The sequence below is a fragment of the Papaver somniferum genome, chromosome 6 (assembly GCF_003573695.1).
Source record: "Papaver somniferum cultivar HN1 chromosome 6, ASM357369v1, whole genome shotgun sequence".
Lineage (NCBI taxonomy): Eukaryota > Viridiplantae > Streptophyta > Magnoliopsida > Ranunculales > Papaveraceae > Papaver > Papaver somniferum.
In genome coordinates this window covers 89,907,935-89,979,708 of record NC_039363.1, presented here as the reverse complement: position 1 = coordinate 89,979,708, position 71,774 = coordinate 89,907,935, and the positions used below count along the sequence as shown (strand labels likewise).

Sequence of the window (71,774 nt, the reverse complement as noted above, 5' to 3'; positions counted from 1 at the left end):
GGAGTTTTCGAACCGAAAATATCTGTTGAGTTTGGGAATTACAAACTCCTAAAATGGTCACCTTAAGTGTGCATACCCGTACTCATACTGGCGGAAGTTTTCCAACCGAAATTTCTGCTGAGTTTGGAAACTTAACAAACTCAAATCCGTTTGCTTAAGTACGCATACCCGTACGCATACTTAAGCTGGTTATTTTGTTAAATCGTCAGTTCATGAACTTAAACATTTAAATCTTAAGGAATGCAATCTTTGCAAACCGTGGATATAATTTTCATGATTGATTCAAGTGAATCAAACCGATTTGATTTCGATTGTATCTTCTATGCAATTGAACAACTCTTTAACTAGTTTCATTTGAGTCATTTGAACTAGTTATGGATAAGATGAATAAGGTTAATATGAGAGTAACCATGTGGCTAACCTCGGTTAACTATTTGATGAGCCAACATGAGTGTACACGTTTGGGTACGGTTCATAAACCTAAATGAGGGTACATTTTATTTGTGTGTAACAAGTTAAGTTCGATCAAACAGTTGAAGATATTAGCTTGGTTGAATCAGGTTTTTCGAATAACGGTGATTATTGAATGCTTTGTTACCAAGGTAACTTGGATTTCAAACCCTGATTTGAAAACTATATAAAGGATAACTCTAACAACTGGGAAACCTAATCCATACACCTCATGTGTGATACCAGTTGTATATCTAGAGTCGATTCTCCTTTAACCTTAGGTTTCTTATCGAGACCCCGTAGGTTAACGACTTGAAGACTTCATTGGGTTTGTGAAGCCAGACCCAACTATTTTCTCTATAGTTGCGTGATGTGATCTTGCTGTTTCTATCGTATTTGAGTGCAATCGTAAGATTGGCTTGAGATTAATTTCTCCGATAGGCAAGATAGAAAAGTAGCCACAAACACCTTCATCTCATATTTTGTGATTCCACAATATCTTGTTTCGCCATCATACGATTTAGATTATTGTGAGGTGATTGATAAAACTAGGTTGTTCTTCGGGAATATAAGTCCGGTTTATCAATTGGTTCCTGTTCATCTTGATTATTTTAAAGCCGATACTACTTCTCTTGCAGTTGTGTGATCTGATCTTGTTGTTTTTATTGTACGAGTACAATTGTAAAATTGGCTTAAGATTTATTTCTCCGATATGCAAGATAGAAAAGTAGCCACAAACAAACTTCGCCTCATCATTTGTGATTCCAAAATATCTAGTTTCGCTATTATACGATTTAGATTATTATGAGGTGATTGATAACACTAGGATGTTCTTCGGGAATATAAGTCTGGTTTATCAATTGGTTCCAGTTCACCTTGATTTATCAATAGACAGAACAAAAACTCTTGGGTATTTCTGTGGGAGATAGATTTATTCATTCCTATAGACTTTTCTGTGTGAGACAATTTTTTTTATCAAGTCTTCGACTTTGGGTCGTAGCAACTCTTAGTTGTGGGTGAGATCAGCTAAGGGAATCAAGTGTGTGGTATCCTGCTGGGATCAGAGACGTAAGGAGCGGAATTGTACCTTGAATCAGTGTGAGATTGATTAGGGTTCAACTACAGTCCAGTCCGAAGTTAAATGGTAGTAGGCTAATGCCTGTAGCGGCTTAATACAGTGTGGTGTTCAAACTGGACTAGGTCCCGGGGTTTTTCTGCATTTGCGGTTTCCTCGTTAACAAAATTCTGGTGTCTGTGTTATTTATTTTCCGCATTATATTTTGTTATATAATTGAAATATCACAGGTTGTGCGTTAGAATATCCAACCTTTGGTTGTTGGTTTACATTGATTGACACTTGGATATTGGTCTTTGGTACCATCCAAGTTATCTATCTTCTATTTAATTAGACTCGCAGATTTCTATTTGCTTGAGTAAGAATTAAATCGAGAGATAGAGATATTATACTCTTTGATATACTTTACTCTAGATTGAGTCTGACTGTCTAGTTGATTCTCTAGAAAGTGTACTGGAGTAAGTCCTCTCAGATTGCCAAACGAATTGTTGGGTGTGGTTTTTAGACCCCCGCATTTTCAATTGGTGTCAGATCAGGCAAACACATTAAAGACCTTATAAGTCTGTGTTTGTAAGGATCCGATATGGACAAAGGTGCTATCTCTATAAACGTACCACCAGTATTCGATAGCTCTAATTACTTATGGTGCAAAAGTTCTATGCGAGCGTTTCTTCAATCGCGTGATTTTCAATTATCGTTTTATATTGTTAATGGCTATGATGCTCCCGTTGTTGCAGTGGGAAATATGACCGTGCCTAAAAACATTGGTGCATATGACGCTGCTGAGATACTTGCTCCAAAGAAAAGCTCCGACGGTTTGAATTCCATCATACATGCCATTACCCTAGATTTTCAGCACCATGTGACTACATGCACTAGGTCTAAAGATGCTTGGGATATCTTAGAAACCGTATTTGAAGGTAATACCAGTGAGAAGGAATCTAGGCTTCAAAAACTTAATTCCGATTGGGAAAACTTTCGTATGGCAGATGAACATTCATTTGATGAGTTTAATCACAAAGTGTCTGAAATTGTTCATGCATCTTTTACATTGGGTAAGACTATTCCTGAAAAGGGCATTGTGATGAAAATTCTCAGATCGCTGCCATCTAAATAAGATTCTAAGAAGCATGCCATCATTGAAGTAAATAACCTTCATACGCTCTCCAGAAATACGTTGGTCGGAAAGCTAAAGATCTTTGATCATGATCATACATCCAAAGCCGGAAAGGATGTTGCCTTCAAAGCATAAAGAAACACTAAATTACTCGACAAGGGTAAAAGTGTTTGCGTCTCTGAGGATGATATTTCTGAGACTGATTCATCAGATGAAGATCTTGACAAATCAGTCTCGATGATCACAAGACAGTTTAGAGATATTCTATTAAAGAGAAGTAAATGGTTTTCCAGAGACAAACCTAGGTCACCAGTTAAACCTCATAATCACATTCCTCTTAAAACTAGGGATGCTGACGAGGATGATGACGAGGATATGCCGCAGTGCTTTAAGTGTAAGGGTTTTGGTCATTTTGCCAATGAGTTTCCAAACCGTAGAAAATACATTGGGAACAAAGGTCTTGCTGCAACTCTTGATGAAATGTCGGATCACTATGATTCTGATGAAGACGGAAAATCAAGTGTTGTACTTATTTGTGAAAATATTGATTTTGATAATTGTAGCAATACATACATCAATCTCGATATTCTTCCAGAAGAAGACTCAACCAATCTGGAAGAAAAAATTGACCTTTCTGTTGGAAACCCTCTGTCTGATTTTTCAGGTTCCACATTGTGTCTTGCTGCTTGCACATCCCAGGCGTTTGAATCCTCATATGCGTTGACATGCTCCTATTGTTATCTCAAGGGTCATGAACTTTTTAAGCGTTTCAAGTACAAACACAAGATGAGATATGTCAATAAACTTCAACGAAGAGCAAATTACCTGGTAGACAAGCTTAAACTTGTTCAAAAAACCGCTGAGGTATGTAAGGTTTTGTCGTCTTAAAAGAAGTTGGTTTCCAAAGATATGTCAAGGCCACTAGAGAAAATAGTATGGTCTAAAAAAATTGGTAGACAGGGTTCTATGAATTCCCCTTCAAAAGGAACATGGTGGACAGATTGTTGTTCACCGCAGCATAACTTGATTGTGTTGATTAGTGTTTCTTGTCTCATGTGCCTATTCAAAAGAGACAAGATTGTACACTCCTCGTGATTTAAGAAAAGTTTTTTTTCCTCTTTTCTTAGTTTGTTTTTTGGAATTCCCTGTCATTCAATAAATGAGGGTTATTCTCGACAATTCTACTCTCTTTAGGATTGTGATTGTGCATATGTGAACATGTGTGGATAAAGGTTCTGTAACCCTACATTCCTTTTCCTTATCTTAAACTCTTTTCATCTTAAGATTGCCTATTGAGTTTATATTGTGATTTCCTCTCACAAACCCATACACGTATGGATACTCCAAGCATGATGTCTTCTGATGGAAAAGATTTTAATATGATTGTTAAGCCATCAATCATGAAGGAAAAAGAAAAATCTCCGTTTCCCCCAACTTTCAAAAGAAAAAGAAGGAATGTGAGGAAGCCAAGAGCCGTTCCTTCAAATTCTTAGAAGTTTTCTGGTGTTCTTGAAGAGTTGAAGGAAACAAGGAAGGAGATTTAACAAATAAAGGCTCTTGTTATGAGAACTCTTGAAATTCAGAAGGCCCTGATTCGACATCATCACCCTCGAAGGTTTGTTGGAATTGAATCCTTTCTCCACGAACCTTATGTTCCCATGGCTGTTGACGACAAGGAGTTCGGGGTCCATAAAGAATTCTTCAGAGGTCTCAATGTCTAGTAAATCTTCTTATGAGAATTTTTATTCTTGTTTTTGTTTAGAAGAATAACTAGGGTTTGGAATAGCTATTATTGTGATTACACATAGCTAGTTCCAAACATTTTCATCTTCAATGTTTTTAGATTTATTAATTTAAATTTAAGTTATTTGGAAGATAATGTTTTCAATCTTAATCTTTATGGTTTTATATATTGCAAATTGTTATGGGATATGTGTGTTTGCGTCCGTGAACTATGATTGTCCCATACTCGTTCAAAAGTTATCTCTATTATGTTGATATGAATGTATTGATAAAAAATAGAATGAATTTTTGACTTACAAAAGTTAAAAGCCTTTTTGTCATTGTTTTGATAAAAGAAAGGATAAAACTTTTGTTTCATAAGGATTAAAGTCTGTTATATGTCATTATGCAAATAGTGATGAAAGATAGAATGAATCCTTGTATATTCCGCAGTATTGGTCGATCTCTGAACCACATCTTTTTGTATGTACTGTGTTGCTCCATAAGTTTTCTTATTATTGAGCATAATCAATTGAATGGATCATTTCCATGATTTGTTTTAGTTGTGTTCCTCCGCAAGTTCTCTTATGTTGAGCATGACCGATTGAGTTGATCACTTTCTTGTGGTTAATTTAGTTGTGTGATTCCCATTGAATTAATTATGAGTTTTCTTGTGATTAATTTAATTGTTCTTGTCGATTGGATTAATCATGAATTTTTTTATGGATAATTCAATTGAATACTTTGGATTCAAATTCATGTTTTCATTTGATTTGATTTTGTCCAAAGAAATCCTTCTTTTCTTGTGAAAGTAAGGTCACCTTTGTTGTTCTTTCGGGAATGGCATTTTATGGGGGAAAGTTCTTTTTAAACTTATGCTTAATCGCCATATCTTTGTGGGGAGTGCGGCTGTGGAATATTTTAGGGGTTATCTTATATCTTTATAAACTCTTTGATGAATGCATTTAGCTTCGACTTTATGATTGCATCTAAATTTGTTGGTATGTTAATACACCGTTGGTCTTGAAGTTTCTCCATGGAAATTTCATTAGGATCCCACTAATTTTCGTACCTTTGCCAATTTTATTGACAAAAAGGAGGAGAATTAATGTGTAGTTCATACTACAAATACATATGCATGGTTTACGGATCATTATGTAAGGGGGAGTGGTTTTCATGTTGAGATAAAGTATTGACTAAGGGGGAGCGACACATATCACCATAGTATTGTTGTCAAAGTTGTGATACAATTGAACTTTGATGTTGTGTAATAATATTATGACACTGTATAACAATGATTGAGAGCATTTTTTTTCTCAGGGTTATAGCTACGGATCCTCAACAACGATGATACTAAACTTACAACCTTTGGAATCATTGGAGTACTTGGAAGTGACGAAGATTTAGAGTCTGTTGAAGATGCCAAGGAGATCAAGCATGTGGATGAGAAGCTTCAAGTTTTATTTATTTTGTAATCCATATGTATTGATAGTTTTGTCATTAAAATTGACAAAGGGGGAGATTATTAGAGCATTTGCTTGGTCGAACTCGCATGCGTTGCTATCTCAAGCATGTTTGTCAATGTTAGTGATCAAAACTATAAGTCTTGATTTCTGGTCTACTATAGCTAAGTGTCGGACTAGGATAAAAAGTGTAGTTCAGCTCAAGAACTCCATGGCGATTATCATACAAGCTACTCAAAACTATAAGTCTTGATTTCTAGCCTATTTATAGATGTCTCGGACTATGACATAGATAGTGTAGTTGAGCTTAGATCTCTCAGCGTTCATCATTTGAAGACGAAGAACTACTAAGGGGAGCTTGTGGAACTTCATCAACAAAAGGTATGTGGAGACTTAAACTCATCTATCACTTGGAAAGTCTATTTTTTCTCTATCTCCTATATTGAGACATAAGTCGTGTTACAATATAGTTTTCTATTATACACATTTGATATTTTGAGATGAGTTTATCTCGCTTATATATTTCTCGAAATATGTGTTGGAAAGCTTTCGCTTTAGACATGTTCATCTTACATTCGTGATGAAAGTCCGAATAAGATCATATGAAAAATTGCCGAGTTACATTTAACATGGTTTGCGTGATATAATCATTTGATGTCGCATTGGAATCTTTCATTATGATAATTTCAATAACTTGAAAATTGCTTTGACAAAAAATAGTTTATGAACAACAAGTATATAACGTCCTCTAAGAAAGTTTCAATGATTGAAATTAAGAGTTGATGAGATAACCATCTTTGGATATAAGCATATATAATGTGTTCGCACATTACTGTATAAATCCATAAACCGAGAACCAAATGTATGCATATGTGGGTATACAAAATTGGTGAAGGGGACAAGATAAGTATGCGTACCCGTACGCATACTGGTAGAAGTTTTCGAACCAAAAATAACTGTTGGGTTTAGGAATTACAAACTCCTAAACTAGCCACCTTAAGTGCGCATACCCGTACGCATAGTAGTAGAAGTTTTCAAACAGAAAATATCTGATGAATTTGAAAATTACAAACTCCTAAACTGGTCACTTTAATTGTGCGTACCCGTACGCATACTAGGGGAAGTTTTCCAACCGAAAATTTATGCTAAGTTTGGAAACTTAACAAACTCAAATCCGGTTGCTTAAGTACGCATACCCGTACGCATACTTAAGCTGGTTTTTTTGTTAAATCGGTCATATCATGAACATAAATATTTAAATCTTAAGGAATGCAATCTTTGCAAACAGTGGCTATAATGTTCATGATTGATTCAAGTGAATCAAACCGATTTGATTTCGATTGTATCTTCTATGCAATTGAACACCTCTTTAACTAGTTTCATTTGAACTAGTTACGGATAACATGAATCAGGTTGATATGAGAGTAACCATGTGTCTAACCTCGGTTAACTATTTGATGAGCCAACATGAGTTTACACGTTTGAGTACGGTTCATAAACCTAAATGAGGGTACATTTCATTTATGTGTAACAAGCTAAGTTCGATCTAACGGTTGAAAGATATTAGCTTGGTTGAATCAGGTTTTTCATCTAACGATGATTATTGAATGCTTTGTTACCAAGGTAACTTGGATTGCAAACCATGATTTGAAAACTATATAAAGGAGAACTCTAAAAACTGGGAAACCTAATCCCCACACCTCCTGTGTGATACTATTTGTATAGCTAGAGTTGATTCTCCTTTACCCTTAGGGTTCTTCTCGAGACCCCGTAGGTTAACGACTTGAAGACTTCATTGGGATTGTGAAGCCAGACCGATACTACTTCTCTTGCAGTTGTGTGATCTGATCTTGCTGTTTCTATTCTACGAGTACAATTGTAAAATTGTCTTAAGATTTATTTCTCCGATATGCAAGATAGAAAAGTAGCCACAAACAAACTTCGCCTCATCATTTGTGATTCCACAATATCTATTTTCGCTATTATACGATTTAGATTATTATAAGGTGATTGATAACACTAGGATGTTCTTCGGGAATATAAGTCTGGTTTATCAATTGGTTCCAGTTCACCTTGATTTATCAATAGACGGAACAAAAACTCTTGGGTATTTCTGTGGGAGACAGATTTATTCATTCTTATAGACTTTTCTGTGTGAGACAATTTTTTTTATCAAGTCTTCGACTTTGGGTCGTAGCAACTCTTAGTTGTGGGTGAGATCAGCTAAGGGAATCAAGTGTGTGGTATCCTGCTGGGATCAGAGACGTAAGGAGCGCAATTGTACCTTGAATCAGTGTGAGATTTATTAGGGTTCAACTACAGTCCAGTCCGAAGTTAATTGGTAGTAGGCTAATGCCTGTAGCGGATTAATACAGTGTGGTGTTCAAACTGGACTAGGTCCCGGGGGTTTTCTGCATTTGCGGTTTCCTCGTTAACAAAATTATGGTGTCTGTTTTATTTCTTTTCCGCATTATATTTTGTTATATAATTGAAATATCACAGGTTGTGCGTTAGATCAATCAATTAGAATATCCAACCTTTGGTTCTTTATTTACATTGATTGACACTTGGATATTGGTCTTTGGTACCATCCAAGTTATATCTCTTGTATTTAATTAGACTCGCAGATTTCTATTTGCTTGAGTAAGAATTAAATCGAGAGATAGAGATATTATATTCTTTGATATACTTTACTTTAGATTGAGTCTGACTGTCTAGTTGATTCTCTAGAAAGTGTATTGGAGTAAGTCCTCTCAGATTGCCAAGCGAATTGTTGGGTGTGGTTGTTAGACCCCCGCATTTTCAACCATGTTATGGAGAATTATGCAAGTGAGTATAATCTTGTACATTTCACGAGAACTTAAACCACGATATGACCCAAAAATGATAGAGAACTTCCTCTTCAAAATTCCAAAAGCGCGTTCCACATCCTTCCTTAACACCATTTAGCGTTCGTTAAAATGCCGGTATGAATGGCACAATGCACCAAAGGGGTCTGATGGTAACATTGAGCTAAGGTTGACCATTTTGGATAGATATCATCCATAAGATAACCAACATGAGTGTTTTGATGGCCATTGATTGTTAAACGGACCTAGGGAGAAATTTCATACTTTAGATCTTCAAACAGAGATAATTATGAAAAATTAATATCATTTTGTGAACCCAGAAGACCATATAAAGCGTGCCATATCCAACAATCATAACAAGCAACAACTTCAAGGATAACGTTTGGTTTCAGATAATGACCCTTGAAAATACGGGGGTCTAACAACCACACCCAACAATTCGTTTGGCAATCTGAGAAGACTTACTCCAACACGCTTTATAGAGAATCAACTAAACAGACAAACTCAATCTAGAATAAAGTATATCAAAGAGTATTTAATATCTCTAACTCTTAATTCAATCCGCAATCAGCAAATAGAAATCTGCGAGCCCGATTGAATATAAGAGGAATTACTTGAACGGTACCAAAGACCAATGTTCAAGTGTCAATCAATATAAATCAACAACCAAAGGTTGGATATTCTAATTGATTGATCTTAACGCACAACCTGTGATATTTCAATTATATAACAAAATATAATGCGGAAAAGAAATAACACAGACACCAGAATTTTATTCACGAGGAAACCACGAATACAGAAAAACCCCGGGACCTAGTCCAGTTTGAACACCACACTGTATTAAGCCGGTACAGACACTATCCTACTACCAATTAACTTTGGACTGGACTGTAGTTGAACCCTAATCAATCTCACGCTGATTCAAGGTACAGTTGCGCTCCTTACGTCTCTGATCCCAGCAGGATACTACACACTTGATTCCCTTAGCTGATCTCACCCACAACTAAGATTTGCTACGACCCAAAGTCGAAGACTTGATAAAAAAATCTGTATCACACAGAAAAGTCTATAGGATTGAATAAATCTGTCTCCCACAGAAATACCCAAGAGTTTTTGTTCCGTCTTTTGATAAATCAAGGTGAACATGAACCAGTTTATAAACTGGATTTATATTCCCGAAGAACATCCTAGTGTTATCAATCACCTCATAATAAACTTAGGCTGTGTTTGATAGGAGTTAATTCCATGGAAATAGTCATCTTTTCATGGAAATAACGTATATTCCGTCGTTTGGTAAAAAATTTGTTTCCATGGAATTGTAAAAAAACCATGGCCTAAAGTATGTTTTAAACTTAATTCCATGGAATTCTATGGAAAGCCTTTCCTTGCTTTCCCCAGGAAATTATTTCCATGGAATTGTTTCTTTTCTCTGTTATCAAACACAACCTTAATCGACTAGCGAAACAAGTTATTGTGGAATCACAAACGATGAGACGAAGGTGTTTGTGACTACTTTTCTATCTTGCCTATTGGAGATATAAATCTCAAGCTAATTTTACAATTGCACTCAATCACGATAGAAACAACAAGATCAGATCACGCAACTACAAAGAGAATAGGTGGGTATGGCTTCACAATCCCAATAAAGTCTTCAAGTCGTTAACCTACAGGGTCTCGAGAAGAATCCTAAGGTTAAAGGATAATTGAATCTAGTTATGTAACTAGTAACACACAAGAGGTATGGGGATTAGGTTTCCCAGTTGCTAGAGTTCTCTTTTATATAGTTTTCAAATCAGGGTTTGCAATCCAAGTTACCTTGGTAACAAAGCATTCAATATTCACCGTTAGATGAAAAACCTGATTCAACCAACCTAATATCTTTCAACCGTTAGATCGAACTTAGCTTGTTACACACAAATGAAATGTACCCTCATTTAGGTTTATGTAACCGTACCCAAACGTGTACACCATGTTGGTTGACAAATAGTTAACCGAGGTTAGCCATATGATTACTCTCATATCAACCTTATTCATCTTAACCATAACTAGTTCAAATTACTCAAATGAAACTAGTTAAAGAGTTGTTCAATTGCTATATTCTCATAGAATTATACAAGAACACAATTGAAGCAAAATGGGTTTGATTCACTCGAATCAATACATGAACATTATAGCCACGGTTTGCAAAGATTGCATTCCTTATTGATAAATTTTTAGGTTCATGTACAACCGATTTTTGAAAGTAACCTACTTAAGTATGCGCACGGGTATGCGTACTTAAGTAACCGGATTTGAATTTGTTTTTGTTTTCAAACTCAGCAGAAATTCACGGACGTGAAATTTCCGCCATATGTTACAGGTACGCATACTTTAGGTAACCGGATGAGTTTGGTTTTGGTTTTCAAACTCAACAGAAATTCACGGATGTGAACTTCCTCCAGTATGCGTACGTGTACGCATACTTACCCAGTCTCCTACAACCTTTTTGTATACACATAAGTATGCGTACTTTAGGTTCCCGGTTTTGGACTTATACACAAATGTGCGAACACACTCTATGCTTATATCCAAAGAAGGTTACACGATTCTAAACTCTTTATTTCAATCATTGAAACATTCTTCTATAATGACAATAGCCATTTTCACACACTATTAGCATCAAAGCAATTTTCAAGATATTGAAATAATCATTATAGAAACATTCCAAGTCTTACACCAAATGATTGTATCACACAAACCATGTAAGATGTTACTCGGCAATTTTCTCATGATATAAGATGAACTTGGTCGAAGAAAAATCTTACCAATATATATTTCGAGAAATATGTAAGCGAGATATACTCAGCTCGAAATCTCAAATGTTTATATAGAAAACTATATCGTAATACGACTTATGTCTCAATATAGGAGATAAAGTAGAAATAGACTTTCCAAGTGATAGATGAGTTTAAGTCTCCACATACCTTTTTTCGATAAAGTTCCATAAGATCTCCTTAGTAGTTCTTCGTCTTCAAGTGATAAACGCCATGAAGTCTAAGCTCAACTACACAAATTATGTCCTAGTCCGAGACATCTATTAATAGGCTAGAAATCAAGACTTATAGTTTTGATCACTAACATTGACAAACATGCTTGAGATAGCAACGCATGCGAGTTCGACCGAGCAATGCTCTAACAACCCTTATATTGACCGACCCAATAAAAAGGGCATCCGTGCCATACCCAATGCATTTTTTTTTTGGTAAATCCAAAATTTAATTAAAGAATAATTTAATTACAGAGAAAAAATAGCAGCAAGAAAAGAGGTCAGAAAAACACAAAAAACTTGCTACTCATTTGAAACGAAAATAAGATACATTTGGAAATTCAACAGAACTTAAGAAATCAGGTCTTTCAATATAATGTCTTCCCTCCTCATTAGGAAGAATGTAACCCTTCTTCGCCATCTTATCAGCTGCAAAGTTAGCCTCCCTATAGGTGTGACCAAAACGAATAACCTCATAATTAGAAGAAACTTCACTCCAGCGTTGCCTAGCAAACCATGGAAGAGTAGAAGAAGTAAAAGCCATGACTGTACTCAAAGAATATGAACGAATGCAAATTTTCGAGTATCCCCATTGAAGCGCCCATTCCATACCAACTATAATTCCAAAAATTTAAGCAAGATAATTAGTCGTTATACCCAAACCAACACTCATCGCACCAATAATATTAGATTTGATATTACGCGCTACAACACCAGCCCCAGCCAAACCCAGGTACCCACGAGCTGCACCATCACAGCACAAGATAAGTTCATCCGATGCCGGAGATAACCACCAACATTCAATAGGATCATGCATCTTCACCTTCCTATGAGAAACCTTGAAAAAATCCAGTATTTTTAGATCATCCACTGAATTAAACATGTAGCCCTTGAGGCGCCTAGAATAGTCTTGAACCTGGTTAAAAACACTAGCTTGAAAGAAGGTCCATCAAACCTTTTTATTCTCATAAACAAAGCGGTTCCTGGTTTGCAATAACTCTGATCTCACAACCAAAATATCAAGAAACCAAAGCTCCTTAATCATGCCACTCCTACCTCGAGCTGCCTTATACGTTGTAGTCAAAATTAAATGCTCCTGCATACAATCAAGACTAATTAGCAGTCCTGGGAATCCCGGCCTATTCTCATCTTCCTTCAAAATTTGTCTAATATCTTCCTCGGTTGGTTTCGTAAATATGTTGGACCAAAATGATTAATTATTACTTCGCAAAACAATGAAAGGTAAGTGAACGAAGTTGTTTTACCCATACGAAGGTACTCATCGTTCTCATCCGCTGGTTTTCCATACCTAGAATCCTTAGAGCCGAAGTAAATTTTTGTTCAGGATTATGACCTCTAATATTTAAACTGATAGTTAAATTGAGTAACTACTCAACAAAGCTTCTCAATGATCTTTTTCACTAGGTGCCGAGGCATGCAGAATCAACATTGGAAATCTTGATCAGAATACGCACAATTGGGAAGAAAATAATCGTGCACCAGCTTCTGGTGGTAAAATTCCCTCCCTCGATACGTAAATCTACTTGAGAATACTTATTGTGGCTCTGGAAGTATTTGTCCCGAATGTAAAAGTATCAGAGTGTCGATTAGTTTCTTATCTTCAGCTTCCTCATCATCAAGTTGTTGCAACCTCCGTTGATGCATTTCTTATTGTAATATAAACTGATTTATAATAACATTCCTATCTTCATTGGATCTCGCCATTGATGATTTTGAAGTTTAAAATTGAGAACACAAATAGAGAAATTGGTGAAATATATGTAGAAGTAGGTGTGAGTAATTTGAAGAAATACAAAGGCATATATATAGGAACCAGCGGGGAGAAATAACCGTTACAAAAAATTCGTTCATCACCAGCGATATTAAGTAAATCGCGCGATGGGGTCTATAGACGCCAACGATATTCATAATATTGCCAGCACTATTGATAATTGTTAGAGCACTACTCGGTCGAACTCACAAGCGTTGCTGTCTCAAGCTTGTTTGTCAAGTTTAGTTGCCAAAACTATAAGTCTTGATTTCTAGTCTACTTATAGCTAAATCTCAGATTAGGATAGAAGGTGTAGCGGAGCATTTGACTTCACGGCGTTCATCGATTGAAGACGAAGAACTACTAAGGGGAGCTTATGGTGCTTCATCAATAAAAAGGTATGTGGAGACTTGAACTCATCTTTCACTCAAAAGTCTATCTATTCTATCTCCTATTTGAGACAAAAGTCGTATATATATATATAGATTTCGATTATGCACATTTGATATTTCGAGCTGAGTTTAACTGCTTACATATTTATCGAAATATGTGTTGGTAAGCTTTCGCTTTAACCAAGTTCATCTTATATTCTTGACGAAAGTCAAAAGATGATCATGTGAAAATCTCCTTGTAACATCTTACATGATTTGTGTGAGACAGTCATTTGATGCAGACTCAGAATATTTCGTATTGATCATTCGATCACTTGAAAATTGCTTTGAAGATAATAGTTTGTGTGAGACAGCTATTGTCGTCTTCTGAGAATGTTTCAATGATTGAAATGGAGTTTAGAACACTTAAACATGATTGGATAAGCATAGTACACGTACTTGCATATATGTAATCCAAGTCCGGGAACCATAGTATGCATACCCGTGTGCGTACTGGTTGGTTTAGTGAAAGTCCGAGAACCTTGTACGCGTAACGGTAAGCGTACTGGCGTGAGGTTCAGGTCCGGGAATTTCTGTTGAGTTTGGAAGGTATGCGTACCCGTTCACATACTGGAGAATCCAAACTAAGTCCGATTACTTAGGTATGCGTACCCGTTCGCATACTTGAGTAGGTTATGTTCCAATATCGGCTTGTTCATGAATTAATACATTTATATAATAAGGAATGCAATATTTTTCAAACCGTGGATATAATGTTCATGACTTGATTCAAGTGAATCAAAATCGATTTTTCTTCAATTATGCCTTGTATACTTCTATGAGAATATAAACAATTGAATAACTCTAGAACTAGTTTAATTTGAGTCATTTGAACTATTTATGGTTAAGATGAATATGGTTGATATGAAAGTGTTCATATGGCTAACTTCGGTTAACTATTGTTGAGCCAACAAAGGGGTACACGTTTAGGTACGGTTACTCATATATAAAAGAAGTCAATTTTCATTTGTGTGTAACAAGCTAAGTTCGATCTGACAGTTGAAATATATTAGCTTGAGTCTAATCATGTTTTCATCTAACGATGAATACTGAATGCTTTGTTACCAAGGTAGCATTGATTGCAAACCCTGATTTGAAGACTATATAAGGGAGAACTCTAGCAACTGGGAAACCTAATACCCACACCTCATGTGCGATATTAGTTTCGACTAGAGTCGATTCTCCTTTAACCTTAGATTTTCACGAAACCCTGTAGGTTAACGACTTGAAGACTTCATTGGGATTGTGAAGCCAGACCCAACTATTTTCTATGTAGTTGCGTGTTCTGATCTTGTTGTTTTCAATCGTGATTGAGTACTATCTTCTCTAATATTTTCTCGAGATTTAATCTCCGATACGAAAGATAAAAAGTAGTCACAAACATCTTCGTCTCATCGTTTGTGATTCCACAATATCTTGTTTCGCTACCATACGATTAAGATTATTGTGAGTTGATTGATATTTCTTGGCTGTTCTTCGGGAATATAAGTCCGGTATATCAATTAGTTCTTGTTCATTTAGTTATCAAAAGACAGAACAAAACTCATAGGTTTATCTGTGGGAGACAGATTTATCTATTCAACAGACTTTTCTGTGTGAGACAGATTGGTTTATCAAGTCTTCAACTTTGGGTCGTAGCAACTCTTAGTCGTGGGTGAGATCAGCTAAGGGAATCAAGTGCGCAGAATCCGGTGTGGTTCTAGAGGCGTAAGGAACGCGACTGTACCTTGATCAGTGTGTGATTGATTAGGACTCAACTACATTCCAGTCCGAAGTTAACTTGGAGTAGGCTTAATACAGTGTGGTGTTCAAATATGGACTAGGTCCTGAGGTTTTTCTGCATTTGCGGTTTCCTCGTTAACAAAACTTCTGGTGTCTGTGTTATTTATTTTTCGCATAATATTTGTTTATATAATTGAAATATCACAGGTTGTCCGTAAGTTCAATCAATTGTGAATCCAACCTTTGGTTGTTGATTAAATTGATTGACACTTGGATATTGGTTTTTGATACCGTCCAAGTTATTTCTTATATTCAATCGGGATCGCAAATTCCTATTTGTTTGATTGCGGATTGAATTGAGAACTAGAGATATAACTCTTTGATATACTTTTCTTAAGATTGAGTCTCACTGTCTAGTTGATTCTTTTGAAAGTATATTGGAGTTAGTCCATACAGATTGCTAAGCGAAATATTGGATGTGATTGTTAGACCCCCACTTTTTTAATAATAACTGTCTGTAAGTAACTTTATTGCTTGGTGCTTTTTTCATTGTAACGCAACTCATTTGCCATGTCACCTGGTGTGTCAAACATTGTTTTTTTCCTTACCGCGGCGCGGAGTCCAAATGGTGGAATGCGGAAACGCACAAGTCACCGTGTTTAAGGCCCAATAGTCTTAGCATAAAATTCTGAAATTTCAATCCTCAGTTATTACACCGTCCAGAAGCTCTGTAGTTCCAGTGAAGAACTTCAGTATTCACTCGATGATGAATTCATCTCTTATTCGCGCCTCTACATTTCATATCCCTCCTCCTCTTCAATGCACAACAAGGTAACCCAAAAGCACCCAGTGTTCGTTCTCAATTTTCCTTTTTAAAAACCTAATTTTGACTTCATACTCTTGTGAAATTTGATTGTATTATAGGGATAATGTGATTACTAGTCCAAATTATGCAATTGAAGGAAGAAATTTAAGTTATTCAATTACAACAAAACAAGGAAAAAGTGTCCCAATTTTACAAGATTGTTCTATTACAATACCTTCTGGTCAGTTATGGATGCTTCTTGGACCTAATGGTTGTGGAAAATCGACCCTTTTAAAGGTACACATTCACTTGAATTAGGTTAAAAATATGAGTTTTTCTTAGGTCTTATTGAGTTTATTTGAAAATGGGGTAGTTTTAGTAATGATTATTGATGAGTTTGAATACTTGAAATGTAGTTTAGGTATTGGCTGGGTTACTGAATCCAACTCATGGGAACATGTATGTTAAAAGGCCGAAGAGCTTCGTTTTCCAGAACCCCGATCACCAGGTATGAACATCTTAAGGTTTAATGGTGGTTCTGTTCTTAATTGATATCTACTTGTTATAAAAACTTTCAGTTTCTAAAGCTAATTTGTTTATGAAAAAAGGAGTTGAACATATTGTTCAAGGATCATGGGCTCTAGGCACACGTTTGCAGAATGATCTTTGTTGGTCCTCTTGAATTCATGTTAGACTATACTTTGGCAGTTTGTTGGTGATTCCTCAAATTCTGAGATGGCTGTTCAATATTTTAACATTTTGAGACTATGCTTGTCAGCATAACCAAGTGATTCTGTCATTTAATGTTTGCCCGTCTAACAGATACTTTGACATCAAGTTGATAAAAGTAATCATTTAGCAACCTATGTTTAGAGATAGGAACCTTCACCAATCTTTAAATTTTCTAGTTTGCAAGCTTAAAGGTTTTGGCGCAGCCAAATTATCAAGATGCAGGATCATCTCATTGCATTTGTACTACATTTCTGTAGGTGGTAATGCCCACAGTTGAAGCAGATGTTGCATTTGGTCTTGGCAAGTTTAATCTTTCTCAGGATGAAGTTAAATCCAGGGTTGAAAAAGCATTAGATGCAGTGGGAATGTCAGACTACATCCAGGTAAAACTTGGGAATTGGTAATACGTAAAAGTATAAATATTTGCTGGTCGGAAAAAGAATGGTTATTGATCTCTTCTCTCCCTGTTGAACCTACCAGAGACCAGTTCAAACACTCAGTGGTGGACAGAAACAAAGGGTGGCCATTGCTGGAGCTCTAGCTGAAACGTGTGAAGTGTTATTACTAGATGAGCTCACAACATTTTTAGATGAAAGTGATCAGGTATTCTTTCCGTTTCGTTTTGCTGAGATCAGCAATCTACCGATTACCGCCTTGATTGGCATCCTAATGTTTGTTAATAATTTCGCTGCCCCGCCTCTTGTAAGTATATATTATCAGCTTGAAATTTGACCTAATTATTACGCTATCCAAGTTGCTGTACATTGTCTGCAGTTGAACGCGAGGTACCTTAATCATATGATTAATAAAAGAAATGTAACTCTTGCCAGGTCTTATCATTGCTAAACTGCTAACATGATTTTAAAGTATCGACTAATTTGATCTTGAACTACGCCAACTTCTTTTGTTTGATACTTTTCTCCCAAGAGCTTTCAGTTAATATAAATTGATCTGTGTTGTGGAGCAGATGGGAGTGATAAAGGCAGTTAAAAACTGTTTGGGCGGTGATGTAACAGCATTGTGGGTCACCCATCGACTAGAAGAGCTTGAGTTTGCGGATGGTGCAGTCTATATGGAAAATGGGAGAGTCATAATGCAGAGCGACACTAAATCAATCATGGCAGTCTTAAAAGAGAGAATATCCTCTTACTCTGACCAGATAAATTTGTAAAAATGTACCTACATCTGCGGACGTTCTTGATCTTGCTGCAAAGCTTTTGAAGTCCTGATCCCTATTCCTGCAGCAGTATCATTTGTTGTTCCCAGAACCGGCCCAACCCCAAGGAAAACTGAACAACTGCCTAGAGCTACATATTTGGGAAGGAGGGACTACATATCCAGCATATTTATCTGTTTCCTTTCCGCCTTTTAATTTCTGTAAGTTGATAATCTTCTTGTAACGAAGTTGTGTTCTATAAATTTACTGTAATCATAATCATTCCGGTAAACGCAGTAATTTTCTTATTATAGTCGAATTAGAAAATGTAGATTTAAGCCAGAAAGGCTAGTCATTTTGTAAAGGAGATTCACCATTGCAATTCAACCAACTGTGGAAGCAGAAAGCCTCTGGGCACCAATTAGGCATTACGATTGTGAGTGCTTTTATCACTTACACTATCTAGATAGGGGCTACTATCTTTCTGCCCTATACACCACTATCTAGCGATGAAGAAGTGCCTCGACTCTAATTTTAAAGTTAAATTTTTTTCCTCACTTGTCCATCGGAAGAGAAAAAGGCTTTCATCGATTCTTCTCGCGGAGGTAAGACTTTGGTTTCATTTCTTTACTTACTTGGTTCCAGTCATTTATCGCCATGAATTCTATTTTCTGAGAATTAAGGTTTGATGATTTGTGTTTGTTTCGATTCTATAGTTTGATTGTTGTTTTTTTCTTCTGAAAGTTAGATTATTCAGTTAAAGAGCATTCTATAACATTCCCAAACCCTAAAACTAGATCAGCTATAGAGCATTTCATACCACAGTTAGAGCATTTCATACATGTTGTTTACATGTTTGACAGAATGTCCCAACCAAAACACAATTTTATTCTTGACTAAATTCAGTGTTTAATCCAGTTAGTCAGGTCAGTGACATGAATCATTGGCTTTGTATTACTTCTTATCAAAATGGGTATATCTTATTTTACTTGAAATCCGGAGACACAGAAAAGATGGTATACTATGGTTAGTGCCAAAGGGATCAGTTGTGGTTGCTTTTGATTATTCCCTCAAGTAACAATTTGGGTTTGTTTCTATTCTAGTATCCACTGAATGTTGTTCATGGTTTCGATTCTAGTCTCCTAAATGTTATTTCTGGTTTCGATGTTCGGTTTCAATGGTAGTAGCTTAATTTCAATAAGTACTCACACCAGGTAATTAGCTATCAGGTTATTGTTTTGAATCTCTGTGTTATCCATTAGCTACTTATCTTGCTGTTCGTGTTGGTTTTACAGAGCTTATAATGCTGGATAGTGTTGTTAATTGGAAACATAGTAGTATCCAGTTATCCTTTAACCGAGAGTAAAATACTTAAAATTTATGTTTTTGAAATGATGATAATGCTAGTCACAACTCTTTCTTTGCTATAGCTAGCTTCAACTGTTATCAGTTCCAGTCCATCTCTGTAAACTTAAGAAAAATCTCTAAGTTGTTTCGAGACTGAATTCAAGTTACTTATAGATTGCTTCTGTCCTCTTAGTTACTTGAAATCCGAAGACACGAAAAGAGGGCTCAGCTGTGTTTGCTTTCAATTATTCCCTCAAGTTATAGTTTGGTTTGTTTCTATTCTAGTGCCGCTGAATGTTATTTGTGGTTTCAATTCTAGTCTCCATTGAATTGTTATTTACAGTATCAATGTTAGTATAACCCTGGAACTGACTTCTGTTACTATGTTACTAGCTTAGTAATTTAGCTATGAACTTATTGTTTCGAATCTTTGTGTTATACATTAGCTACTTCTCTGGCTGTCCATGTGTGTCTTACATAGCTTATAATGCTGGATAGCGATGTTAATTAGAAAACATAATAGTGGCCAAATATCATTAACTGACAGTAAAATACTTGAAATTTTATGTCCTTGAAGATGATAATGGTAGTCACGGCTCTTTCTTTGCCAGACATCCACTCATTATGCATTCAACTGCTATAACTTCTAGTCCATCTCTGTTAAATTCAAGAAATAGCTCTAAATTATTTCGAGACTAAATTCAAGTTACATATGACATTGCTTCTGTCCTCATAGTTGATAGGTGGATAACATTCTTTATTTGGATGGATCAGAGTATTCGATGTACTTGAATTGTTTTTTTACAGTCTGAGATGAGTCTTCATTACTTGAGTGCGGACTAGATTCGTTCCATATATATTATTTTCTTGATATTTTACAGTATCCTCCATCTCTTCATTTTACAGTTTTCTTCTCTGAACCGAATTGCAAGCCCCTAAGGCCTTTGATTACTTTCTCCGAAGATCGAAAATGGTATTGGGATTGTTGGTAGGGCTGGGAAGATCAATGAGAAGAAAGAGAACATCATCTCTTTCTATCCTTTCATCTAAACGTGCTCCTAAAGATTATTACAAAGGGAAAAATTGTAAACCTACTGGTTTTCATACCCGCAAAGGTACATTCCTTTTCTCTACTCTTTTATAATGTTCATAATCATTTCAATCGATCTGTTTCTCATTTCGTTAAGTAATTTACAAATGCGAATGTGTACTTTCCTGCAGGTGGATATGTTGTTGTTGATGAGAAATTGCCAAATTATGTTGTTCCTGATCTGACAGATTTCAAGGTACTGTCAAGTGTCTCCAAAGCTAATGCTTGTATATGTTTTCATAACGAAAATACGCTTCCTTGATCATAGTTCAGTTACTAAGGTTATGGTTACTTGAATTTAAGAAGTAGGGATAAGGAAATTGTGTCTTGGTTCTTGTTTTGAATGTCTTACACAATTGGTAATGAAGAGTAGGTCATCTTTTACTGGTTATGTCTGTCAGATGTGTTTACAATCGGCAAGAAACTAATCATACTATTCTGTTTTCTTCACCGCAGTTGAAGCCATATGTTTCGCAATGTGCAGTAGGGGTGAAAACAGCAGAGGCTGCTACGAGTGCAGCCAAGTGAATATGCGGCAAACTGAGCAAGTATTTTAATCGTCTGTTCATTTTCTGATATGTTTTTCGTAGTTTTTCTGGAACATAGAAATGAAGATGGAAATATAACATATTTTGAGAATGTATTGATAATTGGGAATACGTGTTTTCTTGTCTCCTTGAATTCATTTTCTGAAGGGGATTCACCATCACCATCAGATTGTTCGGTGGCATAACGGGATAATTAGAATTAAATTCGGCAAAATAATTAGAAATAAACTTTTCTGTTATATATGAGTACTTTTATTTATTTTTTCGAGATAGTAAAAATGCCTTATGTTTGTGATGATCAACATTAAAGCGCGTGAAGGAATTAGGGGGATCCCTTCAAATTTGGACACTGTTGAATGTTTGACACTAAATAAAATGGTAAAATACCCCCAAGGAGGGGGCCACTGGTCCTAGACCCCGGAACCACCTGGTGTTTTGGTCTACTCCATATAATTTATCCATATTTCATTGAAACTACAACTGATATTATTTTAGCAATAAAAGCGTTTTCTTGTAGCCATAAGTCACCCGCAAAACATTGTTCCCTTCACAAAAGTTAACCTTTTTTTTCTTTCTTTTCAGAAGTTACTAATTGGTCACCCGTGCGATATGCGGGTCTGTTTATTGCTTGTGGAATATTGAATGCTTTTTTTATATAGAGAATATATTACAAAACAAAAATAATCCCAATAAGTATGCAAGAAAAATTGGGTTTTTTAATATATTAGTAGAGGAACATTTTTGTTTAATTCCTAAAATAAAATATGAACAAAAAAGGACCAAAACTATTGATAATAATAAAATTTTATTAATTTTTAGTTCCCCGCAGCCAACAAAGAATTGATAAAAAATGCAAACATTCTTTGTCGTCTATGATTTGATGGCTCCTTGGTCGTTTTTTTTGCCATTTTTGTTTCATAAGGCAAACTATTGCCATTTTTTTCATTTTAGTCATAAGGAAAACTGTGACGTGTAGTGAAGACTTACACTCACTACTTCAACTGAAAGAGAAGGTGATTGAGTTTGGGGTGAAATGGGGTTGCCCTCTACCCATAACATGACCAAATTTGATCAAGTCTTTCATTTTGAAACAGACTCTTAACCCCATAGCCCTTGCTCTAATAGAGATGGAAGTGATCACAAATAGTCGAACTAATACACTTAGGGTGCAAGAAAATAACTACCAAAATTCTACTATACCATAAATAACATTATGTTCATTGGATGAACCAAAATTTGGAGTCAGATTGTGAGGTTTTAATAAAATCCGTCAATGAATCAACATATTACGTTCATTGGATGAACCAAAATTTAATTTTAAATATTCAGTTTTTATTAAATAAAATTAGTAGCCGGAAGTGTGTCTCAGTTAAGAGAGAGGTTTTAAAAGAGAGGCTAATAGAGTGGATGATAAACTTGTTAAGAGAGTTAGAACATCACAATCCAATTTTGAGTTTCATGGTGATCTTCCTCAAGACATACAAAATTGGATTGATCAAGATATTGATGTAATCAATCACTGAAAAAATAAAATTCTTAATTGAATCAAAAATAAAATAAACTAGATAACATTGTACCCTTTTTTTAAAACTTAGTTCTTAATAAATACATTTTTTTTTGAGAAAATCTAATCGGCTTTAGTAACACAAGAAGGCAGGCACAAGAAAGATCAAATTTTCCTCCCCGCACATAATGCGTCCCCTGGTGCATAGATCCTCAATCATGGAATATGATCTTCTATTTGTGTAATGCAGGCCCTTATTTAGCAGATAAGTAAATGGGTCTACACTCCACCGTCTTCAAATTTAGGGGTGAGCATGGGCCGGTATAGACCGGTTTTCGCCTCATCCGCATCTAATCCATTGCACTACGGATTTCAAATTTGGCATCCGCATCCAATCCATATCCAACGGATTTGCATCCAATGGATGGACGGATTGGATGAGGATAATCCAATAGATTTGTTTTAGTTAAAATTTATAGTAAAGAAAATAAAGCTAACACAAATGACTCCTTATAAAACCTATATATCCTATATATGTATACAAATATAAAAATGCCATGTACAACACCCCAAACAAACATTTTAAATTTCCTAAATGATCCATAGTATTTTCTAGAATTATATAAATGCCCTTAATCTAACGGATATGGATGTCCAACGGATTTTCAAGGTTGCATCCGGGCCCGATCCATTATCCGTTGGATTTCAAAAATTCCATCCGCATCCAACCCATTAACGAACGGTCCGGATATCCATCCGCAAATAAACTATTGGTCCCGGTTAAATCCACGAATTACGAGCCAAATACTCACTCCTATTCAAATTCTTGTTTTGACGACCCAGAAGCCCGCTACCTTGAAGATATTCCTAAGACAATTAAATAACACAATCTGAAACTAAATGTTTGCACAATGAGATTTTATTTTGCTCATTAGGACATGTTCTAGTATGAAAGTGTTGTTGGACTACTTGAATACCGATACACCCGACACCCTGTGAACGACATCGCATTCGTATTTTCCAGCAATTCTTTGTGTACCCGTTACAGCCTAAGTAATTGGGGACACCAAATAATCGAAAATGATAGACATCCCACCGACCCATTCTCGCTGGTTGTCCCGATGCGAAATAAGTGGGTGGGTCCCATCCTACAAAACCGCCGAATCACTCCCTAATCCTACTCACTTTCTCTGTCGGGAGATCCGGCGGATTCAACCCGCGGGATGTTTATCATCTCCCCTAGATAATTGGGTTGCAGTTGTTTAGATACTGCAAACACAAGTACGATGTATTGGCATAAATAAGTGCGATGTATTGGCATAAAGATCGGAACTCTGAAATTCATAAAACAACAAAATTTATAAGAAAGAAAATAGTTTACTTGGAGGAGATCCTCCTCTACCACCAACGAAGCTTCTTGGACCATCCATTGGTCTAAACCCAACAAGCCGATATCATTACCAACCCCATGTCCACTTCCATGGATACCACTCAAAGAGGCAGGCTAGGCAACCATGGAGACCCCGTGATACTGCTCGATATTCCCCCGAAAATTGCCATTTAGCGGGAGTTTTTAAGTACTTGTAACTGGTAGCTGGCTATCTCAACAGGGGTGATACGCGGTAATTCTTAATTTTCTCATAGGACAAAAAGAACTCGTCAACTTACCAATACATTGTAGTCCCACTTTAAATTTTGAGAATACCAGAAAAGAAAAAAAAAAAAAAACTGGTATTTTGAGAAAATGCCAACTTCCACTTGCTTTCTTTTAATTACATGCCCATTGCCACTAAGATAATTATTTGGAAAAACTAAGTTGAGTCATTTATATATATGAGTAAATTTTGAACAAAAAATGAACGGTGACGTGTTCCAACTATGACTCACTTCAAAACTCTTGTGTTCATTCACGTCACAAGGATAATTATTTGACAAAATTAAAATGAGTCATTTATATGCCAGTAAAGATGATAACATTTGAAACAACCTCAATTTTCAGTGGACTTTTCGGACACTTTACAATCATTTTAAAGGTAGTATTTGAGTATATTACGACTCTAGGAATATCCAAATACATCATGTTAAAGTAGTATTTTAACATGTACTGTCTGGTTGGTAGCATCACACATTGATATCTAGATCCTGTAAACAAGACACAACAGCACACATATAATATCCGTGCAAAAGGTGGATGGTCTGACTTAACATCCCTGTGTGGTATATCAACTCCCATTTTATTAGTAAAAGCTGTGAACGGTCTTTCAACATGCATATAATATAATTACACCCTATACACCATTTAAAAAAGGCACTGGTATGCACCATTAAAATCCAAGTCCACCTTCACTGCCACACCTTTTTTTTGCCGCAGTGAAACTCAATAACAACTCAATGTATGATTTTAAGTCAGAGATATAAATACTTACTTCAAAAAACTACAGTTTTCCTAGCACGGCTAGCAAATGACACCATGTAAACTGACACTAACATGTACCGCTATGCTCCTCCAAGTCCCCATTAATTTGCTGAGGTGGTGAATTTGCTTCTTTACCCAGCTCGCTCATGGCCTCATCTTTGTCATCGCACTACCTCGATACTATTCACGTAATTCATGTGTACGCACATAACAGATCAAACCTATCAACCGTAATTTGAGCATGAATAAAAATTTCATCAGGAGCTCCAATAGAAGATACAGTTACATATTCACACATCTTCTGCAGTCTGAACTATAGGAGGGATCGTGATTAACACTTAATGACAGAATAAAGTTCATAACTTCAAAAACTAAAAGTAATACTGCGTTCAATTCCATATGCGTCTTATTTCATGAACTCTGTTTCTATCTATGTTTGTATATGTATAGAGAATCAAAAACATATGCATAAAGGCAAACCTATATGCTCATCAGCTCATTGCTACAACAATACTAAGGGACATGCCAACCAGAAATCCCAACGAACAGTAGAAGTAATTTAAACTCTTATTTATGTTGTTCAACCAAATCAACGATCTTGAGACCTTGAAAACAAAAGCACATCCATTATTTAGACGTGGTGAAACTCGGCTAATAAAATCAAAGAAAAACCTTAAAAATGCTAACGGAAGAATGATCTCACTACCGCTAACCCGATTCCATACAATCCTAAACATTTGATCCTTAAGAATACCTGTAAAGCATGAGCGCAAATCAGTTAGCTGAGAACACCTGCAAATTATTAAGAGTTATTAAAGGAAATCAGTTAGAAAAACCTCGAATTAGAAAGAAAAAAAATAAAGAAAAAATAAACAAAGAAAACCCTAGAAAAAAACAAAGAAAACCCTAGAAAAAAACCTAAAAAAAAAGGAAAAGAAGAAAAGAAAAAAAGATTTTGTTACCTTATGTCTGCATAACAAAACTGAAAGAAAAATCGGAGGTCGCGAATACCTGCAAAACAAAATTGAAAGAAAAATCCCAAAAAGCTTGATTTCACCATTAAAACGAAAACCATAAATGAGATATATACGATGAGCGATGAGTTCAGAATTAATACCATGAAGCTTCAAAAAGAACTTATATTATGCTCCCGTTTCACCTTGTCTTAGTACTCAAGCTCCAATTGTCTCCATTTGAGCCAATTGATTATACAGTACATGCATAACGAAAAAAAACCCAAAATAAATCAGATAAAAAATCTTAAATCCCAAAGAAACAGAAGAAAACAAAATAAAAAAACAAATACCAAAACCCGTAAGAAAAGCTTTTATTCTAGGGTTTTATATAGAGAGTCACCAAACCTGAAAGCTCCGGAAATATGGAAACAATATCAACTAATATCTAAAATCTCTTTTAGAAAAATTTCTTTTACTTTTACTATGAAATTAATACAGGGAAAAATACTCCATATTTAGAATTTCATAATTGAAAAGCCTCGATCCCTACCAAAAGAGTCGTGCTTATATTTTTGGGATACTAATATACTAATATGTCTAATAGATACAAATTGAACACCGAAAAATAAAGGTATGTAATTTTTATAATTTTGTATGGCTACGCCATATTTGGATAGTCATGATAGTTTCCGCAACAATTTTGTATAGAAAATATGCAACATATTCTAAGGGTCTGGGAATAGTTTATTTATTTATTTATTTTTCTATGGAAAGAGTGTGAAAATCCATCTAATATATTGTTGTTGCTTGAAAAAAAATAAAAAAGGGCTTATTCGTTTTTATGTTAGCTTGTTCGATTCAATACTATTTTGTTTCAAATATTCGACGCCTTTGCGCTAACGATTTCGTATTTTTTGATTATTTGACAGTTTCTTTGTAAAAGAGAAACACCATTCAATTTAGATCTACATGTTGGTACTATATATGTTGTAATCCATTTCGTACTAGTTCAAACCAAACCGAAAGAAGTTCACTTGCTCGGTCTGTTAAGACTTTATTGTTTGAAAATACCCCACAATATCATGTGTCCTACTTGCTGGAGTTAATATTAAATAAACACAATCATAAAACAAATTAAAAAGTATATCACATCTTCCACAAAAGCCAATAATCATATTTACGCGTTTTAGAGAAAGAAACTCCTCAAGTTTATAACATACATGGTAAAAGCAACAGTTCTCTTACTGTCACAGCAAGGGAATGATTACACTTTACACTTGCTGAGATGAATTTCTTCTGCTTCTACTATCTCTGCAACAATCGAAGCTTCTCTACCATTCTAATCGAAAAAATCAGGGCTCAAAAAGTAAATAACCACTATTATATCACATCTTATTTGAAAATTCTCAAAAAGATAAACTAAATCACTTACCCGATTCGATGGGAATAACTACCGATTAAAGAGACACAAATCTCTCATATTCATCAATCAACCTTACAGAAACAAAAGAAAAGACTATGGAATAAAGAAACTATTGTCGTTTTTTGTCACAGAATAAACTCATAATTATATTACTTGAACAAACAATTAGAAGCAAGAAAATAAAAATCACCCGACCATTTTTCAAAGGGGAAAAGTATCGCCAGTCGTTTGCACACACTTTCATCATATCCTGCAAAATGAATGGCAACCACATTTTCATCAAAAAAGAAAAAAAATGGCGACCACATATCAGACTAATAGTCAATCTTAAACATCCATTAACAAAAAAAAAAAAGCCACACCAAAAAAATGAGGCTTAGCTTTTTCTCAAGCGTTTTTATACATGAAGAGATTACTAATTTTGGAAATTTATGTTTTATATTCACTAAGAAAAAATTGTAAAGATTTTTCCTTCCTAAAACTTTGTTCACGTATTAAATTTTTTGAAATCAATTACCAAGAAATATTTCAAAATATATAAATTTTGTTACTCTATTGATTCATTTTTAGAAATTGTTTTATTTTTGGTTCAAATTAAAGTTTTACTATTCACGGAAAGTTTTTTCATTATCCAATTTTTATTAATTTCATTTATTTGTGGGAACATATTTGGCCAAAAAATATTAAGCAATTATTCCATGTCTAAGAATAAAATTTGTTTTATTTACTTTTTATTTTTATTGTAATGAATAATCTTACTATGAAAAACCGCACTGAAACAAAATTGAATTTCTTTATTTTGGTTCTCATCACGATTTTTTTTTTCTTCTTCTTAAAATTGATTTTATATTTTGATCATTTGATAGGATTTGTCAGTATTTCCGGAGGAAGAAGAAGTACAATTCGATCATCAATAGGTACTAATCATCTAAATCTGATGAAAAACTGATGCAGGGCATACTACAATTCCAGAAGATTCCGCTTAGAGGTTTGGCTTCCATGGTTTCCTAGTTTCAGTCTTTCTTATTTTTAGGATTCTTTTAGATTCCTTTTAGTTTTCTGTTTCCTAGTTTAGTTATTCTTCAAGCCTATATAAAGGCTAGATTAAGTCTTGTAAGATATATCTATTACTCAATCAAATTATTAAACACAAAACTTATCTTTCTCTTCTTGCTTGAATTCTCTTCTCTTCTTGCTTATAGCAATCTAGTATTGCTTTCTTTTACCTTGTTCCACATTAGTTGGTATCAACCGCTTTAGGTTTTCATCCTATAACTTGATCCTTTACATCGCTTCCGCAACACCTTTCAGTCCTTTTTTTTAGTTCCTTTTCGTATACAAAAAAAAAAAAAAAAATATGACTGCTCAACCAGTTACTCTAGCAGCAATCGAAGCTCTCATCAAGTCTCATACCGAGATTTTGGCAAAAAACATTACTGAAGCTCTTGAGAAGTCCATGGAAGACAAATTAGGGCTAAGATATACCAAGCTTGACACCATGCAGAATCAACTTTTTAAGGTTGCAAAACATATAAATCTAGATTTGGATATGCCTGAGCTTGTAGACTTAGAAGGAAAAACTAAAGAAGATATACTTCAGTTTTTACAGAATGATGAAGTACCTGAAGATGTATTGCGTACTTTAAACATTAAGAAACCGTATGAAGGTTTCATAGGTCATTCAAAGAAGAAGATAGTTTCACCTGCACTTGACAGTGATGATGAAGATGAACGTGAGAACGATCTAGAGAAGAATTGGATTGAAGAACGACGTTTAAAAACTGGTCACAACCCTTACAGTTCTTTACCAGAATATAAACTAAAAGCTGATATTCCCAACTTCTCTGGAAATTTTCGTATTGAAGAACTAACTGATTGGTTCTTTGAGGTAGAAGCTTTTTTCGAATTCATGGAAGTCCCTGAAGATTCTAAGGTTAAACTTGTGACATACAAACTCAAAGGAGGAGCTGCAGCTTGGTGGGATAAGATCTGTGATGATCGTAGAAACGCTAACAAACCGAAAATACATACTTGGAAACGTATGAAAACTTTGATCAGGGATAAGTTCTTACCTAGAGACTTTATGCAGCAACTTTTCATCAAATTACAAAACATTCAGCAGGGGGCACGAACTGTTGAAGAATATGTGTCAGATTTTTATAATTTGGTCGCACGAAATCAACTCAAAGAATCTGAAGAATAGTTAGTTGCAAGATTCATTGAGGGACTGAATAGATTAATACAAAATGGTATGACTCATTCAGTTTTTACTATGGTCGAAGCTGTGCAGCAAGCTATTAAGATAGAAAATCGTCTTATTCGTTCTTCTAGGATTTATCCATCCAGACAAGGGCGTTATCAAAATACTTACAGGGGTACCAATTCATCTCAAAACTTTTCTCCAGATGCTGTTTTGAATATTCCCAGGCCTCCTTATGATGATGTTAGCCATTCACATCGACAACCTAGCCATATTGTGCCTTATACTCCACCTCTGGATACACCTATCTTAGCCAATCCAGTTGATCTTCAGCCGGGTCAGCAGTCTCACTCTCTGCAACCAACTCCTCCTACTACAGGGAATCGGTTTCATAATAGGCAACAACAATTTCCACCGCAACAACGAGCTAATAATGCTTATACAAAATTTCGTGGAGATAAGTGCAATAAATGTCAGCAATCGGGGCACACTTCTAGTGATTGTCGGAAATTCAATGCTTTGATTGGTGAACCTCAGTTCATTAATGAAGTCACTGGTGCGCTTAATGAGTTCGAAGATGAAGACTCACCTGGTGATGACGACGAGTTTGTTGGGATGATTCGTCCATTATTTCTTACTCAACAATGCAAGTCTCAGAGACACAGTATTTTTAAATCAAGATGTTATATTGGGGGTAAAATCTGCAAGATGATAATTGATAGTGGCAGTGTGGATAATTATATTGCTGATCACGTAGTTAACAAGCTTGAACTACCAGTAACTTCTCATCCATAACCTTACACTGTAGGATGGGTTAATTCCTCTAGCACACAGAAGATTACTCTTCAGTGTTATGTGTCATTCTCTTTTGAGGGTTATGAAGACACAGTTCTATGTGATGTCATTAATATGACGGCAACCCATCTTCTTCTAGGCAGACCTTGGCAATACGATCTTCACGCGGTTCACAATGGATTCGAGAATACTTACACTTTTGTTCATAATGGGAAAACCAAGGTTCTTAGTCTATCCAATTCCACTTCAAACTCTTGTGCGCAGACTGATGCTGTCGTAGCCACTGTTATTCGTTCTTTGCACCCACAACATTCTTTACATTCCCATGAAGATTCTAAGCCTATGATTGAGTTGCCTACAAAGGTGAAGCCCTTATTATTTCAATATAATTTTTTATTTCCAGATGAACTACCAACTGCATTACCTCCTTTACGGAATATTCAACACTACATCGATTTTATTCCTGGAGCCTCTTTACCAAACCAAGCACACTATCGCTTGAGTCCTGCTGAGCATGAGATATTATAGGGACAGGTAAATGATTTTCTTACAAATGGTTTGATACGACCTAGCAACAGTCCTTGTGCCAGTCCTGCATTCTTGGTTAGTAAAAAAGACAATGGATGGAGGATGTGTATCGATTGCAGAGCATTAAATCGCATCACCATTCCTTATAGATTTACGATCCCGCGTATTGATGATATGATTGATTTACTATCGGGCTCTATTATTTTTACTAAGTTGGATTTACGCAGTGGTTACCACCAAATACACATTCGAGGTGGAGATGAGTGGAAAACATCATTCAAGACACGTGAAGGTTTATATGAATGGCTGGTCATGCCATTTGGGTTATCTAATGCACCTAGTACTTTTATGCGACTTATGAATCAGGTTCTCCAACCCTTTCTCAGTAAATTTGTTATTGTCTATTTTGATGACATACTAATTTTTAGTCGCAGTGAGCCAGAACACCTCCAACATCTTTCACAAGTGTTTCAAGTACTTGCTGACAACTCTTTATATGTTAATTTGAAGAAGTGTACCTTCATGGCTTCTTCAGTAACATTTTTGGGATATGTGATTTCTACTGATGGTATTCATGTCGATCCTTCTAAAGTTCAAGCAATTGAAGATTGGCCAGTTCCTACTTCTATTCGCGATGTTCGTAGTTTTCATGGTTTGGCTTCTTTCTATCGAAGATTTGTGAAGAACTTTAGCTTTATTTCTGCACCTTTGACTGACTGTCTCAAGAAGGAGAAGTTTGAGTGGACGGAAGCAATGGATAAAAGCTTTATTCTTCTTAAAGAAAAGCTTTGTACGGCACCAATTCTTGCACTTCCGAATTTCAACAAGCCTTTTGAAATAGATTGTGTTGCATCTGTTGTTGGTATTGGTGCAGTATTATCACAGGAGGGTCATCCAATTGCATATTACAGTGAAAAGAATTCAGAAGCACAAAAGAAATGGTCTACATATGAATTAGAGTTATTGGCTCTTGTTCAATCTCTTAAGCAGTGGCATAATTATCTTATACATATGGAATTTGTTGTCAACACTGACAACCATGCTTTGAAGTTTTTGAATACTTCTGCTAAAGTTAACAGAATGCATGATCGATGGCTTTCCACACTCAACAAATATACTTTCTCCGTGAGACATAAAAGTGGCAAATTGAATCAAGTTGCTGATGCCTTAAGTAGAAGAAGTCATCTATTAACTACAATTCGTAATAAGAGTTATGCATTTGACTATATCAAAGACATTTATCCAGAAGATGAAGATTTTGGCAAACTATGGGATCAATGCAGTTCTCAAACTCAAGGGGTTGATGATTTTCTTATACAAGAAGGTTTTATTTTTAAAGGGAATCGATTATGTATTCCTCAAGGGTCTTTACGTTTACATATTTTGCGAGAATTACATGGCACTGGTCTTGGTGGTCATTTTGGGAGAGATAAAACCATTGCCCTGATTGAAGAAAGATATTTCTGACCATCTTTGAAACGTGATGTACAAAAGTTCGTACAAAAATGCATGGTCTGTCAGAGAGCAAAGGGTACAATTCAAAATACCGGGTTGTATACTCCTTTACCAGTTCCTGATGCACCTTGGGTTGATATAAGTATGGATTTTATACTTGGTTTACCTCGTACTGCTAGAGGTAATGATTCTGTCATGGTCGTAGTTGATCGTTAATCTAAAATGGCTCACTTCGTGGCTTGTAAGAAATCAACTGACGCTTCTAATGTTGCTTCTTTGTTCTTTAAAGAAGTAGTAAAATTGCATGGGGTTCCAAAGTATATCACTTCTGACAGAGATACCAAATTTTGAGTTATTTCTGGAAAAGTTTATGGATGCGCTTAGGCACAGTTCTACAATTCAGCACAACTTCACATCCGCAAACTGATGGACAAACTGAGGTTGTTAATAGATCACTTGGGAATTTGATTAGAGCTAAGTGCCTGGATAATAGTAAGCAGTGGGATGTGTTATTGCCACATATGGAATTCGCTTTCAACACTTCTGTGAATCGTTCTACTGGGAAAACTCAATTTGAGATTGTGTACTCTAAAGTACCTAATCATACTCTTGATTTGGTATATTTATCCACCACACAGAGTACAAACACTGCAGCCGACTCTTTTGTAGACAAAGCAACTGAATTACATAATGAAGTAAAATCTAAACTGGAGAAGTCCAATTCTAAATATAAAGAGGATGCTGATAAACACAAGAGGTTTAAAACCTTCAAGGAAGGGGAGCTCGTGATGATACATCTAAGAAAAGAGAGATTTCCAGTGGGTACTTATAACAAAACCAAGATGAATAAATATGGTCCTTTCAAGGTTTTAAAGAAGATCAATGATAATGCTTATGTTATTGATCTACCAAATGATTGGAATATCTCCAACACATTTAATGTTCAAGAGATTTTTACGTTTCATGGTGACAATGAACTTCTGGTTTGTTTGGACAACTCGAGGACGAGCTTTACTCTAGAAGGGGGGACTGATGCAGGGCATACTACAATTCCAGAAGATTCCGCTTAGAGGTTTGGCTTCCATGGTTTCCTAGTTTCAGTCTTTCTTATTTTTAGGATTCTTTTAGATTTCCTTTTAGTTTTCTGTTTCCTAGTTTAGTTATTCTTCAAGCCTATATAAAGGCTAGATTAAGTCTTGTAAGATCTATCTATTACTCAATCAAATTATTAAACACAAAACTTATCTTTCTCTTCTTGCTTGAATTCTCTTCTCTTCTTGCTTATAGAAATCTAGTATTGCTTTCTTTTACCTTGTTCCACATTAAAAACTCTTTTATTTTTATCTCAATCTTAATTGTAATTAAAATTAGTTTAATTATTAGCAGCTTGAAACTGTAATGAGGGTCGGTTTAATTTTAAGAAGTGTAATTGGACGTTGGACTTTTCTTTTTAATGGACGATTTAATTCTTAGATTAGTATTATGATGCACATTTTAATCTTCATAGTTCAATCGCGATGAATAACATAAATATTATTTCGTTTTAATTATCTGGTTGTGTGTTTTATTGATGGAATTTAATTTTGATTTTTAATATTTTCATTTGAATATATATTTGGTAATTTATAATATTATGTTGTTTTTTCTAATATTATGGGGTAAAAGATATTTTCTTAGATTAGTTTTTCCAAAATTTTATAAAATTACCTAAAAGTAAATTATGGTGGGGCCAGAATCAACCAGAAGCTCCGGTTAACCACGTCGCTCGAAAAAAATCTGTTTTTATATAGAGATTATGGAGTTGTATTTCTAAATTAATTTTTGGCTTTTTGCTTTAATAAGTTAAATGGAACTTCTAAATGTAAATCCAAAAGTTGTGTGCCACATTTTATATTGACGAAACACGCTAAACGCAAAGTCTCGAATACTTACTGAATTATGTATGTTTAATCACATAGTCACATAATTTGTATCTTATCTAGCCAACTGATACGCAAATTTTCACCAACCAGAACATTTACAGCACGCCGAATTGTCAAGAACTAGGATTGTGGGTAGTCTCGCTGATTCATTCTTAAGGGTGATTAGGTCAAGTCCTATATTCTTCTAATCTAGCATCTAGATTGGAAGTCCACGTCAGCTAGAACAACCCCCTAAGTCCTATGACAGTTCTAATCCGCTGAATTATTCCCCACGGCGCTGAGGGGAACAGCATAACCATCTCAACAATTTTCTCCGTGCTGAACTATTTAGCAAAACTATCTCGCTACTGTATGGAATGTCAGAGATATCTGGGAAGAGAAGTAGTGTTAAGAATATGCAACGTTTTTTGTCTAATTTGCAATGCTTTTTGTCTGATTTAGCCAAATCCAGCCCACAAGACTTAGTCCTACCATTTCGATCAAATTTGACCCTATGAGGGAATAATGTTTGCCATGTAAAAAAAAGTCAAACTTTTACTAAAAGATTTTGGAGAGGTCTATGGAGTATGGATACTTCTCAGAGAATTAAATTATTCATCTGGAAATATCTTCAAGATTCTTTACCAACGAGACGGAAACTGGGGATAAACACAAACTGTGTTTTCTATCAACTAAAAGAAAATCAATTTTTCACTTGTTTTTTGATTGTGTATATGCCAGTTTGGAACTTACATCATGTTCCTGTACATGGACTTTTTGCTCTAACTCTAATTCTGATAACCTCTCTTTCTTAGACATCTATAATGTGTGGAGGGAAGGAGAACTGAATTCTATCTCTATGGCACTAGCAACAACTAAATGCTGATTTATTTGGAAAGAACGTTGTGTTAGAGTCTTTGAAAATAAAAACAGGACTCCAGAGCAGCTAGCTTTAGACATCTCAATGCCTTATGATTATTGACATCCAGTAAACTAACACAGAGCCATAACAATATAGTCATACATCTTTGGAAATTTTCAATTACTAAAACATCCAAGATAAACTGTGATGATTCATGGATTTCTGCCAAAACTGGCTTTGGTTTTATCTAACGCAACTGGACATGTACTTTCAAAGGAGCAGGAATGGGAAGACGCAGAATTTCGTCAGCTGAAGAAACACAAACTGTAGCTTTGCTACAGCCAACAAAATGGGCCATTACAAGTAACCTGCAAAATCTGGTCATTGAAGGAGACAACCAAGCAACTATTAGGTATCTACAAGAAAAGGAAACATCAATCAGGTGACAATGTGTGGCGATTTCAGATGAGGTTAAGAAGACAAGACAAGGAAACAAAGTAGCTGATCTTGTTGCAAGGGAAGGAAGACAAGAAGTGTCCATCAGTTTAAATTTTCAAGATCCTCGTCAGTTTTTAATTCCTGCAACGGCTTACGGGGGCCGGCCTATAAAAATCTAAATCTCAAACGGACCCACTATTATTTGATTACCATAGGAGAATCACTCTATGAAGAAGAGCGTGAGACAAGTTAGTCTACAAACGAGAGTAGAGTTAAACATCATTACCCCAAGAGACGAACAAAGAATCTCATGAAGACTGGGTGGAGTTAAACAAGGAAACATCTGATTAGACTGGTTGTTTTTATTAGGTCAGTCACACTGATGACTGATGTAACAGCCAGTACACTTCCTCCTAATCTGGGTGTTGATTACTTTTCTTAAGATCAAATAATATACAAGTGAAGAAGAAGTGATCAAAAACTTGGAAAGAAGAATTGAAGGAGATCTAGAGCTTGAATAATTTGAGCCAAACCAAACTCGTTCCACTGCTCATTCATAACCAGGTACTGAATTTGGTCTTTGATAGATTTGTGTGATATAAAAATTGATTGAATTTGGGTTGACTTTCTTTTTACCAATTTCAAGTTTAGAGTACATTTAGAACCCTAATTTCCTCATCTTAGTTTCAATGTTATTAACTGGTTCTTATGAATTCTGTCAAAAACTATACCCAGGATTCATGTCAATTTGGTTGAATTTGATTATAATTTGGGGTTTTCTTCTGGGTAGGTGTAAGTTTAGTCTTTCTGTGCTTTAACTATTCCATGTTTTATCTTATTGAGCACCCTGTGTTAGCAATTTGGTATGTGGTGGACTACTAGGATCATAAATTTCTTCCTCTACTTATCTTTTAAATCATCTGGATGAAATGAAAACCATCCATTTACATCACTAATATCATACTTGTATATATGCACAGTTCTTTAAGTGTTGTTTCTACTTTGTATAAGCTGATTAATTCTTTATGTATGCATCATTTTAATAATTCAAGTCAAGTTGTTCTAATTTTTCTCCTCATCTTTTTTCAGGCAGATATGGATACGTTTGTGACCAAGGCAAAGACACCAACGGAGTCACCTTCATCTTCTAGTATTCCTGGTCTGCAAGTACCTTCTTCATCTTCTAGATATGTCGTACTATTCCCATTCCCTGCTCAAGGTCATCTGAACCCATTCTTAGATTTTGCACGGAAGTTAGCTTCTCGTATACCAGATATCTTCATCAAAATCATAAGTACGCCTGATAATATCCAAAAGCTACGCCCTCGATTCCTGGTTTACCCTACTATCGATTTCGTCGAGCTTCCTCCTTTCGCTGAAAATGCTGAGAATACAGATTCTCTGTCAAGTCTCTCTGCAGTAGCTAAGTTTTACCACTCCTCTGAATCACTGAAACCCTCTTTCATACTTTTGATCTCACAATTATTTCAGTTTAATGGTGGTAATCCACCTATCTGCATCATCTCTGATATGTTCTTGGGGTTCACAGTTGAAGTTGCTCATAGTTTTGGGTCTCGTCATGTTCCTCTATATACTTCTGGACCTTTTGCCATGTCTATTTACAACTCAATATGGACTTACCTCCCTCACAGACTAACTCCCGAAGATGTGCTTACTTTACCTGGTCTACCACCTAATCTCACAATTCACCGTAACCAGCTATCTCAGAACATGATCAAGGCTGCATCTTCTTATACCCAAGATTCACCACCCACTTTCGCTGCTCGTCAAGCTGGATACTGCAAGAATTCTGACGCAAGTCTATGGAATACTGTTGATGTACTTGAGAAATATTGGCTAAAGCATTGGGAAAGTTCTAGTGGGAGACCAGTTTGGGCTATAGGACCTCTTCTCCCAATTTCGTCCAACGAAAATGAACGAGGAGGGAAGGTTCCTGGTATGTCACCTCGTGAATGTGCACAATGGCTGAGCCTACACCCAGCAAAATCTGTTCTTTATGTATCCTTTGGTTCTCAGAACAGTATTCCTGTTGACCAGATGATGGAGTTTGCAAAAGGTTTGGAAAAAAGTAAGCAAAGGTTTATTTGGGTGCTTAGGAATCCGACAGGGTTTGAAGTTGGTGATGAGTTCAGGTCAGAATGGTTACCCCATGGGTTTGAAGAGAGGATGCGACAGAAAGGAAAAGGATTGTTAGTTAAGAATTGGTGTCCACAAATTGAGATTCTATCTCATGAATCTACTGGTGCATTTTTGAGTCACTGTGGATGGAATTCAATACTAGAAAGTTTGAGCAACGGTATTCCGATCATTGGTTGGCCTCTTGGGTCTGAACAATATTACAACTCAAAGTTGTTAGAAGAAGAATTAGGGGTTTGCCTAGAGTTGGCTAGAGGATTTGATGCGAATATCAATTGTGAAGACGTCGCTGAAACGGTTGGATTTGTGATGGAGGGTGAGAAAGGAGTTGAGATGAGGAAGAAGGCTGAAGATTTGAGTGAAGAAATGAAAAAAGCTTTAATGGACAATGGCTCATCTGTTCAAGCCTTGGATGATTTTGTCAAGACTCTGATGATGTGGGGTGAGGAGGATATCAAACATTGTTAATTTCTGTTCGACTTGTATCAGCAAAAGTTATGATGATGAATAAACAACATATACAAGGTAATAGGTAAAAAGTGATGCTTCATGTAAGTTTATACTAGTGACGGATTTTTGTGTGCAACAGATTCTGTAAGCTTTGCAGACTTGCATTGTGTATTGTGCAAGGCTCCAGCTCTTTCTATTGTACGTTGAACACCAGCCTAGGTATGGAACATGTTTGAAAAGTATAACTTGTTAGCTCAAATAAATATATGGTAAATTTCTGAGGTAGTCTTTCATTAAGAATCTTTTATACTAATTAATCTTTATTTTAATGTCAACGTGTGAAGAAATTTGTGAAATTTCACAATTTTAAGTTTATGAGTGAGATTTTTGGATTTAATGGTAGTGGGTTTTTCAATTTCTGTCAGATTAACTTGTATTTTACCAAGAACTGGACTTGTCTTTTCTATTTTGTGTTCAAAGAAATATGCTTACAGGTGGTGTTAATTTGGATACTCGTGCTGATTTAGTTATTGAAAGACATGTTTTATTCGATAAATTTGGCATGTCGAATCTTGGTGAACATAATGTGGTGGTAGTAGATTCACTTACCAGTCCTATAAGAAGAGAGTTTGGTAACAGGTATGTGTGTTCTTCATCTATTTCTTTGTAATTACATGATGTACTTGTGTAATCTATGTGTCATTAGTTAAGCCAAATTGGTTGTTGCAAGAGTTAGCCCAAGACAATGCAAGAACAGTTTAAAATTTAATATATGTAGTGCGTGCGAGGCAGCAGAAGGAGAAGTTTGAGGCAATTTTCTGCTTTGTACTCTTCTCTGGAGTAGCTATTTAGAAGCTGAAACTCTTTTAAAGATGGAAGCAGGCATTTTGGAGAATTTTTAGTGTGGCGTAATTTAGACATGCCTCATAGATAAAGCCTCCAACGTCTTTAAAAGCTATATATGTATTGTGGTAGAAGATTGGTTTAGTATTGCAGAATGGATGTTTAAGCTCTATAATGTAAACTTTGTTGATCTAGAGTAGTTTGGTGATTTCTTGTGTAGGTCAATGAAGAGTCTTAACAGCGAGGCAGTTGACCTGGAAGCTGATACGACAAAGATAGAGATAAACAGACTCGCAGCATCAAGCTAGTGAAAGATCCGAAGCAAGCTTTGCTGTTTGGTTTGGCATCTTGCATCTACGATTTTAATGCCGGATATTACTGGTGCTCTGCCAGGTGTGTTACTAGCTCTAGTACATATTCTTTATGTAGCGACAGTTTTATACTTTTATATTTGATTCTATTAAGCTTTTAGTTTATTCCTTGACCCTTAACGATTGTTAACCAGTTCCGATTTATAACTGCTTTATAATTCTTCCATGTGGATGCCGAATCTTGTCTCGGTGATTATTGTTTCTCCAGTTGACTTGAAGGAGAGTCATGGATGCCTCTTACCTAACAACACTCTCTCATTGCTTCTGAGGCTTCTGCTTATTTTCTTGTTCGATGAAGTGGACTATTATTTCAATACGTAAGTTACTTTGTTCTCGTTTTTACCTCCATGTTAAATACCCAATTAGTTTGCTGGTTTGCTTGAGTCTCTTTTTTTCTCCCTTCAGATATAATTGTCATTGTACTTGTCTTCTAACATTAAGTTTGATTTGCCAGAAGATTCACCTGGTACTGACAGCTGCTTTTCTTATATCTGGTTATATCATCTTAGAAATCAATTTCGGTTTTCTGGTTGTTGCATAAGTGTGAAATGATTTAGATGCTCCGCAGACTCTTGACAACTTGGTAAATGGTTTAGTGAGTGACCATTAGTCAAATTAGGTTATAGCTTTCTGAACTGCCCTGTCACACATTCCTATCAACAGCTAATGCATTCTTGATGTGAACCTGCAGGCCTCTTCTAGAGTGCCTCTGTTTTGGCTGGTCAAGAGTCATGACATCAAGTGGATTCCGGCCTTGCTATCAGCTTCACATAGATGTGGTTGGTGGACCAAAAATGGGTGAGAACTTACAGGTACTTACTCTTACAAATGATGGCTTCAGAAAATATCTGGAACCCTAAACTCGTTTATGTTTACAACTTGCTAACAAAGAATAATAATGTCCATGACGTTCTACTAGAGTGAAAGGAAGGGAAAGGGTGGTCTATACTTTATAGTGAATGGGATTTCTTTCATGACTTTGTGTTGGGAAATAAATAAATTCAGTAAGTCAAATAAGAACCCTACGCATTTCGTCAAACTCTACCCATAATCTTGTTTTAGAAAGTCACTAGTACTCCAGCCCTTGTATATTTCAGTCCATCTGTAATGCTAGTGAACAAATTTGGCTCGTCTACTTGCATTTAAATATCTCACGAGATACTCCTGGACTTTGTATTAGCAGGAGTGTTATTTGCCAGAGCCAAAATGAGGGCACGAACTAATTTGTACCTCAAAATTGAGTTGCAATGGTAATTAAAACTCAGCAAACCAAGTTGACCTTCTCAAGTCCAATCCCAAAGGAAAATAGATTACCATCTGAAGACGCCATTGTTAATGGCTTAGATTAAGAAAGTAGTTCCTTGGATTACAATATTACGAAGGAAAATATTGTAAACCCTACTGGTTTTCTTACCCGCAAAGGTACATTCATTTTCTCCACTCTTTTATAATGTTCATAATTATTTCAATTTGATCCATTTCTCATTTCAGACAGTAATTTGCGAATGTGAATGATATGTTGTTGATGAGAAATCGCCAAACCATGTTGTTCCTGATGTGATTGACTTCAAGGTACTGTCCATGGTCTCCAAAGTTATTGCTTGTGTATGTTTTAATAACGAAAATGTATTTCCTTGATCTTAGTTCGTATACAAAGATAACAGGTTTGGATTTCAAAAATGTTTCTTGAACCTAAGAAAAATAGGGTTGAGGAAATTGTGTCTTGGTTCTTTTTTTGAATATGTCTTACACAATTGGTAATTTTACTAGTTATGCCTGTCAGTACATGTTTACAAATTTTTACTAGTAATAAACTAAATCATACTATCACTTGGCATCTCTGCAGTTGAAGCCATATGTTTCACAATGTGCTGCCGAGGTGAAAACTACAGAGGCTACCAATGCAGCGAAGGTGTAAACCACAGAACGAAGCTAAGTGAATGTGCGGCAAACAGAGCAAGCATGTTGTTAATCAATTTCTTTGTAGTTGTAAGCTGTTTTTGTTTAATCTTTGTAGAACATAGAAATGAAGCAACGTAGCGAATTCTGAAAATGAATTGATAATTGAGAATATGTGTTTTCCTGTCTCATTGAATTTCCTTTGGACACCATGAAGATTGAGTGCAAGACCTGTCCAACAACCATCCCTCATTATCAGAGAGTTCAGTGGCATGACGAGATCACAAATATTAAATACCCTAGAAATAGCTGGCAATTTAAATTAAATAATCAGTTGAATTAAATTTGTCTCTCTACATGCTTTTGATTTATCCAAATAGGGTCTTATCTAAATGGGAGATTCCTGGGATGATTCCTAGAAAAATTACTATCTAAAAATAAGAGCATAATTTGGCACATTCTAATGCAACTTTAAAGGAGTTGTTGTAGTAGATGGATGGAGATATTATGGATATCCACCAAATAGTTGATCATTTGACCATTAGCTTATGAGATGATCATTCGTAGTTGTACACCAAACCAAAATTATGTTGCATTCATAACCATCAAAAGTGGAAAGTTAATTAGTGGATCTTGCAATTTGGTTGCTATTGTTCTTGTCAATTCATTGGTGAGCTTCCACTAAAAATGAAAAAACTACATGGAGGAGGAGGACCACAGTGCGGTTCTTCCACCAAATAAGTGGGTTTGGCTAAAGAAACTGTTCATATGTTGATGTCTTTCCCGCTATTCAAAGTTGAGGGAGCTTTCATCCTGCATTTCTAGCATCTTATGATCACACTAAGGTGCATCCAATAGAGAGTGTTAGCAAAAGCCATTCCTCAAGTTATTTTTGTACTCAAAATGGACCCAATCAGGGGGAAATGATCCCTTCAAATTTGGACACTGTTGAATGTATGACTAAATGACCTCAGTGCAACCAAGTGGATTGCTTCCTTTAGGTCTTCACGACTTCAATTTAGCCAGGAAATATAAAGCACTATTTTCTTTAGGATACACATAAAGTTGTGGGAAAAGGTACCAAGTTGTAGTCCAATCCAATGATACTAGTTGCTGAGTTTTTTATTCAGCTAAATACTTGAAACCATCTGTAAACTCTTTAAGTATTGGCTCCAAGTTGGTACAAATGCATTATTAAAGATGCATAATAATAACACACAATTGCTGGTCAATATAGCAAATTTCATGCGAGAGATCACTATGTCAATGCAATTTCCCCTCAACAGTCTGCAACTCTAATACTATGTTAGGATACCAGAAGCAGAAATCAGAAACAAAATGTCATTACTTCGTAAAAAAAGGTCAATTGTTTTTAGTTTTTATAAAAAATTATGTATCCAAAATACTATTATTATATGTATTTTTTTTTGTGTTTATAAAAGTCGAAAACCTGACATTATAAATGGTATCTAAACATGCTATTATGATATAAATGGGATACGAGAAGATTGCTCGCCCTAATCTTGCCGACTTAACTTACACCCCAGGAATCATTTGAGCAATACCCCAACTGTGAAGATGATTGACACTGCCGAGCTTGATAGCTCTTTCCACTTATCAAAAATCGGTATGCATTATGGAATTTATGACACAGCTGTTCATTGCATTTGCTTCTTCCATGATGACTTCCTCAAAGTCTCCCACTTGCACAAAAAGAAAGTCACCAGCTAAAGGAAGGAGTTCCACTTTGTTGAACCCCATTGGATATAGTCAAAACCCCTAAAGCCGGTTTCACAAATCCGACAGAGGAAAACTGTTCATTTATTTACACTAGAATGTCGGGCGGAAATATCCACACTCAACAACCGCTTATATTATAATGAAGAAAACCGAAACAAGAAAAATTAAACTCAGCTGTATATTTATCAATTTTCAGTTTAAATATCTGAAGCTGATTCCCTTTTCATTCTTGACTTTCTCCTCTTACAGCTCAAAATCCATCAACCCCATTTCTTCAAGATTCAACTCCACTCTATTCTTTTTCTTCTTCTTCTTCTGCTCGTCTTTTGGGGTTCTTCTAAATAGACTGGTTCTGAAAGATAAAGATTCAAACCCTGGTTTGGGTTTTCTTTAGTTCAAGCTTTCATAATGGTTTTAACTTGTTAGCAGCAGCTTAAATAAATACAAGGTAAATAAATATCTGAACTAGTATACTTAATTAAGAAGCTTTTATTGTACTAATTGGTCTTTAATTTAATGTCAACCTATGAAGAAATTTGTGAAATTTCACAAATTAAGTTTTTGAGTGGTAATTTTGGATTGTTGTGGGTTTTTCAATTCTTTGTCAGATTGACTTGTTTTTGACCAACAACTGGACTGTCTGAATACTAAAAATCTTGTGTTTTTTTAATTTCGTGTTCAGAGAACTATGCCTACAGGTGGTGTTACTTTGGATACTCCTTCTGATTTAATTATTGAAAGGCAGTTATTATTAGATGACACAACCCAAAATGTAGATAAATTTGGCATTTCGAATCGCGGTGAACATAATGTAGTTGTACTAGATCAACTCACAAGTCCATTAAGAAGAGAGTTTGGTAACAGGTATGTGAATTCTTATTTTGTTTCTCATTTCTTGTAAATCATTTGGTCTTCGTAATTACATGGTGTACTTGTGTGTTTTATGTGCCATTAGTTGGGATAAATTGGTTGTTGCAAGGGTTAGTCCAAGTCAATGCAAGAACAGTTTGCAATTTGATATGTGTAGTGCGAGGTAGCATAAGAGAAGTTAGAGGCAATTTGCTGATTTGTACTCTTCTCTGGATTAGTCTATTTAGATGCTTTTTCCCTTTTAAAGATGGAACCAGGCATTTTGGAGAACTTTGTGTGGCGTAATCTAGACATGCCTCAAACATAAAGCCTCCGACGTCTTTAAAAGCTATATATGTATACCCGCAGAAAATTGGTTTAGAATTGTAGAATGGGTGTTGTAAGCTCTATAGTAAATTCTGTTGATATAGAGTAGTTTGGTGGTTTCTTGTGTAGGTCAATGAAGAGTCTTAACGGCGAGGCAGTTGACCTGGAAGCTGGTACAGATGACAAAGAGAGAGATAAACAAGCTCGCAGCATCAAGCTTGTGAAAGATCCGAACCAAGCGTTATTGTCTGGTTTGGCGTATTGCATCTCATCATGCAGTATGATACTTATTAACAAGTATGTCCTCTCCAGCTACGATTTTAATGCTGGGATATCACTGATGCTCTACCAGGTGTGTTACTGCTATCATACTTATTTTATATGTGGCAACAGTTTTATACTTGATTCTATTAAGCTTTTAGTTTATTCCTTGACTCTTGATGATTGTTAACCAGTTCTGATTTGTATCTGTTTTGTAATTCTGGTATGTGGATGCAGAATCTTGTCTCGGTGGTTATTGTTTCCACTCTAAGTTTTTTTGGTCTGATCTCTACAGAGCCACTTACTTGGAAATTAGTTAGGGTCTGGTTACCTGTGAATTTTATATTTGTTGGGATGCTTATTACAAGCCTTTTCAGGTACCGTACTCTTTCAGTCATGTTCATCCATTAATGTAGTGCAATCTTTGCTAGATATATGTTGCTTTTCCTCTTATTGTTTAATTTGGTCAAATCTGCTGCTTTGGTATTCATTTGGTTCAATGTTCTTCAATTCTGGTTTATAAGCTGGTATTTTAGTAGGAAGTGTTTTCTCCTTGATGATGGCTCATTGTTATCCTCGTTCTTGCAGTCTGAAGTACATTAACGTTGCTATGGTGACAGTTCTAAAGAATGTTACGAATGTTATAACTGCTCTCGGTGAAATGTACTTATTCAAGAAGAGCCATGATAGTAGAGTCTGGGCCGCTTTGTTCTTAATGGTATTTAATTAGAGCTATTTAAATTTGTATAAGTATCCTTGTATGTCCTAGATATGTCAAACTTATCATTCTGGTTGTATGCGTATATTGTTTCATCTGCCTGCTCTGCAACCTCGTCTTGAAGTGCTTCATTTACTACATTAGATTATGAATGCTCATGTCAAGGCAATCTGACTTGAAGAGATTTTCCCGTGCAGATCATTTCAGCCATTTCTGGTGGAGTTACAGACATCTCTTTTCATGCTGTGGGTTATACGTGGCAGATACTTAATTGTTTCTTGACGGCTTCATATTCGGTAGCTACCTCTACTTTGTTCTTTTGGACCATAACCAGATATACCATTAAATTGGTGGAATAAAATTTTTCAACACTTGTCACATTGTGTTGTGAATATCTACAGTTATTCTTTGAGCCTGATGTTTTTATTTTTCCTCCAGTTGACTTTAAGGAGAGTCATGGATACGGCAAAGCAAGTCACAAAATCTGGAAATTTGAATGAGTTTACGATGGTCTTACTTAACAACACTCTCTCTTTGCCTCTGGGGCTTCTGCTTATTTTCTTGTTCAATGAAGTGGACTATCTTTTCGAAACGTAAGTTACTTTGTCCTCTTTATTACTTCCACGCTAAGTCCCCAATTAGTTTGCTGGTTTCCTTTTAATCTCGTTTTTCTTCACCTTCAGATATAATTGTTATTTTACTTGTCTTCTAGCATAAGGTTTAATTCACCAGAAGATTCACATTTTTTTTTAATATTTGGTTTTCATCTTAGAATTCACTTACAGTTTTCTGGTTGCTGCATAAGTGTGAAATAGTTTGGATGCTTCTCAGACTCTTGAAAATTTAGGAAATGGTTTAGCGAGTGATAGTCAAATTAGAATATAACTTTCTGAATCTGCCCAAACGACATGTCTGTTTTGCATTCCTACGGACAACTAATGCATTCTTGAAGTGAACTGGCAGGCCTCTTCTGAGAATGCCTACGTTCTGGCTGGTTATGACATCAAGTGGATTCCTAGGCCTTGCTATCAGCTTCACATCAATGTGGTTTCTGCACCAAACAGGGGCAACAACTTACAGGTACTACTCTTACAAATGATGGCTATGAAAAAAATCTGGAACTCTAAATTCGTTTATGTTTACAACTTAGTAACAAAGAACAATAATGTCCATGGCATCCTACTAGAGTGAAAGGAAGGAATTGGGTAATCTTTTTTGAACGAGATTCCTTGCCGTGCTTTGTTTTAGGAAATAAATAAATTCAGTAGGTTAAATAAAGGACCCTACGCATTTCGTCAAACTTTTTTTGTGATGCAACCCATAATCTTGTCTTGTAAAAGCCATTAGTAATCTGGTCCTTATTAATAGTAAGCCTACTTCTTTTATAGTGAAAAAAATAAAATGATCTGGTGCTCATTCAATAAAACATTTTGTATGTTACAGAAAAAGTTGTTGTTAAAGTTGGGTGATAGACTACATAAGTTGATTGTTCGACGACTCTTAATATTCTGACAAAATTGTTTCTGTTTCTTGATTTGGCAGCCTTGTCGGATCACTGAATAAGATCCCTCTCTCCGTCGCGGGGATCCTTCTGTTCCACGTTCCTACTAGTTTACAGAACTTTACCAGCATCCTTTTTGGTAGGTTCCATCAATATACCAGCACTAATTTGTATTTTACAGTCCATCCGATATGCTAGTAAACAAATTTGGGCTGTCTACTTTCATTTAAAAATCTTATATGGTACATCTGGACTTTGTATTTCAGGTCTTTTAGCAGGAGTGTTCTTTGCCAGAGCCAAAATGAGGGAAAAATCCTAGTCCTGACAGCAGCAGGATTGCAGGAACTAATTTATACCACAAAATTGGGTTGCAGTGGTAACTAGATCTCTGCAAACCAAGTTGACCTTCTCACGTCCAATCCCAAAGGAAAATATATTACCATCCGGCATTGTTATGGTTTAGATTCAGAAAGTGGTTTCTTGGATTGCTGGTAACCTGTCTGGAGTTTGTCTCGATTTCGCAGAAAACTTGGATAGTGATTTCCTTCATGGGATCAATTCATATTTGATCGGTATACGGATTTTTTTTTCTTTTCTTTTGCTATATGTCAAATGTAAAGTTAATTACTGTACTTTTATGCAAAATGAAGTAATTCAATGATTAATCCGGGTATAATTTGTTCAACTGAACTTTTACGCCAAATGAAGTAATTCCTGAGGTGCAGATTTTGCAATTTATTCTCAGTGGGCTAACCATGGGATGGGCTGATGGCCTTGTTACGTCCAATGGCAACATCAACAGAAACAGAAGAACCATCATCATTTGGGGTATATTGAATAAGACAAAAACAGGGTTGGAAATATTGTTTCTAGGGTATTCCTTATCCATCCTATTTTCATAAATGCTAAAATACCCCTGAATGATTAGTGTTTAATCAGTGTTAATTTAATTAATTAGTTGTTAATGATTGTAGTTAGGATTAGAGTTTAATTTAGGATAATAATTTTCTTTTTAAATAAATTGAGTGAGTAGAATAAAGAAGAAGAAGAAGAAGAAGAGGAGGAGGAAGTAGAAAAAAAAAACTTTTTTTTCTTTGAGATTTTTGTGATTGTTGATAGATGTGTGATCCAAATTCGAGTGAGGAAAGTGAATCTTCATCATGTAAACCTAAGAAAATACATATCAATTACGATGGAGATCCGGAGATGGCTTATTTGTTGGATTATGAAAATGATTTTACCCAAACTCAATCTCAAACTCAACTTTTTTCTCAAGCTCAAGATGATGACTTTTTGGAGCCAAATCCTGAAGATGAGTACATGGATGAGGAACCCAATGCTAATGATACATAGGTATGGTTGCAGACGTTGTTTAATGTCCGTTTTGTATCTTGAATTCACCAAAAGTTTTGATTTTTCTATGTAATTCGGCGGAACAGAGTTAGATTCGGCAGATAATTTGTATGCCGAACCTTGATATATAAGAACAGTTCGGTTTGTATGATTGAATTCTTTATAAGCCGAACTGTCATAGAATTATTTTCGCACCAAATAAATTCCATGGTTCGGCTTAAAGAGGATATGCTAATGAGCCGAACTTCAAAGATCGGCTTTCAAATAGTATTGCGAATGAGCCGAACCTAACCCCAAAAGACAGTGAAGTCTACTAATGGAGAACATCAACGTCAAAATTAAACTCATTCAAATCAATGAGATATTATTGCCAAGAGAATGAAAAGACGAAAACATCGCAAAAAGAATGAGGTCATTCCGACATCGGACGAAGAAGTTATGGCCAAAATAAAATCTAAAAACTTGAGTGTATAGAGATAAGTTCGGCTGATAACTCGTCATCACGAGTTAGCCAAACCTGGGGCCTACAAATCAAGATTTTCGAAGTGTTTACAGAGATAAGTCCGGCTTAAAAGTAATCTAATCGAGTCAGCCGAACCTGACAAGCACCTGGGGTAAATTTCATTTGCCAGGTTCGGCCGGGAAAGGTTGGCAAGGTATTAGCCGAACCTGACACTGGTATGGGGCATGCTTGAACGTAAAATTGACTTTTATCTCAAGGAGAAACGGTTTCGGAAGGATTCTAAAGCCTAACTTTGAGAGCTCTATATAACAAAATCCTTAATAAGAGATCTTTCAATCTTTATCATCTCTTTACACCACATTTTATCATTCATATTATCTTCCACATCATAATAAATACATTCAAAGGTCTAAAACGACATGCATCAATTTTGAGAAGAAAAATCAAGTTAGAGGTTCGCGATCACCACCATATTCATCATCCCCTCCTCCCCCTCCACCGCCATCTTCATCATCACCTCATACTACACCCTTATTTTCATCATTATCATCCTCTTGTTCTACAGACAAACATCCACCCGTGTCATTTCGCCTTTTCCTTGCATGCAAGTTTCTGGTGCCACCACCTCGAGGTTTGGGAGTTTTTGAATTAGAAGGAGTCACTTCCATTGTTTTCCTTTTAAGCTTCTCTTTGAATTTTCCCGGATGGGTGCTAAAACAAATGATAAACCTTAATTAAATTTCCAAAATAAATAAATATGATTCTACTAAACAATGTGATAAGTCTAACTATGAATGGAAAAGTTTATAGAAAGCTATTAGCCATACAGAGAGTCAAGTTCGGCGCATTCGATATTTATCAAAATGAGCCGAACAATGTGCCGAACAATGTACGATGGATTACTGAAGTTCGGCAGATTATCATAAACATATTCATAAGCCGAACATGTAGGATCGGCTGATTCGATATTCAAAACACAACATGTTTTTCAGCCGAACTGTTCTTCGTCTAGAGAAAAAAATTAAGATCGGCTGCTAAATTTTAGCCGAACACTACTTTGGAACTACCAAAACCTAGAGGAATCTTCGATTACATGTCATAAATCAACTAAGAAAAACCAAGCAATGGGTTTGTGGGAAATACCTTTCTCGCTCTCCAACACCAATCAATCCACTATCCTCTTCATCTCTATCTTTTCCAAAAATCCTAGATTGAGATGCTACAGAAGCAACACCAGGATTCGGCATCGTATTTCTTGGGGATCGTGTAACACGAGGTGCCATGTATGTGTATAATAGACAACTTAATCGAACAAAGAAATTTTCAGAAATTTTGAAGAAGAAGATGAGAAGAAGAGGGAGAGAGAGAAGGATTTTTGGTTTTTAAAAAGCAAAAAAATCTTTTGTAACGGTTTTAGGATTAATTAGTGGGTAACGGTTAATTAGTGGAAGGGTTAATTAGTAGAGAGTTTTAGGATTAGGATTTAATTAAGTGGAAGGATAGTAATGTAATTTAAATTATGTAAGGGTATTACAGTAACTTAAGCATCATTAGGACACCCCTTAACATCTTGCATTGGATGGCATAATAAGTCTGTATGCCCCAAAAGAGGGTTCAAACAGAACCGCCGCCTATTATAATCCTATTTTCTACTACAACTTGAATCCGTTTTAGAGTACAACAAGTATTAACGGCAACTTCTTTGTAATTCTAATCTCCTGTTGTTGTTAGAACAAGAAATCTAAATCCCTTAAAAGTATCACAAGTCATCCCAAAACCGAGCCCTATATAAACATGGGAATATTGATAAACTGCCGCACTCTCAATTTCGGTTTAATAAATTACCCCCGTTTTTTTCAACTTTCCAAAACTGCCGCCACTGTTAACTTCTCCATCTAATTTAGTTTTCCATCCAATTTTTTACTTATTTTCCCTTTACTTGTCACGTTTATCTTCTACTTCATTTTTTCAGGTTCGTCGATCTCGGTTCATGGATTTAGGGTTCGGGATTCAGGGTTGGGGTTTAAGGTTCAGGGTTCAAAGTTTATGGTTCTGGGTTCATGGTTCACGATATAGTTCAGGGTTCAGGGTTAGGGGTTTAGGGTTCATAGTTTAGGCTTCGTTGTTCATGGTTCACGATATAGTTCAGGGTTAGGTGTTTAGGGTTCATGGTTCATGGTTAGGGTTCATAGTTCACGACATAGTTCAGGGGTAAATATGACTTTTTAATAGGTGAAATAACTGCTACCTTGCATTAAACGGGATGGAAAGCGTTATTTGAAAAGAACGAGGCAGTTTAGAAAAGTGCAAAAAAGCGGGGGACTTTTTTTACCCTAATTCAAAACTGGGTCACTTTATCAAACTTCCTTATAAACACCCGATGGCCTATGCTCAAATCTCCACACCCAATCTCTTTCTCCTCTAGAAATACTCTCTGATTGTTCAAGATAATTCTTTTTTTCCGTCATGGGTTTCAACAACAAGTTGTTGTTTTCCTTGGTTGTTGCGGTTCCTTTAATGGTGAATGCTTTTGTTTGGAATGTTGGTGATGATGCTGGTTGGTCCGGTCAGGCTCAATTTGATTATACTCACTGGGCGGTGAGACCAATGTTTCTAGTTGGTGATGACGGTCTCCGCTTTGTCTATAATCCCGACATTACTAATGTAGTAGAAGTGACTTACTGTGCTTTCAAATCATGTGATGCAACATCTCCTCTCGTCAGTTACAACACCGGGGACGACACGGTTCCTATAACAAAACTCCACCAGTATTTCATCAGTGGTAATCCTGATGACTGCAACAATGGCCTAAAGCTTGATATTCCAGCTTACAATTCATCATATGCTAGGTTTTGGCGGCCCACCCGTTGATCGAATGGCTATGGCAAGATACCCAATTTTGAAGACGATACATCTACTCAAGGACCAAACACGACTGAATGTGATTCAGAAATTTTCTTTCCAGAAAATTTGTAATGACACTTGGATATTCAAATTTCAATGGGATATGCATGTTAATTATTTTTAAGTTCTGATATCTCACTATACAACCACTAGTTACACCATCAACTGCACCACCATAAATCCCTGAACTAATGCACCAACTCCTCCTCTTCTCAAGCGATCTTCAGCACTGCTACAGCCATTACCATTGCCGCCCTAAAGAAAATCTCGTTAACACTTGTGTCCACCTTCTTCATCAAATTTTCATCTTGCAACCCCAGCTTATTGTTTGGATTCTTGCTAATAGAGATGACACTTTCTCTCAGTTGGTTAACTGCCCAAGACAGCCAAACCAGGCCAAACCCAAATCCTGTGTTAAGCATCTTTGAGGTGCAGAAGGGTAATCTCCCAAGAAAAACCTTGAAGACAACATATAATAATACAACAAGACCAGTGCCGGCGATGCTAGAGGAGAATTGTGTCAACAGCTGAGGAAGTTCTGGAGCCGAATTCTTCAGAGACTGGATTGCAGTCTTCCCTTGTCGCTTTCCTAGAATTAGTGATAGAAGGCTCTCACATGCTTGGAAATCGTTTCTTCTATGCCGTATATCTCCATCATTTCCTGCTTTCCTGCAGTTTGATCTCTTTGTTGGGGATTGTTTTATCTTGGTTCTCTTCGGACTCTTTGCAGGAGCAACCATCACAGCTTCCAACTTCAAAGGAGCTTCACAAACATTTGCCCGTGCTGCTTCACCCGTTATCAATCGAGTAAAGTGAGGGACCAAAAATGGCAGTTCTCCTCTTTTGGTTGAGGTGCTTGAAAGGCTAAACTCTGCAATGATAGACCTTAGATCTTTCATCTCAACCCCACTTCCACTGAATAATACTCTACCATCTGGGTGCATACTTATTCTTGAATCACTGGACAAATCTCCAACGAAATCCGAGAGGGGATTTAGTGCATAAAGTCTTCTGTCCGGATAGACAAGGGAAGGGTGAAACTGATCAAAAGCTCCAACATCATCAACAGAAACTTCATCGCTCAAGAAAGTTAGTGGCCGTGGATGCATGCTGATTGTGATTGGCAGTGCTTGAAGTCGGCTCATGAGATGATATGCAAAAGGAGAATTTGCACCTTCTCTTTCTGCTTCTGCTGCTGCTCTAGACCTTGACATGAAGAACTGAGAGTGCTTCTCATGTTCTGTGCTGTCCCGTTCAGCAATTCCATAGTTAAAGATTGCTTCTGAATCTTGGCGCCGTACATCAACAAGCACAGGTCTCCTCATTGCAGGCTCAAGCTTGACATACTGATTAGAATCCGATGACCATCCCATATGTCCGCGCGAATCTTCAAGCGGATGAAATGGCATGAGATTCAAGCCATCTGCTCTTAACATATCCTGCCTTGATCCAGCAACGGGTACAACTGACCGTAAATCCTTACAACTCTTGTAATAAACCCCTTGTTCATGACGAAAAACAGCAACTGGGTATGCTGAAGATGCCATTAAACAAAGCTCAACTATAATCAGAATACAAAAACAAATGTTTATGAATAATAATAAAACTGATAATTTCAGTTTTATTTATGGAGGAGGTTTTGAGTGGCAGCAGTAGCAAGACAACCACACAAAGAAATCAATGAAAGTACCAATAGTCAGCTTAATCGACATGAAAGAATTTGTGGTTGGCAAACATTTTGATATCCCATGATATTTCTTGTTATTTATCGGTGTGTTTTGTCTACAACTTACAAGATTACTAATAGGGGCTCCAATTTACTTATGGGGCATATCAATTACATGTAAGGCCAAACCATCCTTCACCTTTAAAATGGTACACTCCCAACAAAATTGGTGCCCCTGTTAGCAGCCATTATACGTGTTATGGATAGCCTCGGTTACAAGGCCCACGACAAGCCCACAAGATATTTTACCCGAGGGCCAGTCGACATCCTTTTATTTCGCGAACCGACATGAAATATCGGAACATACCCTTCCGGACCTTGAATTTTAGGTCCAAAACCCCGCACGCAACCCTTTCCCTCCTCTAGAACCTTCAGACTTGAGAGACAGATAGAGAAACTTTTTGCGGTGTTGTTGTTGAGAGAAAGGAAGGAGAAAGATGTCGCAACGAGGAGGAACAAGGGGATCGAGTACAGTGAAACAACCAATTGGACAGAAGAAATTGACTAACGTTGCTGTTGTTCGTCTTAAGAAACATGGGATGAGATTCGAGGTTGCTTGTTATCAGAACAAAGTCCTTTCATGGCGTTCTGGAGTGTAATTCTTCTTTATCCTTCATCTCTTTCTTTATATATATCTATCGTTTCGATTAGATTAGATTTATTTTGTATGTTTGTGATTCAGAAACATTGAGGATCTTTGTGCCCTTAATGACCTAATTTATTTATTTTTGTTAATGTTTTTGGCTGTGTCCGTTAGGAGATAGGAACAAATAGGAGAATTATGGTTTATGTTATTAATTCATAACGACTTAACACTAATAACTTACAAAATCATGTCCTGGACTTCCTGTTCTGGTTATTGAAATTTGTATTTGCCAAAGTGGAATTTGGAATTTGGTTTTAGAAGTGTTATTCACGATGAGAGAAAGCAAAAGAAACTAAACGAATGTTGAAAGAAGAAATGAAAAATGTGTTTTGGTTCTGTACTGGTAAATGTGTTTTGGTTCATGGTTATATCTCATATGAGTCGTATTGGTTGCCTGATCGAACTAGTAAGTTTCTTATCATATATCTAACTTAGATGTAGCACACAGCACACTTGTTTTTGGTGTTATCATAGCAGATCAATTTGTCTAAGTTTTAACTAACGGATCCAAGTCGAACTATTTTGCGAAGAATATGTCTACCAAGGAATTCAGGCGGCTCTACAACCTTAATCCAAAGTTACACTGTATAAAATTTGGTATGGTTGTTTGGTAAAACTATATTGATTAGCCACAAGTTATGTCAGCAAAGGAATCCAATCGAAAAGGAAAAAATGAGAAAACAATGTAGCTTTTCTAGTTCTTGTCATTTGTGGTTGTCCTATTGACATTGGACGATACATTGGAACACAAGGTGGACCTTCTATTAAGGTAGAGCGTTAACGGGAGGCTATGACTTGTGTTCCATTGTATTACCAATTGTCTTTACCGCAACTGCGAGTGGCTAAAATTAGAGAAGTGATGTTGTTTTTAGTTTTTGTGTATGTAAAATTTAATTTCTTTTTCTACTTTGGTTTTGTTGGAGAAATAGTATTGCTTTGCTTTATGATTACGTGCAAGATTTGATATAGTGTTGGTGCTTATGTAGAATGTGGGATCGACACTAATTGTTTTATTAAACGTATTACAGAGAGAAAGATGTTGATGAAGTATTGCAGTCACATACTGTGTACTCTAATGTTTCTAAAGGAGTACTAGCTAAGTCTAAAGATATGATTGCAGCCTTTGGAACAAATGACTTATCAGCAATTTGTACGGAGGTTAGTTGAATGATCTATCACCGCAATCTTTTATAGTGTCCAATAAATAATGGTGAAAGGACTATGTTTTCAATCTTCTTTGATGAAGGGGAATTGCTGACATCTGTTCACTATACAAAAATGTTATATATGATACCTAATCATGTGGTACTCTGTTAATAGAAGTTAACTGAGCTAGTTTATGGTATCAGATTATGCAGAAAGGAGAGCTTCAAGTTGCTGGGAAGGAAAGAGACTCTCAGTTATCAACTCAGAAAAGGGATATTGCGACCATAGTCATGCAAAAAACGATTAATCCAGAGACTCAACGTCCATATACTATCAATATGATTGAGAGTCTTATGGCGGAAATTCACTTTGCTGTTGATCCGCATAACAGCTCAAAGAAACAGGTATTTTTCCAACTTCACTGCCGCAATAAAACATGAAAGAAGCTGTACAAGTCTGCTTTTTGATGTCAGTTTTGGGTTCTTATTTTTGGTTACTGTTAGAATAATACTGCACTTTCTAATAAATGACGGGCAATCTGCAAGTGGACCATATATAATTCTTGTGCGATTGTTGTATTTATCTCTGGTGGACAAACACTTGATATCATTCAGCAATCTGGTACAACCTAGGTTCTTCCTTAGCAACTACGTGAAGTATTTTTGACTGAAGCAAGTGGTTTCTCATCGTATGAGTACCTCTAGTTTTCTTACCTCACATTTTATTTAGAAGTACCCTGTCAGAATGGCATGATTGGGTTGGGTTGCCAATTGCTCCAGTAAGTCTATTTACAGTTATATTAGAAATAGTTTCTTGTTTGAATTTAATCAAATGAACCATATCTCCTAAGTTTGTTAAAGTGGCACGTTTAGAAATTCTCTACTGTTTCCACCTCTCAATTTCTTATTCAGCATCTCAGCCTAAAACTCTACACTTATTTGGATTCTGAAAGCTATTGTGGGTTTATCTCGAGTTTCTTAAGGTAGTCGATTTGGAGAAGTAAATTTGGAATTTTTGGTGATAATGTATGCTGAATTGCTGATATAGTTTTTTCTGCTTCCTTGCATGTAATCCTAAAAGTAAAATCTTCCTATTCCACTGGTGTTTGGTTATTCTTTTTTGTCTTTTTTTTTGCTCTTACAGCAAGTCTGATAAGTTGGTATCTCCTTTCTAATATCTGTTACTATGACCTGCACAGGCCTTAGAAGTTATCCGTGAGCTTCAGAAGCGCTTTCCCATCAAAAGAGCCCCAATGAGATTAAGGCTCATCGTGCCTGAAGAGAGTTCGCCTTCTCTGATGGAAAAGCTCAATGAATGGAATGCAGAAGTTGTTTCGAAAGATGAATCTGGAAATCAGCTTTCATTGGTAAGTTCGAAATTTCTGCACTTTGGTCAGTGTAATATATATTTATCGTAATGTGGAATACCTGTGGGTGTAGAACATGGTATTTTCTTTCTTTACGGGATTGTCTTTTTCTTGGCTCTTTTTAGTGTTTAATGCTCCTTATATATCTGAAACAGGTCTGTGAGATTGAGCCTAGTATTTTCCGAGACTGTGAAGCTTTGGCCAGGAATTTACATGGTAGGTCAGAAATACTTGCTGTATCAGTGCACTTCGAGAAGGATACCAATGTTGACCATTTCGATGATCATGAGGACTTCATTGAACCAAGTCATCACCCTACAGTATCACTGAACACTGCAGAGTTGGATGAGATCAAATTAAGTGAGGCATTACAGAAACAGTCGATTTCCGAAGCAAGTAATGTTGCTGATAAGATAGTGCCCACAGTTAATGATGATGCTAAAAAGAATAGTGCTGAAGTTGAAGTAGTAGAGGTGAAGCAGAGCAAATGTAGCACGTGCAATGCGTTTGTTGGGGATGTCAAGCAATACCGTGAACACTTCAAGAGCGAATGGCACAAGCACAATCTGAGGCGAAAGACTAGGCAACTCCCTCCACTCACTGCTGATGAATGCGCAGCAAGTATAGATATGGGTGATGCAAAGTCTGATTTGAAAGAGTATTCATTTTAAGATCACTGCCACCTATCTCTGGCTAAAATCTGTACATCGTAGTAGTTTACTGTTTCTATATGGTGCTATGTACACTGAGAAGTTAACCGTGTTTGCCAGGTTTTAAGAAAGAGGGTTTCGTTAACTTCATGTTATATCTTGTTTTGTAACTAGGAGTAAATTGTTGAAAGGAAGATTGAAAGAAGAATGCTGTCTGGAGTCTTCTAATTGGAACTTTTGCAAAACCAAATATACTTTTTGTCGAAGAATTGGACTTCACATTTATTGCTTAGTAGATTCTTTTTTGCTCCTGTTGGAAAAATGTTTAATTGCTTTAGTAGTTTCTAGTGGGATTACTGGAATGCATTCAGGTGAAGAGAGAAGTCTAAATGACCACCAACTGCAGTAGACTCTCTAAAGAAGAGAGGACAAAATGTAGTGTGGACTGCAGAAGGGTTGATGCGGATGTAAATCCTACGAGGAATAATTTCAGGACATGCCTTTCTTATCTTATCTTTACAAAGTCTGTTTGAGCCATGATACTTATTGGTTCTAAGATCCATTTTCTCTATTCATGAGCAAATAGAAGTGGCTTTCGCTTTGCAAGAAGTAGAATTCTTTCTTGTAAATATAAAAAATCTCTCAGGTTTACTACACGCAATATCTCAAGATTTTTTACTCCCTTTTTAATGTACGGTCTCTCTATATCTTTCTCCCCAACGTAGAGCTTTTTGTATTGCATGGTGGTTTCATCATCGATCATCACCATGGGTCTAGATCAAGTTTTGCACAAGATAGAATTTAAATGAATTATTAATGATTATCCAGTGACTTCACCTCTTGCATTAGTCTTCTAGACTATTCCTGTCCTTATCCATTTTTTTCTTTTTGGAATAAAATTTTTCTTTTCTGTCACGAATTCCTAGAAGAAGCTGATGAATGCACGAAACTAACCGATCCGAATACCGGACACGCACCTCATTGAACATTTATAGCGATTCTATTATATCATTTCATCGTAGAATATCCGCCATGCTACGAATTACTTCGTGAGATGATCGGTGGACAATTTTATATGGACATTGTCTTATAAATTTACATTAGTTTTTCCTTAGTTACCAAACAACAATGAATTTAAAGTTAATATTTTACTGGTGAGTTTTTTTATTAAAACATATAGTCCTACCAAAAATAAACATATTTCGAGATGCCAAACTTTATGATTTATCAACTTTAATTTCCACTATCAATTTTCGGCGATTGATTTTCAAAATGGTAAATGATGGTGTTATACGTCTCAGATTGTGCTCATTTTTTATGGGATTTTCGAATTTTATAATAAGAACGTATCACCAAAATATTGTCTTCAAGTTCATTGTTGTTTGTACTCTAAAAAAAATTGGTAGAAATTTTGTAAAATAGTATCCATATAAAATTGTTCTCCCTCAATAAAAAAATATTATAATGTTTACCGTTTTGATTTTGTAGAGAATTACAATTATTTTTTGGTTGGTAACCTAGCAACAAGCAGGGCTCCAGCTCCCCTTTGAATAACAATCATAATCTATGAAAAATAAAACTACCCAAGCCGCTACTAACATCATTGCTAATTAAGCAATTCTTCAGACGTTTGAAGAAAACCAAAGTACCTTCGCCAAGTTCTCCTAAAGTAGAGAAAGCTAGAACACCAAGGCCATACCCATGTGAAACACACTTGTCCAATTATTTTGTGTGTTTTCGTGAAACCGCACTAGAAATTGCTTTTCCCGGGACAAAAGAGCGAACACCATCACCAGTAAATGGCGAGACACCTGTGACATCCATACAAACATTTTGTCCATTATCCCAATTAAGAACAAGGATATCTGCAGGTTTTAAATCTCTGTCATCATCCTTGGTGATACCAATTAATATAAAATCAATGCCAGTATCACTTGTTTACTCCATATATTTCTCCCCCTTTTTGTTACAAAAATGACAAAGAAACGAATAAATAATGGACAACATGAAAAGAATCTTACAAATCTCAGAATAGACTTGCAAACATGTAGAGTTAGGCACGAGGATTCCACACATCATGTTCTGATAACCAATATCAAAACCGGAACTACAAGTAGTCTTATTTTGATATGTACCAAGGAAATAATTTCCCGAAACAATTTTTCCCATTTAGTTTCGCAAACCAAAAACAACTAATGACATTACTTCCTTTGCTAAACCGATTGTTCAAAAACAACCGCTTAATTCGATAAGACCAAAATAAAGATAAACTCCATTTTTCTCATCAGGTTCTAATTATCCATAAACTTAGACCTTTAAATTTTAAACAAACCAAATACTAGGTTAGTTAACTAGAATTTCCTTGTTTAGGAATTCGATTAGACTTGAATAACCGAAACCTCACTTCGATAAGACAAACTAAGATCAGAATTAACTTAGTTTATTATCCGTAATCGAATTGGACTAAACAACTCATCCCGCACACAAATTATTTCGTTAAGCCATAAATAATTCATACAAACCAACATAAATCAACTTGCATAATTATTCACCTCAACCGGAAGAAATTGAAACAACATAGACATTAAAAGCACCGCAATTGCACCGTAATTTTGTAAGCCTAAACCATTGAAACTATACAAAATCAAGATAACAATAGTTTTTCTTAACCGGAACCAATTGAATCACACACACATCAATTGTACCGAAATTTTGTAAGCCTAAACGATTGATACCACACAATAAAGCAAGATAATATTAGTTTTTCTTAATATGAACCAATTGAAACACACATCCACACACACATCATGAAATAAATATCAATTGAACCTAAATTTTGTTAACCAAAAGCAACAAATATATATAATATAAACTCAGGCTTTTCTTAAACAGGAAAACAATTAACTAACAAGATTGTTACCTCAAATTTCGCATCCACTTCTCCAGTATGATAGCATCTTCGTCCAGGGAGAATTGATATCGAAATATCGCCACGTTGTCATCCTTATGCATAAACAAAAGAATAACAACACACCTTAACCTTTACCAGAGAAAGGGTTGAAAACCGGTTTTAACAATTGCAAGCAAAAGTTGAAAACCGGTTTTAACAATTGCAATTAAAAGTTGAAAACCGTCAAAACACATATGCTTTTATGCTAAACCAAAACCGATTCAACATATTGTGACTTTTTCACATACTGTTTCTATTAGAACCCCTCATAATCCTTTGATAAAGCCTACCTACTAGGGCTAGAACTTAATCCCGCTAAATCAAAAAGTCACCCAAACCATGAGGATTCACCATATATGAGATCGAATATTAAGGTAGTAAAACCGAAATCAAACATCCCATAAACATACATAGCAATAAGATAAAAGCCATTAAGTACAGGCTACGAAACTATCACAAGAAAAATTACTAATCAAATAGTTTTATTCATAATAGACTTTATTGAAAAAAATCAAAATTACTGTCTATTTTTCTAGAAGAGATTTAATCTTATTTTAGTTGCTCATTAGTGTCTTCTTCAGACACACTTACTTGTTCTTCCTTTAGGAACTCATCATTGATTGCCAAAATTCCTTATAGAGTTTCTGGATCATTTCTGTATACAAACATCAATTGTCTCTGAATACAGTCTAATTGTCTTCCAAGACGTAGAATGTGAAACATGAGATTTCCATTACTGTAAATTTGATCATGAGAGATGCTTGATCCCTTTTGAGCTCCATACATTCGGTTAATGACTCCTTGAGAGATAGTTTTAATAATTTTATCATCTCCAAAGTTGTTTCCCATTGTTTTTTCACACAACTTGGTGATGAGGCAGGGGTATCCAAGATTTCTATGGAATCCTGTAACATTGAGAGATTCAATGATTTTGAATATTTGATTGATAATCATTCCACATATATCAATCTGTTTCTTGCCTCCAAGGAGGTAAAAAACCATTTCAGCAAAATCTTTATTCCATTGAGAGGAATATCTTGAGCAAGCATAGAGAGTTGGTACGGCCAGTTTACCGAAAATCCTTAAGTATAAGGGAACGTCTTTGGTTATCATTCTTCCCTTTTTCCATTCAACATTCTTCCCAGTAATGAGTTTTGAAATCTTATCGTGCTCAATTTCAGAACCAGTGATCATATGCCCTTTAAGTTTATAGTTGATGACTTCTGATATCAACTTTCTATCAATATGAAGAACCGAACTTCCAACCAAAGTGCTAAAAGTAAGATTTTTATGATTTATATTCTGAGTATTACCATAAAAGATTCTTACATCCTCAGGAGAGTATTTTTAAAAACCGAACATATTTCCCCAAATTCGATTTTGAACAAAGTTCACATAGTTGGTTTCTGAAACATCTGGATAAAAACGTTTTTCTTCAGTGAAGCTAGCTCCCTTCAGGGCTTGATATCTTCCAAAACATGTACTATCCACAAAATTTGTAAAATCATGCTTTCCTTTGATCAAATGTGGATTGTTGATTTTCTCAACTTCTTCAGAAGATAATAATTGATTTGAGACAAACTTGTCTTCATCAGAGATCTCTTCTCTTGTTTTCCTCTTTCCCATACTTGCGATAATATGAGAATCCATAGTTACGGTTTTGAGCAATCTTCTCCAATATGTTCGAATACATAGTAAGAGGTTATCTTTTATAGTAAGAATTGTCAACAAAAACCGGAAATAACTAGTTTTAGGAGATACTCCCAAAATCGGAAACCGTGGCTTGTGGAGAAACAATTCCGATTTTGTATCTAGGTCTTTCTTTTGAAAAACAGGTTTTCTATGGACTGTATCTTTAGTTCGAGTTGGTTCCAAGTTTTTGTCCAATAGTCTGTGTACTCTTTTATTACCAGAATGTGATAATATTATTTGAATTTTAATAGAGTATGCAGAGAAAAATTTGAACAGAGTATGCTATTTGTTGGAAATATCATCAGAATCAAAAACCACATAATATTTCAAAAGATCGGTTGCTTCATTAAAACAGTTGTGAGGTGCATGAAGCAATCCATTTTTAATAAAATTATTAACCGAAAACTTATTCGTTGAAGGAATACATATTTTCTAAACCGAATCCTAGAGGACGAAGCATTGACAGAATTATATCTGAAAATGTATATGTATATACTTTGGTAGGCCGACCAAAATATATTTAAGATTCTAGAATTATCAAGAACACAACAGCCATGGTTCATACAAATGGTACGAGGAATCTTATGTATTTTCAAGATACAACCTGTTTCATAGGCCTTAGTATCATTGTTACTTAACAAAATGATATACCATCCTATGTTCACCAAAGGCGTATGTACGTCACTCACAAAATACATAAGCATGATTCCTAACAGATTTAGGAATAGAAGTATTACATACTTCATACGTGATCTCCACCAGGATCTTATAAAGTAATCAAATCCTGCAACTACGTTAAATGAATCATACATAGATTCGAATCTTATAGGTTGGATCGCACCAAACACATATTGTTAGATCTTTTCGTGTTTGTCTGCTCTGATACCAATTCAAAAGGCGAGGGTACCCAAATATACCTCAAGCTAAAACTTTTTCTACCTATAAGTCCTTTATCCGAAAGTGATTGTCCATGGACTGAGTCAAGACAATACAACTAATCGGTTCACACTTCGTGTGATCGTCTATGGATATGAGATCGAGAAAATACAATAAATAAGTATGTTTACTTGATATAAAGGTTCGGACTTAACCAAACAAAATAGGATTGCTTATCAAGTAAATAAGAATTAACGTTTGTGTAATTTACTTTAATTATAATAAAACAATTATAATGCGGAAAATAAAAGTAAATGACACAACAAGATTTTTTTAACGAGGAAACCGCAAATGCATAAAAACCCCGGGACATAGTCCATAATTGAATACTCTCAGGATTAAGCCGCTACACAAAATTACACTTAACTTCGTATAGTTGAGACCAAATAAATAACCCTATAGTTCACCTAGTTCCGTCTGTATTCCCACGCCTCCGACTTATGAGTAAGTCACGTACTTGGAACAATCCCTTTGGCTCGTATTCCAAACAGTAAAGGAACAAGAAATCTGTTTGGTATCAACTCTATTCAACCAAGTGATATGAGTTGGACAAAGGCTCTTCCGTTTTTCTTAACATAAACTCCTTCGTCAGGTCTAGATCTATATTATGTTCAATCACCCAAAGGTAATCGATTAAGATTAATCCAACAACACCTTTAATCCGAAGAACCGTGTTGATGCCGAACTACTCAATTAACCAATCCAATCTACTACAAGGATAAATCGATTATCAATTGGATCCTCTTTTACCCAAACAAGTATCGTGCACACCAAAAATTATAAAACCCAAGTCATATATTCAATATCTTCTTTGTCTTCAAATCTTCTTAAATCTTCAATAAAAACCTGAACACAATCACTTGAATATCTTGTGATCAATCACGCACAGAACGAAGTCTGTTAACAATGGATTATCACAAGATCGTCTTTAGAACTAACAACAGTCTAAAGATCCATGTTGAAACTCTGAACTAGTTTGAGTGAATCTTATATCAGAAGAGAAGATTCTCAAGAAAAAAATAAGGTGCAATCATATTTCAACCACCGTTAGTCAATCAAATCAATCGAAAACAAAGATAAACCACATTTATCTAATTTTCCACCAACGGGTCGCGCTAGAGCTTCTCAATCTCAAAGAAGACTTTAAAACGAGCGACCGTAAGAGATTTCACCTAATTAAATTACTCTCCTCTCCGATAGGTGGTTACACCAATAACAAAGACAAAAGAGGAAGTCCGTGGTTACGAAGGATTAGTTTGCTATAAAGGAAAACTTCGTGTGTTTATAGACAAGGAAGTTTGGACACCAAGGAATTTCAAAAACCGAAAATATTTTCAAGATATTCATTAAAGCACAAATTCGGTTTCCATAATTCCTGGAAATGCTCTGTCCAAAAATAACAATCGAAATCTCTCGGAAAATCTAATTAGTAAATGAACATTACTAATTCTGTAATTTCCCTACAAAGTGAAATTAATAACCTTAATTAAAAGATTCTTAACTTACTTATGTTTCGATCCTGAGATTCTCTTCCCTTAGACGTTAAGGAATATCTTTGAACAGTTATAGAAATAAACATTCACAACACGTGTTCAAAGTTTGTCGACATCTTTACTTTGTAAGTTCTGTTTCACACTTACAACCTTGAAACCGATTTTCCACACTTCCAAACAAGTTTAGAATTGGTTCATCCGACTTTCAAGAACTATGTGATTGATCAAACCAACATTCAAAACGGGTTTACGGTTCTACCAAAACAAGTTTCGATTATACCTCCATGTGAGTACTACGCATAGTCACACTAGCTTCCCAAAGATTCGGTTGACTAGGTACTATGATCGGTTCCCACATATATATGGTATCTAGCTTATATGTGTTGCACATGTCATAGGATCGGTTCCCCTTTCTGCTATAAACCTTGCTGCACCCCATACAAGGATCGGTTCCCCTTTATGTACTGCACCCCTTACAAGGATCGGTTCCCTTTCCCTTACTAGGATCGGTTCCCTTTCTCCAAGGAAGACATAATACGATCATACCACATGTGATTACTTAAGATTGGTTTTACTAATAAAAGTTATACCAATACAAAATTCAGGACTTTGTGAATAGTTCTACCAAGAAAACAACAAGTTGTGAGAGGTTATACTCTATCATACATATGAGAAAATTAGGCTAAGGCCCAACCCATGGATAACCTATAATATGAGGCCCTTAATTAAAAGAAGTTTAAATCTAGACCCCGAGTTATTAAAAGACATCCATTCCCTTTTATACATTGTCAAGCCCAAAATTAAATAAAATTCAAATTTAAGCCCAAAATTATTAAGTCTAGGCCCAAAATTATTAAAATACAGTGTGAATGTGTAAACAGAAGTTACACATGCATATAGCATGTGTATCCAGAAGTTACACATCCTTATGCCATGTGTAATGCAAAGCTACACATCAAAAAATAGACATCAAAGAGAACGCATACAAAAAAAAAATACATGTATTACTTTAATATTCATTTACAATAATTTCTTAGCATGTGTAACTAGAAGTTACACACGCATCTGTCTAGTGTAATTGAGAGTTACACATGCGTCTATCTAGTGTAATTGAGAGTTACACATGCGTCTATCTAGTGTAATTGAGGGTTACACATGCGTCTATCTAGTGTGATTGAGGGTTCCACATGCGTCTGACTTGTGTATTCTGCGTCAATTTCAGTTCCAATGAGACCTAAAATATAACAAAAGCAATTATTTTTTATAATATTAAGTGAAAAACAATGTATATTCAATTTCACATACATCTGAGTAGTGAAACTAGCAGTTACCGACACAACTGACTAGTGTAACTAGGAGTTACACATCCATATTGGAATTCATCACCAGAATTAATAAAGGAAAGAACATAAGCATGATTACCAAGTATATAATGTTCAAACCACTGATTTCTGCAGTAAAGCTACGAGTTAAAGGTTCAACATTTCCGGGCAAACAAAGAATAGGAGACAAAATATAAACTGAGGCATACTGGACTAACCTTGTAGTAGTATCAAGCGCAATTTTCATTAAGTTCTCTTGATTTAGTTGAGTTGCATTGTTCATGATGAGCTGACCTGGTAAGATAATGCAAAGTATGAGTTAGCAACAAAAGAACTGGCCGTTTTTGTATCTAGTTTTCGAAAATTAATGAACCTGGACTAAGGGTTGACTGTCATAAAGACCAGTTTTACTTGATACTTGAATAAGTAATATTTTGGGGCTAAGCCACTTTATGATCCAGTCCAGTGCCAGTGGGATGACTGTTTGAGCCTGTTAGGATTCCAAGGGGCACACATTAGGGTTCAGGACGTAGTTATAAAATCCACTACCAGAAAGAAAAAGTTTATCTTTATCTTACAAAAGAAAAACGACATAAATATATTTTAAACTTTTACACATTCAAATAGCATGTGTAATTGGCAGTTACACATACAACTAACATGTGTAACTAGCAGTTACACATCATATGGCATGTGTAATTAGCAGTTACACATACAACTAGCATGTGTAACTAGCAGTTACACATCATATGGCATGTGTAACTAGCAGTTACACATACAACTAGCATGTGCACATCATATGGCATCTGTAAAAATCATTAACCTAGTAGTGTTATAGGCATGTGTAATCGGCAGTTACACATGCATATGGCATGTGTAAGACGCAGTTACACATTAGCATTTACCTGGCACATACACTGTGTTAACTACATAGAATTTCAAATACAGGAGAACTCTATTGCAAAGCACACAAAAAAACACAGACAATACAATATGCATGAATTCTGATCGAGTGTGTGAAATGCTTGTGTAATCAGCTTGTACACATACAAAATGCATGTGTAATCAGCAGTTACACATCCATATGGCTTGTGTAATAGGAAATTACACATACATATGGATTGTGTAATTGGAAGTTATACACCCGTATGGTTTGTGCAACTGCAAAAGAAGGGTTTTCTCAGCTCATCCAATCTGTGCGGTCTACTTAATGAATGGGATTAAATGACACTTCCAGTTCATAGAAACCAAGCTCAAGCTTAAAATACAAATTACATCATGTCTTAGCAATTGGAATTCAGAAACTTGCATTCATAAACTATTATTTTGCTTTCAGGTATCCATCCTTGGAGATATAAAAGTTTAGATTGACTTTAAGTTAATGAGTGTCACACAAAGTATTATCTGTATGAGTAAGGGCCTTCTTGCTATGAATGTGAACATAAACATATTACAGTTTCTATTCTGTTAACTGAAGTAATGTGGAACAAATGAACTAATTCTAGGATAGAGCCAGACATCAGATAATGATAATAACATCGTCATTTAGGGCCAGGACAAGAATTTGAACTTGCATATCATATACCCTTTGCAACATTACATGTCAAGGTTGCGTATACAAAGACATAGCAGTTTGACGGAAAAAACAAATAAATAGACAATGCAAGGCATATTAGTAAAACAAAAGAAAAAAAAATGGTACCTTGAAGCTAATGATAGATCCTGATCAGCGCCTGCAGACACTTTGTGAAAATTTCCCCGAGAAAAATTGTCTTTAAGAAATGATAACCTTCTCAGCTCCACCTCTAAGTAAATGGAATCTGACGAATCACCTTTAAAGAGCAAAAAGAAGTAGGTTTAATGGACCAATGAGATGCAACAGAAGTGCCAAAGTTCAATAATGTATCGTTGTTTCCTCTCGAACTCCAAGGGCCATTGTGAAGGAGATTCTGGAGACTCTTGTATTGGATCAATGCCTACATCTTTTACAGACTTAACAGATTCATAAGCCTTTACTTCTTCCTCCTTGTCCTACAAATGCATGAGCCAGCCAAGTTAATGGAGTGATCCTTGTTAGCTTATAAAGAGTGATGATGAGTGTGAGCGAAGGATGCTTCAAACAGATATATACAACAGAAAATACTAGATAATTACGTTATTCTAAAAAATCTTTTTTACAGTGTTCGCTGTGATGCAGCTAATTACGTAGCAAAGTCTCACCTGGTCATCAATAAGTTGTTTCTCATATTCTAGTTTAGCCATTTCCTTGAGATATGCAACAAACGTTTGGATGATAGTAATATCTTCTTTATCAGAAGTCTTCTGTGAATTCCTTTGCCCTGCACAAAACAACATGAAAACCAGTATAATCAGCCAAAAATGAACATAAACTAGATGCATAATTACCTTATTAAATGGACATAAAACCAACAAGTACAAGAACACCTAAAAAGAGCTCATCAACATGAGAAATTCATTCACACTGACTTTTGACATCTGATGTTGTATCTCAAACAACTAATTCCAATTTTGATTGCATTATAATAAAACATTCAATATCTGATACAAGCAGCCAGTTGCAAAATCAAAGTAGATGAAATTCGTAACAGATAGATGGGTAATAGAGATGATGATTCGCAGATTTCAAATATGATAACCAATTTTTCAATCGAGATTTAAGATAGATAGATTGATTGATTTTCAATAAAGAAACCTAGAATTTTTTTGTAATTTTCTTTCAAAATCTTTCAAATGTTTCATCTTAAAAGCAAGATAAAGATTAGATTATAACAGATCTGAAATCTAATCTTGGTTTCGTCGTGAAAATTTAGTTGAAATCATAAGCAATTATAAATCAGGGTTGATTACAAACCCTAAAAATATTTCGTAAACAAAAATCGAAACTAAACAGTTCAAATCAAAGAAAATGATACAAGGATCATAGATCGAAGCAACAATTCTAAAATCAGATCAAAATTCAAAGTAAAATCGAACTTATTAGGTATCGGAAGTTGTCACTGAACTTTCCAGAACTTGATTTTGGTTAAAACATAATGAGAATTCAACAGGACTGCAAATATAGATGAGAAACTTATCTTTTTCTTTCGATAAGATGTTGAATCCTCAAGTTTTCTCCGAGTTTCATCAAGTGAATCTCCATTCTTCGTTATTTGCAGAGCAGTGGAGAGAGCAGTGGAGAGAAAAAAGAAAACCGAAAATGAAACCTATGCCTAGTTTTATTGCATTTATATACTAAAGTGTATTCTTGGTATTATAAAAATTATTTTAAATAAAACTTTTATTAACAGGCCCGGAATTCTAAAATTTTGGGCCTAGAAATATCAAAATGTGAAAGAATGGAGTTGACAATGAATGATCCATTTAATGGGGCTTCTTTATATTGAACCCATATAGTAGGGGGTTCTAGTATTTTTCACCATACCTATTGGTTGTTCATAAGATATGCAATGAATAACAAAACCAATAACTCCTGGCAATTTCCTTTTCGGTCCACAAACAAGTTTATGAACTTACTTCCTTAGAACACATGTAAACATTGTTCCCTAGGATGAAATCCTCACCTCATACCCATATATAATCACAATATCATTCAAATGATTATGGCGATGTCTTATCTACAAAGTTTAATGGTTAAGCAGTAAACCTCGTATTGTATTCCTTAATACTATGTCTATCTAGAGTTCATATATGCTTCGCAGTTATGTTTTCAATATGCACGACTTGAAAGATACGTTAGGGAATGAAACAGTTTAAGTCAAATATCACTAACCTCAAGTGGAAGGATAATTGTTGTCATTGTAGCTCCTTGCTTCTTCACATCTTCAAGACTTCGCAATACTTGTAATGTCTCATATCCTAATGCTTTCAAGCTAACTTATGCGAAGTTTAACTCTAGTACCTAATCAAGCGACTCTTAACATGAGTTTTGATTCACTAAAATATGACAACCAAACTTGACATACCAACGCTTGGTGGGTTCAACCGAGAAATGCTCTAACACAGTGCATGCAGTCAAGACTACCTAACATTCCTGGAAAACCCCTCGTGGTGTTTTCAGCAGTGATTCTAACATCTTCCTGAGTATGCTTTCTTAAAAAACTTGGACCGAAATGCTTGACTATTGTTTCGCAAAACAATTTGTGATACCTAAAGGAGGTTGTTTTCCCAATACGGATGTAATCATCTGTGGAATTCGATGGTACCTCGTAACACAATATACGAAGGGCCGCGATGACCTTTTGATCGTGACTAAAGCCTCGTACATGTCATGCCTCATACTGATAATCAAATAAAGGTTGTACCTGATAAAGCTCAGAAATAATCCTTTTAGTCAAGTTGAGGCCCATACGAAATCAACATTGAAAATCTTCATCGAAATCGACACAATCATGATCAAAATAATCATGCATCAACTTATCGTGGTAAAATAGTCGATCTCGCCACGTCCATCTTCTAGTCATAACTTCATGTGGCTGTAATGGCTTTGGTATCGTTCCTGTTTGTAATTGCAACATAAAATTTCGCCTCTTTCTATCTTGAACTGCGTCTTCATCCATTTGACGCAAAAACTCCATACACACTTCTTCCTCTTCTTCATACAACATTTCATCCATGTCTATATATTCCTCGGAAGAACCCAGAACCAAAATCAGCATTCATGGTTGAAAATCGAAAGCAATTGAAAGTGTGAGATCAAAATCGAAAGAACAGATTGATCAGATGAAAGATTATTGTGAATTTGTGAGATCAAACTCGATTTTTATTTATGGAGGTAGAAACTAGACGTTCAGGTGACCGTTTAAAAGTAGCTATTCACGTTGTTACCACGCACGCCAACGTTTCTTCCTCAACCGCCAGTGGCTTTGCCACTCACGCCAACATCTCCACTTCTTCCGCGCATTTAACCATCCCCACCTGCTTCATTTCCCATAGTGCAAAACCTCGTTTTCCCATCCACTTGAATCAACAAATATTTTATTTTGTTGATTGCCAAAGGAACCGCCTAAGTCCAGTAAAATATTGATCTTTGGCTAAAAGGAGGCTTTTTATAAATATTTGCGCAGTCACAGTAATTTGTTGTTTTCTTCGCGATAGCAACTTGATGCCTCATCTGCCTATCGTCCATAGGATATCCTCAGTTTACCAAAGTATTTTATTTTGCGACAACCATAATCCAGAGAATGCTCATCGAAAGAAAAAAAATACTCCCTCTGTCTCTATAAAATGGGCAGGTTTGTGTGTAAATTTACATTTTGTAAATTGTTACCACAATGATCTCGTGGGAATGTGCATGTAATAATAAAATTCTGAAAATATAAGTGGCTCTCATTAGAGATAAACTCGAGTACACATTATAAAGGAAGGATGTACGTACACACGTTATAAAGGCAAGAAGATATGCTTGTACACGTTATGAACGACCATATTAATTAGTTAACCTCTTTTCTTTTCTTACTTACGAAATTGTTCGGGGAAGGAATTGAGCCCTTGTCCAGTAAGATAGTTGACTAAGTCTAGAATCTCTAGATACTAAACCATTGGAACACAGGTTCTTTTTGACACATAATCATCATAATCTCTTCTGAGCACAAAAATAAATAAATACATATCTGATTGATCGACGGCTGACATGGAGATTGAAAGAGCGCGCGCTAAAAAGCTACCACCAAGCAAGCGACATGTTACCAATTATTTTGGATATATTCAGGGAGTACACGCTCAATCGGTGAATTACCACTCATCAAATCTTTTTACTAAACTGTGAATTTTTCTTGGATATATTCAAATGGAAATTTTGTCGAAAAAAAAGCTAAAAGAATCAATCAAAAAATGTCTTAGCCGGATTTTTGTACAACCAAAACCGAAAACGCAAAATTGGTCGATTAGCCTTAAATAACAATTCCTGAGTGAAAAAGACATGTAAAATTTGATACTATTTAAGTGGAATGGAATTAAAAGATACTTTTCTATTAACCATTTTGGTATTCTGGCGAGAAATATTAAAAGTATAATCGTAACTGACAAAAATATCCCTAAACAAGTTCGTATATCTCTAACTGACGAAAATACTTTTTCTGCACAATATCTGATTAAACATATGCTTTCTCAGGATGATAGTGTCTTACAGTTCACCTTTAAAATTTGGTTTACAAGCCGAATTACCTTTAGATTTTATCATTCACCTTTATAATTCACTTGTTAAGGAACTG

At 35.7% G+C, this 71,774-nt stretch overlaps 7 protein-coding genes across 8 annotated transcripts; 6 read left to right on the top strand and 1 right to left on the bottom strand.

Annotated features, from left to right (window-relative positions):
- Window positions 1-16,334: 16,334 nt before the first annotated feature.
- LOC113285856 (ABC transporter I family member 10-like) lies at window positions 16,335-18,737 on the top strand. The gene is made up of 6 exons (XM_026534598.1): window positions 16,335-16,456; window positions 16,550-16,727; window positions 16,852-16,938; window positions 17,420-17,545; window positions 17,643-17,765; window positions 18,130-18,737. The coding sequence occupies exons 1-6, from the start codon at window positions 16,389-16,391 to the stop codon at window positions 18,331-18,333; spliced, it is 786 nt and encodes a 261-aa protein (XP_026390383.1). The 5' UTR covers window positions 16,335-16,388; the 3' UTR covers window positions 18,334-18,737.
- A 102-nt stretch (window positions 18,738-18,839) lies between these two features.
- Window positions 18,840-21,428, top strand: LOC113285855 (39S ribosomal protein L41-A, mitochondrial-like). The gene is made up of 4 exons (XM_026534597.1): window positions 18,840-18,923; window positions 20,572-20,780; window positions 20,887-20,951; window positions 21,212-21,428. Exons 2-4 carry the CDS (start codon window positions 20,636-20,638, stop codon window positions 21,281-21,283), a joined length of 282 nt encoding a protein of 93 aa, XP_026390382.1. The 5' UTR covers window positions 18,840-18,923; window positions 20,572-20,635; the 3' UTR covers window positions 21,284-21,428.
- A 14,373-nt stretch (window positions 21,429-35,801) lies between these two features.
- LOC113288354 (UDP-glycosyltransferase 92A1-like) lies at window positions 35,802-38,685 on the top strand. The gene is made up of 2 exons (XM_026537370.1): window positions 35,802-36,345; window positions 36,871-38,685. Exon 2 carries the CDS (start codon window positions 36,877-36,879, stop codon window positions 38,404-38,406), a length of 1,530 nt encoding a protein of 509 aa, XP_026393155.1. The 5' UTR covers window positions 35,802-36,345; window positions 36,871-36,876; the 3' UTR covers window positions 38,407-38,685.
- Window positions 38,686-38,869: 184 nt separating this feature from the next.
- LOC113288355 (GDP-mannose transporter GONST1-like) lies at window positions 38,870-47,600 on the top strand. Of its 2 annotated transcripts, XM_026537371.1 has the most exons (10): window positions 43,374-43,689; window positions 43,924-44,105; window positions 44,547-44,769; window positions 44,916-45,055; window positions 45,267-45,396; window positions 45,594-45,692; window positions 45,835-45,989; window positions 46,360-46,476; window positions 46,939-47,036; window positions 47,164-47,600. In XM_026537371.1, the coding sequence occupies exons 2-10, from the start codon at window positions 43,930-43,932 to the stop codon at window positions 47,214-47,216; spliced, it is 1,191 nt and encodes a 396-aa protein (XP_026393156.1). In that variant the 5' UTR covers window positions 43,374-43,689; window positions 43,924-43,929; the 3' UTR covers window positions 47,217-47,600. The 2 variants fall into 2 exon arrangements, with proteins under 2 accessions (XP_026393157.1, XP_026393156.1); XM_026537372.1 differs by lacking the exons at window positions 43,374-43,689; window positions 43,924-44,105 and adding an exon at window positions 38,870-39,054 and having other exon boundaries at window positions 44,559-44,769.
- A 3,579-nt stretch (window positions 47,601-51,179) lies between these two features.
- LOC113291045 (mavicyanin-like) lies at window positions 51,180-51,584 on the top strand. The gene has a single exon (XM_026540625.1). The coding sequence runs from the start codon at window positions 51,180-51,182 to the stop codon at window positions 51,582-51,584; it is 405 nt and encodes a 134-aa protein (XP_026396410.1).
- A 53-nt stretch (window positions 51,585-51,637) lies between these two features.
- On the bottom strand, window positions 51,638-53,336 carry LOC113288353. The gene has a single exon (XM_026537369.1). It carries the CDS (start codon window positions 53,162-53,164, stop codon window positions 51,830-51,832), a length of 1,335 nt encoding a protein of 444 aa, XP_026393154.1. The 5' UTR covers window positions 53,165-53,336; the 3' UTR covers window positions 51,638-51,829.
- A 326-nt stretch (window positions 53,337-53,662) lies between these two features.
- LOC113288352 (ribosome maturation protein SBDS-like) lies at window positions 53,663-57,443 on the top strand. The gene is made up of 5 exons (XM_026537368.1): window positions 53,663-53,938; window positions 55,018-55,147; window positions 55,339-55,539; window positions 56,334-56,501; window positions 56,657-57,443. The coding sequence occupies exons 1-5, from the start codon at window positions 53,781-53,783 to the stop codon at window positions 57,170-57,172; spliced, it is 1,173 nt and encodes a 390-aa protein (XP_026393153.1). The 5' UTR covers window positions 53,663-53,780; the 3' UTR covers window positions 57,173-57,443.
- Window positions 57,444-71,774: the final 14,331 nt, after the last annotated feature.

Coding starts and splice junctions, on each gene's coding strand:
- LOC113288354 (XM_026537370.1), top strand. CDS start 36,877: ATGGATACGTTTGTGACCAAGGCAAAGACACCAACGGAGTCACCTTCA.
- LOC113291045 (XM_026540625.1), top strand. CDS start 51,180: ATGGGTTTCAACAACAAGTTGTTGTTTTCCTTGGTTGTTGCGGTTCCT.
- LOC113285855 (XM_026534597.1), top strand. CDS start 20,636: ATGGTATTGGGATTGTTGGTAGGGCTGGGAAGATCAATGAGAAGAAAG. Junction 20,781..20,886: donor TGGTTTTCATACCCGCAAAG/GTACATTCCTTT, acceptor ACTTTCCTGCAG/GTGGATATGTTGTTGTTGAT. Junction 20,952..21,211: donor CTGATCTGACAGATTTCAAG/GTACTGTCAAGT, acceptor TCTTCACCGCAG/TTGAAGCCATATGTTTCGCA.
- LOC113288352 (XM_026537368.1), top strand. CDS start 53,781: ATGTCGCAACGAGGAGGAACAAGGGGATCGAGTACAGTGAAACAACCA. Junction 53,939..55,017: donor CTTTCATGGCGTTCTGGAGT/GTAATTCTTCTT, acceptor AACGTATTACAG/AGAGAAAGATGTTGATGAAG. Junction 55,148..55,338: donor TATCAGCAATTTGTACGGAG/GTTAGTTGAATG, acceptor TTATGGTATCAG/ATTATGCAGAAAGGAGAGCT.
- LOC113288353 (XM_026537369.1), bottom strand. CDS start 53,164: ATGGCATCTTCAGCATACCCAGTTGCTGTTTTTCGTCATGAACAAGGG.
- LOC113285856 (XM_026534598.1), top strand. CDS start 16,389: ATGATGAATTCATCTCTTATTCGCGCCTCTACATTTCATATCCCTCCT. Junction 16,939..17,419: donor TCCAGAACCCCGATCACCAG/GTATGAACATCT, acceptor ACATTTCTGTAG/GTGGTAATGCCCACAGTTGA. Junction 17,546..17,642: donor GAATGTCAGACTACATCCAG/GTAAAACTTGGG, acceptor TGAACCTACCAG/AGACCAGTTCAAACACTCAG.
- LOC113288355 (XM_026537371.1), top strand. CDS start 43,930: ATGCCTACAGGTGGTGTTACTTTGGATACTCCTTCTGATTTAATTATT. Junction 45,693..45,834: donor TCTTGACGGCTTCATATTCG/GTAGCTACCTCT, acceptor TTTTTCCTCCAG/TTGACTTTAAGGAGAGTCAT. Junction 46,477..46,938: donor ACAGGGGCAACAACTTACAG/GTACTACTCTTA, acceptor TTGATTTGGCAG/CCTTGTCGGATCACTGAATA.